The sequence below is a fragment of the Phragmites australis genome, chromosome 5, assembly GCF_958298935.1.
Source record: "Phragmites australis chromosome 5, lpPhrAust1.1, whole genome shotgun sequence".
NCBI lineage: Eukaryota > Viridiplantae > Streptophyta > Magnoliopsida > Poales > Poaceae > Phragmites > Phragmites australis.
The window spans coordinates 40886526-40957153 of NC_084925.1; the positions used below are offsets into that span (position 1 = coordinate 40886526).

Consider the following 70628-nt stretch of genomic DNA (forward strand, 5'->3'; position numbering starts at 1 on the left):
CCTCGATTGGAAACGAGGAACCCGAGCAACTTCCCTGATGGGACTATAAACAGGCACTTCTCAGGGGTTCATCTTCATGTGCTACTTCTAACAATTGTTGAACATTTTCTGGAGGTCCGCGACCATGTGGTCCTTGGTTCTACTCTTTACGACCACATCATCAATATACACCTCGACGTCTCTACCGAGTTGTGGTCGAAGAATGAGCTGAATATAATGTTGGTAAGTGGCACCGACGCTTTTTAAACCAAAAGATATTTTTATATAACAAAAGACCCTGAAGGGTGTCAAAAAAGCAGTATTCTTCTTATCTTCCCTATACACGCTAATCTGGTGGTACCCCGAACAAGCATCTAAGAAGCTTAGAAGATTGATGCCAATGGTCGAGTCAACAAGTTGGTCGAGTCGCTCGTCCTGGTTGGCGGTGATGTCAACTTTCACTGGGTGGCCACTAGGTGTAGCATTCTCTGATTGTGATTCGGGAGTTAGCTCGACCATGTCGAGGCTCCTCTTGTCGCCGTGTAGGGCTATCTTTGTGCTGCAAAAGATGGTGATGGCCCTGGTCTGAATAAGGATCATGATCTCTTGATACACGTAGTGGGCAACGGCCATGAAATGGGCCATCGTTGGTCGCCTCGGAATCGTGTTATATGCGGTCTCGAAGTCCGGCACATCAAACAAGACATGTTCGGTTATGAAGTTACTTGGCAAGTCGAAAGTGACAGGCAGCTCGACCTGCCCCAATGGCTTAGCCGAAGAGCCTGGGGTAATCCCAAAGAAGCGGGGAGATGGTATTAACGCGCTCCTTGGGATTTGCAGAGCATCTAACGCATCGACGAATAGGAAGTTGATGGAGCTTCCTCCATCTATCAACACACGACCCAGTTGTATGTTCTGAACAGTGGATTCGACCACAATAGAGTAGCGACCAGGTCGCTTGACACTCGTGGGGTGGTCGACCATACTGAAGGTAAGATGCACCTCCGACCACTTTAGACGTGGGCTTGGGCCCGGCGTGGTCGCCCATACTTCCTGAAATATAGACTTGTATTCCCTATTTGAGAAATATGTCACGGTGCCCCCGAAGATGTGGTGGACCATGTGATCGGCCTGTCAGTACCCCAGTACCGACTGGTCAGGGTCGACCACATCCTCTCCATCCTCATCGTGTCTGGATTTACGCTCTCCAAGCTCCTTGTCGATGATGCTCCGCGTGATCTTACACTCTGTCAGGTCATGGGCATATATGTGGTGGATTAGGCAGTAGCCACAACCCTTCTTCCCCTCCCTCTTCTCGAAGCGCAGGCACGGTTGGCCAGTCCACTTGACCACCATGACGCCAGACGGTCTCTCCTTACATTTCTTCTTCTTTTTCTCCTTCCGGTTGACCCCTTTGGAGGAGGCGGGCTGTTCTGAGGTTGACTGCGACCTGGCATCAATCTGACGCTCTCGAGCCTCGATAGCCTGTGCGCACTTATATGCAAGCGTGAGAGCTTGGTAGTACTTCAGATTTCCTTGGTGGCCAGCTTCTCAACCATCTTTTAGTCTCTGACCCCCCTCTTGAATGTTGTCACCACGGATTCACCTGTGATCCTTGGAATGGTGTTTCGGCACTCGGGGCAGTGCCTGATGAAGTCTCGCAATGACTCACCTTGTCGTTGCCTAACTTGTTACATGTCATCCTCGATCCTAGGTCGGGCATAGGTCCCGTAGAAATTGGCGACAAACTAGTCACACAGATCCTCCCATGAGCGAACCAACTCGCGGGGGAGGTTTATAAGCCAAGACCGGGCTGAACCGGTCTAGACGGTTGGAAAGTAGTTGGCCATGACTTTCCTATGGCCTCCCACATCCTCTACCATAGTGGTGTAGATCTGCAGAAACTTCTCGAGGTTGGTCGAGCCATCATACTTTTCGGCTAGGATAGGTCGAAACTTGTCCGGCCAGCGCACCTCTCGCAGCCGGGCTGATAGGGCGTTACACCTCGTTCCGTAACAGGGAGTCACCCACTGATGGGCGACAGCATGTGCTCAGGGAGAGAGACGATGGTCACGCGGTCCTAGGGATGGGATGGATGAATCTGATGCCTCCTTGCGTGGGGGAGGCGAGTGGTAGGGCTACTTGCCCTTTTCCTGCTCTTACTGGGCATGATCCTCTTACTCTCGGGTGGCCACCTGGCTCTGGATCACACCGCGGAGGTTGCGTTGAAGCAGAGAGTCACGTAGGTTCGAGGGTATGCTGTGCCCATGCGGTGGGGGTCTTTGAGCGTTCCCCATTACTAAGGGAAGAAGAGATTTTTCCTACCGTAGGGTTTGCCGCGATTCTTGGCGATCGTGACCATCACCAGTCCTGGCGACAGACGTTGTGTTTGCTACCATAGTTTGGCATCGAGTGGTATCAACCACGAGGGCGAGGTCACGCAACCATGGCACTACTGGTGAACTCTCCGATATTACTACCGGTGGGTGGCTAAGAAGCATTCGCACGGTCTGCAGATTCCATGCAAACGCCATAGCCTCATAGTCGAGCTGCCGAGCACGAATTGGCAAAATATAGCGAGGGGGGGAGCCCCCGGCATTCAAGCAGCGTGACAGCCTTGGTGACGTCGCTGCCAAAGACCGTGTCCTCTGTTGTAGCTCCTCCGGGTGACGTTGTGGTGGTTGGGGCTGTGACATAGAGTCCTCGTGTTCAACGCCGGTCTAGTTTCCCTATGGGTGCATGGCCTAAGGATCATCTCCATCACTCAGAACACGAGAGCCTTCACTGCTCTCGTTACATGAATTGTCATACAAACTCCCCGTTGAGCCCCGGATCCTTCGTACTCTGTTTCAATGTCACATACCTGGAGCACACTGGGCTCATTTGGATCGTACCCCATGACGAACACCTTGCGGTAACCGAGGTCCTCAGAACGGGACTCAACGGTTGTCGTGGATCCGGCTATAGGTAGCCCAATCTAATCTCCAACATTTACTAAAACGCAGAAACATGCCCCCTACCTGGCGCGCTATCTGTCGAGGGTTAGTTCCTGATAATGATTCCAGAGTGTACCAATCCGTGGGCGTATGAACAATATTTGTGGTGTACGTGTGCTTGTGATGAACTCAAGATCACAGGGGTTATCCAGGTTTAGGCCTCCCGAAGGATAACAATCATATATCATATGTATTTTATTATTAGTGTTTATGAACTAGTTACATATGAGTTTTTCTCGACTCCTACTTCTCTGTCCCTTTACAAACCGGGTCTTCTCTCTTTATATACTAGAAATAAAGAGAACTTACAAGTGGGCTCCGTTTAGCAGACTCATACCTTGCTAGATATTCTACTCTTGGATCATCATTATAGAGAATCGGTTGAACCTAACTTACTCTAAGAGCTCTGCATGCCTGTCCCATACGTGGAATGCCATCGCACCTACCTCTCCCGATTGCCCGGCCTGTCCCATCGCAGTGCGCCGCAAGTTTGTCTGCCAAGCCGTCCCGTCCCTGCGCTCCGCGACTCTACCTGCAAAATCATTCGTCATTCTGCAGATCTTGTCTCATCCATCGCGTGGCGCAAGTTGGTCCGCAACACCCTACTCCGTAGCAATTAATGCTATGTGACGAGGGATTGCCTATCTGCGTCGGCCACGACTTTGTTCGCTGGAGGAGGTACTTCGAAAAGAAAAACACTTAAGTAGATATCAATAAATACGATTAGACATATTAGGTATAGGCATCGCGCAACCAACCAGGACTAGTTGTGAGATCATATTTATACCACAAAGAGGCTGGTCGTGCGAGCCAAAGGCTGGTCGCGCGATGGCCAGGGTTAAAAAAATATCCCCGCCAATCGCTATATCCCTTGTAGGGCTCGCTAGTCACGATGCACCCTTATTCAATACTCCGACAGTTCCGTTATTCATCTGCAGAATTGCATTTATTCAGTTTTCTGTAGCTACTTGTGTGTGTTTCATGATGCAGTAAATAATTGAATCCGCGCAACAACCAAGATACCGAACTAAGGGCTAAGTTTGAGGAAGTCGATAAATTCTTCTACAGAAAAGAAAAAAAATTACTCCATCATCTGTTCAGAAATACGTATTTCTTTTAGTTTGATCTTTAAAATTATATTTTGACTAAGGTTTTTTCATAAAATATATCATTTATAGTTAAAAAACTATATAGTGTGAAATCATTTTAAATTATGAATATAGTTGTATAATTTTTATACACTAGATATTATTATAATTTGATTAAATATTACTCGAAGTATATAAAATTTGACTTTTAAAAGAAATACATCTACTATTTTTAAACGGAGAGAGTATATTGTTAGATTGGCCTCCAACATGTGCCAATTCTTAGCAAATTTGGCCATGGATTTTTCAAGTTGGAAAATATGCAGAATTAGCCATTATAACGACACAGTTATTAAAAGCGCGGTGACCACCAGTTCATCAACTGACTTTTCCTGTTGCAAAGCAAATCATTCAAGCCGCCGCTTAAAGCATGGAGCCTTGCACACATGGCCCTGCCATGATACTACCAGATCAAACCGATTGCATCAATTCATCTCATCAGCAAATTAAAATGAGACGAGGGAGTAAGATTAGCATGTCACCTTTGATGAGCCCCAGGATGAGGAAGGTGCCGAAGGCAAGAACTCGAGGAAGCTCCAGAGGAAGACCATCTCTAAATATATTCTCTTCATTTCGTTCCTTTCTCGATTCTCTTCTCCGTTCTTATTCCTTTTATTTTCTCTCATCTCCAACAGCTTCCCTTCGAAGGGAATCGCGAAGGGAAATGAGAGAAAATCCTGTCCTGGAGGGAATGACTTTGGAAATCCTTTCGTGACAGAAAACCATGAAGGGAAACCGTTAGAGCGCTGAAGGGAACGAAAATTTCTTTATGACGGGATTTTCGTCCCCGAAGAAAAACGATTGAGCATAATCTAACCCACTGCTCCATTGCCAACTACTTCGCTTCCTTCAAACCAATTAAGAGGAAAACACTAAGTCTTTTATCAAAGCTCCTAATTCTTAATTACCAAAGGGTTTCTAGGGACCCCAAACCCTTACAAGCAACAATCCTTTTGACAATGCACTCCAACCAGAAACAATGGTATTTTGTGGAGATATTTAATAATTTGTCACTCTTACGAGACGAGTGACAACAGATTTATCATCTTAGTCCACTATCAGTGACTCAAGTGACACCACGTGTTTGCGGGAAATAGAGGCAGACGGCAAAGGTGATGGCTCGACCCCTGTGCCGTTGTCATTACTGGTGCCATCTACTCCCCGTACCGTGACACCTGCCATCTGTCGGTGGAGATGCTAAACCAGCCTGATGAATTAACACACAGCTTGATATATAGTTGATGTCCGGTACGAATATTTCTCCAATGTCACTAAAAGAAGTCCACAATGTCTTTTTCCTAGAGTGACCCTAGTTTAAATTATGTATCATACATGGAAGTGTGAATGTCTACACCAAATCTGCAACATGTTCCACCTGCAAAATATCCTCAACTGTGTCGTAATAGGGAAAAATAATCATATTGACTGAAAATAAAAGAAATAATAATTAAATAAAAGAAATAATTGCAATAACAAAATTATGGTTTTAGCAATATGATAAAGAAGGACGAGGAGCATGATAGTGCCATGTAGCTAGGGTTTCGTGCGATCAGGATTTGATGCTGATCGAGACCAACCAATGGCCAATGTCACGAGCCACAACGTTACACTAACCCGACATGCCATTCTCACCTACCGTTGTCCTGACATTGTGCCATATACCCCTTCCCCAATCCCCAACCCCTCGCTCTCCCACACCAAACCACACCACTTCTTGGTCCTTCGTCCCACTTACAAGTCTTGCATTAACCACCGTGCAGATGCTGATACGTGCCGCCATCCTTCTTATCCTCCTGGCAGCGTCAGTGTTCACGTCCATGAAAGGCTGCATGGTCAACGACCTATTGGGCGTGATCCTAATGTAGCGGGGGCGACCGGAGGTGCAATTAGGGGAAAAGCTAGAACAAGAATAACGTGGGCATACTACTTCACCCTGCATATAGCAACATATTCAAATAAGTTGTTTCAGGGTGTGTATTTTTTTATTTAAGGGAGTGCACATATGCTCAAGATGAGACAACTATAAGGATGACAATCCTGCTCGCGGGTACCACGCCCGATAGGCACGGGTATATACATGCTTTTTCGCCTACGGGTATAGCGGGTCGGGTACCCGCGAGAGAACAGGTCAGGCACGGGTCTGTATCTTCACCCGCGGGTGTCCACGAGCAAACCCGAAATGCCATCCACGAATACCTCGACCTTATATTCTCCTCTAGTCCTATGTGTGTTTGTCTCTCTGTCTCCGCCTTTTTTCACACTCTTCTGTCATGACGCTCAAGCCGATCCGTGGCGGCTGGCCGCCATGTGCTCCTACCGCCCTCTCGATCTCCGCCGCAATGTCCCCCACTGCAGCTCTGTGGCAAGGGCGTCTCCCGGGGCACATCTCCATCTGTGCAGAAGAGGGCACATCTCTGTCCAATGTTGACGGGTATGCTCCCCTACCAGCGAATCTTCGCGCTGTGCCCTCCTTATGACCCTGTCCGCTCAATCCGCTGCTGCCGACGAGGGCCAAGGTCGCAAGATGGTGCCTCCGTCCACGCGTTCCCATACACGTGACGCTGCTGTCCTCCCTTCCAACGAGCTACTACTTCCTCAACCTCTCCTTGACTCGCTTTCTCACCGACAACCTTGTGAGCGTGTCCTTTGTACTCATCTGGTGTTGTATGGATTCATGCACGCCAACCACAACTGGATCTATGGATAGTGGATGTTGGGCTCGTCGCTCCCTGCTGCGCGCCGTGATGCCGTCCCGGGCGTCACCCCTGGTCGGCCAGCGAGCTAGGCAGTCACCCTCATCCGACTCTGGCCACCACCTTCACCCTGCCACCATCTGCTTGTCCACAGCCCCCCCCCCCCCCGCGGCAGTCCTAATGTCCCCAAGCGCCGCCCTAGGCCCTAGCCTGCCGTTGCACGAGGGCTTATAATGTTACTGCTGCCAATACCCGTGGGCGACCCGCGAGTTTTAGGTAACCGACGGGCACGAACACGAGCAATATTTTCTGCCCGTCACTCTTCGTAGGCGCGGGTTGAATAACCAATTCGGGTCACAGGTCGGATACGAATTTGCTTGGTCCACACCCGATCCGACCCGTTATCATTCCTAGACAACTACCACTAAAACCGTCAACAGGTTCAGTTTAAACCAGTCTGCCCTAGCTTCATCAAAACGGTCTCCAAGTTATAAAACCATTTCCAACCCATTCCCAGTCCAGCAGTAGTCTACCTGTCTAAAATCTGTGAGCCCATTCATCACCCTTAATCTGACGCCATGTGTCGGCTTCTCTGTGCTTATCAAAACTCGAAACAAAGACAATGAATGAGACACGATGCATCGTGCTATGAGTAGCCATGGCGTGTTATCCATTACCTCATTCCACCGTTTCACAAAACGAGGTGGCGGCCGTGCATGCCAATGCCACCAAGCTCGGATTGAACCGCGAGTGCACCATCGGTAATAGCCTCATCGTGTTCCACCTCGCATGCAACAAACGCCTGGCCACGCGATCACTGTTCACCAGGACTTGGTTTCCTGGGCGGCCATGGTGACCGTCCACACAAGGCTGGATTCTCAAACATGGCCTGTGGTGGTCTTATTTTCCATGGCGGACAACCATGGTGTGGCCGTTGATGGCATGGCTGCCGCCACGGGATTCGTGGTCTGCACGGAGGTGGGGGCCTCACGCTTGGTAGGGAAGCGCAAAGGCGCTGCGGCTGGGGATTTTTAGAAGCTTGAGGTCACAAGATCGCCGTTGGCGAGGTCAGGCTCGTAAGCACGGATCCAACTGTCGCGCCTCCTCGAGTATGCTCGCCAGCCGGTTGCCCCTTCTCCCCGTGCAGATGAATTTAAAGGTGGATCGCTTGGAGGCGATGGATCTAGCAGAGACGTCATGCATGGTCACGTGGAGCTCTGCATGCTTGCCTCACGATGGGTTCAACCCATGGGTTTCCACCCATGTCGGCTGCTAACGTCACAAAAACCAAACCGAACCAAACTGACATATATTAGCCAACCCACCCCAAACCAATCCGATTTACAATTCAGCCCGCTCCAACCCATCCCAAAAGAACCCGGATGAGAAATCAATCCATTGAAACCGAAATAAACCAGCTCATTAGCAGGCCTAGGTTGTGACGATGGCGACCGGCGCCGGCAAGCGGCGGGTGTGTGTGGGTCGTCCGGTGAAAGGTGAAAATAACTAGTAGGCACTCAGCGCGTGCTGAATAAATTTTTGAGAACCTTTGTTGTGCACTTGTTTGACTTAGTGAAATAAAGGAGCAGCAAAAGCAGTATGGAGTTTCTTCACTCCGCATATGTTTCGGAGCTGGTCTAAGTCTGTGCAGTAGCTAGATAGCACGAGAATCCTAGTTAGCAAACGAACACTAGATGGTCTTGTAGCGCCAGGTTTCAGACAACCGCAACAAAGTCAAACTTTCAACGACAACTTTAATTTCGATCACTTTCGAAGTCGAACATATCCAACTCATGATTTGGCCTTTTTCTTTCTCTCTCTCACACACACACACCTTCTGGGCTAAATCTTGTAAAGTGCAAAATATGAGGTTTTTGGCTTCTCTGGGGTCAGCTCAGTTGGAGACTCCTCTCTTACAGGCCTAAAAACTGGAGCCAGAGCTTGGCCAAACGGGCTAGACTACACAAGTCAATTATGACTTCAACGAGGAGGCTGGATTCCATACTCCAGCGACCACCCGGGCACACGCCGATTGGATATGGTTCTACGAGAGATTTCGGCACCTGTACAAACGGTTTACCTTACAGCCGAATCAATATTCGCGACAATTTTGTTGCGAACGGTGACAACGATCTCCTCATTTCATCTCGATATAATGCCACAACAGCGACGGAAACGTTAGCTGGCGATGGGCCAACGCATGGCAGATTGGCATGCCGCAGGGCAGGTCCACTACTGCTCTCGCGATCCTACATGACAGCCAGCCTGAGCCAGCTTCTTCATTGGGCTACCTGAGTCCACGTCACAGAAACAGGCTGCCGCTGATGGATCTCTCGGTCGTCATGCCATTTTCTTCACTGGAATCGGAGTCCCTGACTCACATCCACGCCGCGATGTACATAGAAAAAGGGAAGAATTTGGTGGCTCTCTCCACATGTATGGTCGCCGAACATGCTACGCAGCTACGGAGTGAGCACGGACGCCGCACGGGCACATGCCATTCGAGCCTTGTTTTGGTGTACCCCGGCCAGAAACTCAGAGAGAAAGGTGTCACCGCCTCACCGGCCACGACGGCTGCAAAGAGCAAGGATGTGAGAGAGGCAGGGACTCAGATCGCACGAGGTTGCTCAACCTGGGCCGTCGGATTGCATGCGGAAGATTGATTAGCTACCGAAACGAGCAAGATAAATTTACGCTTATCGTTTTGCTCCCTTCACTACGGGCCGTGTCTTTTGGAGCTTTTATGGGACAACTTGTGGCTAAAAAAAATCTCTTATGACTTATGAGCCCCAAACGTCGTGCTTCTCGGCCGCTTACCAGAAACACACTTATGTCAGCCGCCCCTTGCATGCCTGCAACGCAGAAGCAGGTGGAACCCCTCTCTGTAACGAGGGAAGTACGACGGCAGCTGGTTCTAACCCTGTAAGAAGGATTTTGAGATTGTCTGTCTCCGAGGGTACCACAACGAGCAGAGATAACGTCAGAGGTGACTCAGCTTTTGCCAAATCCTCCAAAATCATCAACCTTACCGATGAAGAATGGGAGGAGGATGCTATAATACACAAGAATAGTTACCGTCTTGTCTTGCAAAAAACATCGACGGGTGGCCGGCTGGGTAAACTTCTACTTTTATAGCCTGGCCAGCCATTGATTCACGCCTAGGGAGGAAGACGGAACTACTGCGGGGAATATCCCTGATCCTATCATTTACCACCCTGGGGGCTTACGACTGCTTCCTGATCAAAACCGTGCATACGCAGCTGTGTCTGGACACTAACAACTTAGCTTCTTATACCTATCTTGTCTTAAACACCTCACTCTCAGAAGTACTGATGAACCTCAACCAGTGCGGCATCCGAATCGCTCAAAATCCAAGGGGGCGCACATGGGGAACCAAGAATCTCTCGAGCCCAGCGGCAAACAATGTTTCTCTCTATCTTTCTTTTTTAGAACGCTCTTCAACATGATGTGAAGTTTAGAGTCAAACTCTGAAGCTAAACAGCGTCGACGACCACTCTCTGGATGGACTATGTACCCACGGAACCCAAGTGGTACGACCAGACCTAACCATAGCCACGAGGAAGCTTAGGGGCTACTGTCGAAGTATTGAGTAAGGGAGTATTCTAGCTAATAGGCCTCATGAGGGATGTAGTGATCGGCGATGGATTTTTTCTAAACCCTAGCCTATTGAGGGACTAGCCATTGACTCGTACGATCAGCACAAGACTTGAATGGCTAGCCTCCTTGCGATATAATATGGTCCCACGACTAGCCCTTGCCGGTCGTGGGATGCTCATATCTAACCTATTTAATCGTATTTATTGGTGCATACTCAAATGTTTTCCTTCCTGAAGCACCTCCTTCAGCGAACAAAGTCATGGTCAGCGTGATGGATGGGACAGGATCTGCAGAACGACTATGCAATTGGATGATTTTGCAGGTAGACTCACGAAGCATAGGGACAAGATGACTTGACAGACGAACTTGCAATGCACGACGATGGGACAGGCTGAGCGACTGGCGAAGGCAGGTGCGGCGGCGTTCCATGGATGGGACGGACAGGCAGAGCTCTCAGGACACACTAGGTTTACTCGTTTCTCTATGATATCTAAAAGTAGAATATCTAGTCAGACATGAGTCTGCTAAATAGGGTCCACTTGTAAGTTCTTATTCTTTCTAGTATATAAAGAGAGCAGGATCTAGTTTGTAAGGAGAGAAGGTAGTAGTCAAGAAAACTCATCTGTAACTAGTTCACAAACACTGATAATAAAACACATAGAACGTAGGACTATTATTTTTAAGGAGGCACGAACCTAGATAATATATGTGTTCTTGAGTTCATCATAAATACACGCACATTGTAAACATCGTTTACGCGCCTATCGATCTATATACCTGGAATCATTGTCAGGAACAACCCTCGACAACAATGATACTGGTGCTCAAGCTACTTATGATACTATTGGTGATGATAATACAAGTGATGAAAGTGACATGAACCCATTCTATTTTGTTGGACTCAGAGATATAAATGGTTTAGTTAGTTTTACTATTTTATAGGGAGAGAATATAATCAACTTTTTTCGTACTTTACCTTCATATGAAATTACTTATACTAAAATATTTTAATTTTAAATAAAAAAGTAATTAAAATAAACACTTATTCAGAAGTCAAATAAATTTAAACGATTTATGGACATAATACTTATTATAACAGACAATCTCCGAGAGAAAATCAGGTTGACATGATTTATGCTTCGCCGTGGTGCGGCGTACTTCCTACACGCCTCGCAGTGATGGCCGTTTCGATGGAATGTTTGCCTGCCTGCCCGTCTGGTGTGATCGATCTTGGTGCCGAACCGCCGTTACTGGTCGAGTCAAAATTGCCGGACGGCGTCAAAACAACGATCCACTTTGATTGGTCACTGGTCGTGGCACGTGGCCTCACTGGGCCCCGGAAAAAGGCCCTGCTTCCCCTCCGTGTTGATTCCTCCTGGATATGGCTCAGGCCGTTGGGGCCATATTTGTAAACAAAATCGTAGAGTGGAGACTGATGAGACCTCAAAGTCTCAAGCTATCCACAGCTTGTTCAGTGTTGATATTTCATAGGAAGAATCAGCCTATGGTGCCCGGAACGATGCTGTAGTGGTCGTTTTCATTTCAGCCTCTTTGCGATGTCATTGCAATATTCTTATTCTTTTTGAAGCAATACTATTCTTATTCTTATGCTTAATAACATTGCAAAGTGGGGCCAAAAAGTTAATACTCAAATAAAACTTTTTGCACAGTACCATAATATTTAACGTCGTAGTGTAATAGTATGACATCGTGATATTTGACGTCGTGCTAGAGATATTCTATTTTGAATTTGAAATATCGTTCGTGTTAGCTACCACGATATTAATTATCATACCGTCGTACAATTCAATCACAATATCAAATATCATGGCACCGTAAAATTAATCTATTTTTTAAAATTATTTTCCCATCTGCGTAAAAAGTTTTTAAAAAGATCTAAAAATTCCACATCCGCCCTGGGGACCGTGCCAAACCGCCAGCTGCCAGCGAGAGCAGGACTGAGAAGCGAAGACCAAGCGAGCGATCGTCACAACCACACCGGCGCAGGTGAGGGCGAAACCAGCAGGCCCACCGCCACTTGGCGAAAAGCCGAGCGGCCCCTTATCCTGGTCGCGAATGACGGTCCTGCCCCGGAAAAGCGCAAAAAGGGCTGCGCTGCAGCGCACTTTTCCATCTCGCTCCCATGGGGCCCGCACCACACAGGCATCCGGTGGGCCCCCGCCGCCCTCATCTCTTTCCCTTGCTGCTGCTCGTCCTCTCTCTGTTCCATTCCATTTCCTCCCCTTCGCTTCGCTTATCTCCGCGCCCTCCCCTCCCCACCCGCCACCCAACCCCCTTCCTCCCTTGCCTCTTCAAGCAAGTCGTCTTTTACTCCGCGGAGCAAGCTTCTCGGCTCCTCCTCCCCCGCCCCACCGTCGTGTTGTTTCGCGCCTCGGCCGCGCGGCGCGGGTGGATCCGAGCTCCAGGGAGGCGGCTGCGATTCGGTGAGCGCTCTGGCTACCTCGCGCGAGCTGCTCGTGGTCGGATTGGATCCCATCCCGTCGCTGCGGCGCCGCGTTCGCCTGATTGATTTCGCGAGTTTGCCTTTATTTCGTGGTTTGTCGCTGCATGGGTGGCTTCGATTTGGATGTGGATTGGGGATTTCGTTGTTTCTTCGATTGCAGAGCTTGGATTTTGATTGTGTGATTTCGAGTCCGCTTGCTTAGCTGCCCTCCGATGCTCCAGGGAGTTCGAGATGTGTTGGAGTGGGAAGTCTGAACTGTAATCAATTTCTTCCTTTTTGCGGACTCTTCACGCTTTGTCTCGTGTTGCGTAGAGCGTCCGTGAGTTGTTTTGGTTTGTTTGATTTTATCCTTGAGCCAGACTTAGTTGCTTGAAATTTCCGTCACCTTCCCTCTCTAATATAATGAAGACATCATGGTTTTGCGTCCAATTCAACTAGCAGAGAACACTTCTTTTCTTTTGCTATTTTGCTTTTGCGTACTACCACATGGTGATAATATTTTCGCCCTTTGTTTATACGTGGCTCTTTTTTCTCTTCTTAGCCGGAACGTTTTATGGTGTTGAAAGAAGATCCTTTTGCAGCGTAAATGTGTGTGTTTTTTAAAGATAAGAGCAAAATTTGCCATGCTTATTTTGAGTGGCGTAAAAAGTCCGTTGGCTTTATCCACGCATAGGTGCGCTAGTGACCAAAAAAAGGTGAGGGTTAGTGCTGCTTAACACTTGTTCCAATGGAAGTTTGGCATGTGGCAATTTATTCTGTGCTAATACGCGCTTGCTGATATTAAATGCTTAGAAAAGTGCCTTCTGGATATGCAAAAATATAGACTTGCCGATAGAATGAGTAACAAGGTTAGCCATTTGCACCGGCGGTTGTTCAAGTTCTATTTGTACTTATTCCTTTTGGCTCTCACGCTTGCGTGCTTTCATGCTGTGCTAAGCTGGTATAAGCGGAGGCTTTTACTTCTTCTTTTTCTCTTGAAAAGTGAGGCTTTTGCTTCTTCAAAGCAATGCTACCTATTATAATTAGCATTTCATTGCTTAGTAGCTCCAATTCAAGGCTCACTCTAGTTTTAGGTCTTTTGGACTTGCTTTCTTTTATTTTACCCTGCTTATGATTTGCAGAGACTAATGACTATGCTTGCAACTAATTGCATAGAAGCTAAAATTACAATTTGTTCCAGATGGAAGTTCCTACTTTCCTAGACTAGTCGTCCGTGCTTCTGTTTTGGAACTTCGAGTTATATATGCCCAGGTCCCGGCAGATCTAGGAGGACTGTATCGAAACCTCAAATTTTCTTTTAATGGAAGCGACCTGTGTAGCCAAATCAGGAAGTGGGTATATGTTATCCTACATTCACACTAGCTCATGGCAGGATGTGAATAGATGTATATTTTTGTTGTTTAGACTTTAGAGTATACGTTTTAAATATACCTATTGGTGGTAGATCAGAACAGGTGGCTGTTTTCATGGTGTCAAACTACCTTTGTCAGCTAAAGTATGCCTTTTCTTTTGTTATGTAGTGTGCTGTACTGTTACTGGTTTTTCACATCCACATACCAATATCTCATAGGATTTCACTGAATTCAACTGTTGAAGAAAGACAAGGAAGGTGGCCTTTGTAGTGGCACGGAACAGCTAGCGGAATTTCCCAAATACTGACCTGGATCATGGCTGCTCTTTGTGATTTCTGTGGGAAACAAAGGTCAATGGTCTATTGCCGATCAGATGCGGCATCCTTGTGCTTATCATGTGATCGTAATGTTCATTCAGCTAATGCACTGTCTCGGCGTCATACAAGGACCCTTCTTTGTGATCGTTGTGGCTCACAGCCTGCAGCAGTCCGTTGTCTTGAAGATAACGCCTCGCTTTGCCAAAATTGTGATTGGAATGGGCATGATGCAGCATCGGGGGCTACGGGGCATAAAAGGCAGGCCATAAACTGTTATTCAGGCTGCCCATCATCGGCAGAGCTTTCGAGAATCTGGTCATTTGTCATGGATATCCCTACTGTAGCTGCTGAGCTGAACTGTGAGGATGGAATAAGCATGATGATCATTGATGACAGTGCTGTGAGTAATCGTTGTGGTGCTCCGAATGATAACAGATTGTTGGAAATAGCAAGCACAACACTCATGAGTGAGCCACCCACTGGTGACAATCTTGAACCTCTGATAGGGTCTTCTTCAGGAGATGGGATCAATATTGTGCCACTAGCCACTGATCAGCCAGCTGGACCAGTTTCAATGACGCAAAAGGTGCTATGTGGCTTTTGTATTTCCCTCCAAAAACATATTTGACTATTCTGCTAAGTTTTTGCATATGTCATAAGACTTGTAGCTTATCGCGTGTAAAGTTACTTAACATATTTTTTAGATAAAGGAAGCTTTTTCCAAATTGAAATATAGAATAACAATAGTCACATATAAATATAGAATAACAATAGTCACGTTGCATGGTTACATTTCAGCCATGCGACAGCACAAATCATGTACTGATTATCTTTTGGAAGAAAGTATAAGGGAAATATTTCTACATATTTCCTTCTATATGAGTGATGATCCATTTGTCCCTATTTATTACTGTTTGGTTATCCAAAGCTCTCTCTCTCTCTCTCTCTCTCTCTCTCTCTCTCTCTCTCTCTCTCTCTCTCTCTCTCTCTCTCTGCAGGGCTATTAGTCTTCTAATAATTTCACCTTATAATGAAAAGTCCATTCCTGCAACAAGGTACTAGATTTTTTTTTTTGTACCAATGACCTCCTAATTGTGGATGGTTGAACAGTTGCAATCTGTAAAACAGTTTGGATCTTCTTGTTTATCACCAGGTCCTCTTCTTGAAAAATAACATCCCTGTCATTGCTGTGTGCTTACGAAATACTAGTTACATCTCTCAGGTACCTGATACCACAGTCAATGATAAGTTCGATGATGGCAGCATATATGAAGACTTCTGTGTGGATGATGCTGACCTGACATTCGAGAATTACAAGGAACTATTTGGCACCTCTCATGTTCAAACAGAGCAACTCTTTGATGATGCTGGAATTGACAGTTACTTTGAAATGAAGGAAACACCACCTATTGGCTCTAATGAGGTTTGAACTTTTCAGTATATAGTTTTTTTCATTTGTATTGTTTGTTGTGGGAAAGACTACTCCCATGCTAGAGGTTTCCCTTATTTTCCCCCATAAACTACTAGTTAGCCAGGATCAGTCTTATTTTCCTACCTCAGTAGTTATTTACAACTTGCTGTGTTAATTTCACTTGTCAAAATTCAGATCAGGACCTTTTGGTGTTATCGAGAAATTGGTTAGGTTTGTTATCTATCCATGGAGTACAATGCTTGTTTGATAAATCAATAAGAAGGTTCATGTTTTTTACTACATTTTTGTTGCAAGTTTCGACCCATCTATGATGTATGCCATTGCCTCTTGCATCTAAAAGGGTTACATAGTGGATGATTACTCTATTTTTATTGAAATTCATCAAATAATATGATATACATAGGTAAGTCAAATGGACTGTCAGATCGTTGCATTCCATTTGATGTTTGCTTACTAAATTTTTGGGACCATTTTTTTGTTTTCAGGAGCCTAAATATATGCAGCTAGATTGTAGCAATGTGGTATCAGCTGATTCTGCAATGTCAAAACCAGGAGCAAGGGCTGATTCCAGCCTTTGTATTCCTGTGAGGCAGGTCAGATCCAGTTTATCCCGTTCCTTCTCTGGTTTGACTGGTGAGAGCAGCGCTGGTAATCACCAAGATTGTGGGGTATCACCAATGCTCCTCATGGGTGAGCCACCCTGGCATTCTCCTGGTCCTGAAGGCTCACTTGCTGGAGGTAGCAGAGATAGCGCTCTCACACGATACAAGGAGAAGAAGAAGAGACGAAAGTAAGCACATCTCATTGTGGGTTTGCAGGGAAATTGTGATCATTTTAGTTTTTGCCGTGCTTAAAATTCATAGACCATGGGTTAATGCTTCAAGAACATGTCTTTTATATCATTCCATGTGAATTTTTGGATAGGGGAGTTTGGAACAAAATCCCAAAATTTCCCAGAGCAACACCTCTAATAAAAGGATTAAGAAATCACAAATACTCTGCTAACTTCAGCTAAGCTTTTCCTCTTTAGCTGTTTGTCCTCTTGAACTGAAAATGTCTGGTTAGTTCTCCAACATGCTATACTAGTCACTTTGGCCGCCTTTGGGGGGCTTCCCTCCTTTTTAGTGTCACTATTATATTTCCTTGCAAAAGTTGTAAATTGACCTTTTCTTTGCATGAATTTCGTCAACAGATTTGACAAGAAGATCAGATATGCGTCTCGCAAGGCTAGGGCAGACGTGCGGAAAAGGGTCAAGGGACGGTTTATAAAGGCTGGCGAAGCATATGACTATGATCCGCTCAGCCTAAGAAACTACTGAACCTGAATGCAACTGGTTATCATCCACTGTCATCCTAGCAACCTTCAGCTGCTCATTTGTTGTTGGTTGCGCTACATGCAAGATCACTGGAGAGCACAAGTAATTGCAACAGAGCCTGCAATTGAAATATGGAAAAAGGGTTAAAAAGGAAGACCAAGCGTTGGGATGAAAAAGACAAAAAGAAATATGCAAACATGCGGGTGAGTAATGGATGCTGCTACTGCTCCATTTTCTCCTGTGCAGTGGATGGAAAATGCATCTTCAGTTACTTCTGGATGAGTGGTTTGAATCGCTCCGCCATCTGTGCATTGATGCGATACAGTTATGGGCGCTCTTCCCCCAGCTCTCGTACCTGTTTCTGCCATGGTGTCCGGCGGTGCGCCACCAGCCTTTACTTGTGGGTAACACGATACATTATACCTCTGAAATTTCCTCATGTAAATTTTTATTTTTTGTGAAGCGCAATCTGCTGTTGTGAGGAGATTGTTCTTCAGCCGTGTATTTATATAGATGGATGCAACATTGGCAGAACAATTAGTTGTGATGATTATAAAGTTTGTTCTTGTAAGATTACAGCATTTGTCGGATGAGTAGAAGAACCTTGTATCTGGACACTGAACCTCTGTAATTATTTTGTGCCATTATTATCATCCTGACCTCCTGCCCATGGCGCTTATTGTAATCTGAGCCTGAGCATATGATCGAAAGATGCATGATGATTTTTGTTCCTTCCTTCCGTTATTTCTTGGGCGAGCAAAATTCACTTCGCTCGCTGCATTCGTTTGCGTTTCCTGGTGCCGGTCGGCTCGACAGCATGCCACGCCGCGACTGCAACAGACAGGTTCTCCATTGTTGGCCTCACTACGCGCTGGCGGTGGCGGTGTTCCAATCCTAGAACGCTCCACTCCATGCCCGCCTAGCTGCTTGCCGGTGGAAGCTTTGAGCAATGGGAGCGAATACCGTAGGCGTCGATTTTTGTGCCCACCTGAGCCTGAACGGCGGCTGAGTGTGACTGTGCAGGCGACGCGACGACCGTGGTCGGGACTCCTTGCTCCAGCCACCCTCTGGGCTCTGGAGTCTGGAGACGTCTCGCGGTTGCTTGCTTTCCTCTACTGGAGACCGGGCTCCGTGCGCGTGTCCTGGAGAGGCGGACGAGACGACGACGCGCTGTAGGGTTGGGTATCGCCTGCCGTTTCGCTTTACTGGGTGGGATGTGCTCAAAATATTTGGGCCGAATCCATCCATCAGCGTTCGGCTGCTATTTTCGGCCCGGATGCTTCGCTATACATATACGAAGAAAAAGAGTTTTTTTATATATATTTTTTTAGTTAAAATTTAAATAAATAGATTACCGGGGAAAATATTTACAGAACTAGACGCCCGCAGCCCTCTGAGAGAGCGGTTAGGGGTCCTAACCGTCTCCTGAGAGGGCGGTAGGCCTAACCGGCCCCTCAGAGGGCGGCAAGAGGGGGTAACCGTCCTCTCAGGGGGCGGTTAGGCCCATTTTTTTCCTGTAAAATTATTATTTTTTCCATTTTATCCTCTAAAATGTATTATTTTTGTAATTAAAGAAATAAAAAAGGAAGGGGTCTAAGGAAATTAAGAAATTAAATTTGGAGTAGGTTATGTAATAATGGGAGAAAAAAATCAATAATTAGTAGTTGCAGCATTTTACGTGGGTATGGGGTGGGAACGAGGACAAACATAGTATTGAACACATGGTGAAAACATATCAATACACTGTAACCGCGACGATACGATGAGGAAACAAAGGTGGCATGTACGGTTCGCACTAAGACCTACTTATTAGTGCGCCGATCCTAATCATAACATGCCTTATGGAAGGAACGTATGTCGGGTTACATTAGGTACTCTCTACTGTGTACATCTAGGACACTTTCCCTTTCGGAGGGCATCAGGACCTGCCGCCTTAGCACGGCGGGCTCTCTCCTGCTTCCTTTCCCTCTCCGCCTCTCGAGCCTGAGCCACGGTACGATCGTGGGCCGCCTTCCTCATACGCTCTTCTTCCTCCCGCTTGAGGCGAAGCTCCTCTTGCTGTTGTTCGTACTCGCGACGTGCGTAGGCTTCCTTTCTCCACCTCATGTTCATGTCGACCCACAACTTCTGTGAGTCATTTTGCTCATTGTCGAGCCACTGAATAAAATCACAGAGCGGTGGAGGGGATTGAACAAATGGAACAAGATGAGCGGTTAGTAAAAGAGGGTGCGTAATCGGAAGAGATGAGGCGGATATCTGTTACCGTACCGGTCGATAACCAGTTGTTGCATGGCGAGGCTTGTCATACTCGTAGTTGGCACACATGAAGAAGCGCAGTCCATAGGTGTATGAGATGTCCTGCGACTCGCGGAGCTTACAAAGGTCACCACAGAAGCACATTGGTGGTTCGAGACCTTCAGGTATGGTAGTCCCCCAATGTTTCTTTGGTGGGCTCGATGGAGCTGAGGAAGACATTGACCTTGAGAGATATGAGAAATGAGCGATGCTTCACCGTAAGGAGGTTCGGCTATTTATAGTTGGGGGAGGCAGGAGCATTGGATTCGGTCTTGAAGAAAGGAGTGAGGGTATGGGCGTAGCTGCTGGGAGGAGCATCGGATTCCATCTTGAAGAATGGGAAAGTTTTGTTATTGCCCATGGTCAGAGATTCCATGTTTATTGGTACCCGTGTTGTCATTTACTGATTTGAAAAAGCTAGGTAGTGTTGGCACATCTTGTTAAAAGCCTGCGGCAGGAGGCATGTGTTGTCAAGTCATGGTTAAAGTTTAGTGCTGTGGTCACTTGTGCATTGAACGTGTCTGAATAGGAGTACATCACGAAGCGAATATGCATATGTTAGTTAAAAAAATGTAAAATGCTACTCATACCTCCCTCGTGATATGACAATTTTGTATCAAATTTTGGTAGTACATGTGGGTCCATCGCTCGTCTACCGTCAGCAGCTCTCCGGGGCCTCGTGGCCGAAACACTCCTAGCTCCGTCTGGTGCTCGGCGGATAAGAAGCTGCGATGCTTCTTGTCCACGGCAGGGTCTAAAAGCTCCGGGGTCGAAGGGTGAGCCATCTCTGCATTTGAAAGGCATGTACATTAATACATTGGTAAATAAGTACAACAATAATATACTTTCAATGCAAATTAACTATATGCAAAATTAACACATATTAAAATAGTACAAAACTAGCTGAACACACATGAAGCTCACCTAGACAACATGTGCATCACCGCTTGCAATTTTGGGACAATATTTGTAAGTGTGACCTACTTCATTCACTGACTGCATCGCTTGATCCTAGGGCCAGCCTCGAATTCATCCATATCATTGCGAATCCGACGAGTTTGTCTTCGCCCCGGTGCGTTCTTCATCTTTCCCAAATCAGGCACATATATTCTTGCAGGCCCTGGGTTACTTGTATAAGTGTCAACAATGCCGTAACCATACAGCTCCTGGTTCCATGTGTTCAGTACTTGATCTTTCATGAAATATTGTGACACATATTGCCTTGGAAGCATATGGTGCTCCGCGCACGTAGCTATGACGTGTGTACAAGGTTTGTGGAGTAATTGTGGCTTTTGACAACTACATATGCATGTCCCACTCCTTAGCACACACTCTTGAACATGCTGCTCACGTCTACCCCCCCCCCTCCGACCCTTATCCCGACACAGGACACTGAACCTGTGCTCTGCAATGCCCTCTTGATTTGCGCGATGCATGTGGGCCTTCCTATTTGCCTTCTCCATGTACTCACACAGCATCCGGCCGTAAAGCATACGATTTTCCTCCATTACAACCTTAGCAGCTGCATACCGATCAATGAAGTACTTGCAGGTCCCATGCAAAATGCCTTCTACAATTCCAACTAGTGGTAGGGACCTCATTCCTCGTATGACCCAATTATAAACCTCAGCAAGATTTGTAATCATTACTCCATACCTGGCACCACCACTGTCGTACAGTAAAGCCCATTTTTCATTCGGCTCATTGCGTATCCACTGTGAAAAGCTCCTAATAGATGAGCCCGATCTCCTTACAATCTGCGGAGTATCGGTTGGGAGAGAACCGAGAGCTATTGGTTCCTCACCGTTAGGTGCAGCCTCCGCAGTTTGTTTAAGAGTCAGTTCATCAAGTCTTGCCCATAATACGTTGAACTTACGTTGCTGGTTCTGACTGCACAACTTCTTGAAGAGCTTCATTAATTCTTTGTTTTTAAACTGTCTGTAGAAGTTCGCACCCATATGGTGCATGCACCACCTGCTTTTGAGATTTGGCCACTGTACTGGTACACCCAGTCGCACGCTACCGTGTTGCATATCCAGCAAAATCTGCAACAATCCTGCATGTCTATCATGAATGAGACACACATCTGGTCGGTCAAGAACAATTGCATGCTTCACCCGCTCTAGGAACCAATATCAGCTGTCCCCGTTCTCACTCTCCACGAACGCAAACCCTAGTGGCAGGACTTGGTTGTTACCATCGACCCCTATTGCAGACAAAATCTGCCCTTTGTACTTCCCAGTCATGAATGTTTCATCTAAACATATGATGGGTCGGCAATATCTAAATGCTTTGATAGTTGCACCGAATGCAAAGAAAGCACGCTGCAACACTCTTTTTCCGCTGTACTCCACATCAGTAGAGGGGTAATGCTTAATATCATAGTAGCTGTCTGGATTTCTTGCACAAATTGTGGCTAATTGACAAGGTAGATTGTGATACGAATATTCATATGTACCGAATCTCATCTCAATAGCCTTTTATTTCGCCCTTCATGCCTTCGCATAGTTTATTGTGTACTGGAACCTTTGCTCAATAGCACGGATTATTGATCGTGGCTCATACCTTAGGTTGTCCACAATCTCTCCGTACATAACATTTGCAATGAAAGCAGAAGACAGGTTCCGGTGGGCGAACTCTATTTCCTCAATGTGACAATTATGTTCCTTAACTATTGAGCATTGCCAGTAGTCTGCCCATTTCCCTCTGAATGCGTGCACCCACCAAGGGCACTGAGGAACCAAGCACTTCACATCATACTCTCTTTTACTTGATTTAACAACCTTGAATTGCCTACGAAGAGACAACGACCAGAATTTCACTGCATCAACAACTGCCTCTTTTGTAGGGTACATAGCACCCTGTGACACCTCATTCTCATGGTACTACCACGGTGTCTGGTCAGCCTCGCTAACCACCAACTTCGAAAATTCTTGATCCCGCCACTCTGCAGGAACTGGAGCATTAGCCTCCTCATCAGACGAATCCCCATCTGCAAGGCCTTCCTCCAACTCTTCATCCTCCAAATTCATATCTTCAATGATGCTAGGGATGTGCTCCCCTTCATCAGTTACACCCATCGGCTGCAGCTCTGGAACATCACCATCCTCCTCCCTGGACCCTACATTAGCCGCCTCTGACTCAACTTCCACTGCCTCACTTGGTCCTGCAACTGCTTCTGCAGAGTTCACCTCATTTTGATCTTTCAAGTACGCATCAACTAATAAAACAAGCGGCAGGCCACGTTCACAGCATATATCTACATACTGCCTCCAAGTTGATGTGGCTTCGATGGGAACAAGCTCACCAAAGTATCCCTGACTAGCACGGCTCAGAACACCTTTCAACTTCAGCTCATATTGCTGCGGATCCAGTTGGAAAAACCGCATGAGCCATTTGCATACACCCACAATAGTCCTCTCATTAGCCTTACTAAGTCCCTTCATGACATGACGAGATCTACACCGTTGGGACCGTATCTAATTTCACCCTCACCATAATATATCTAAAAAATTAATTTGTCTGTCATCCCTAGAAACACCCGCAAATAGAACACATGTTAAGACAACAAACTATATTTCTGATTGTCGGATAAAATAGTTTTTAAATGGTACCCTTTGTTCGCAAATTATTATCAAATGTTGCCTCATACGTCCACAGGTACAAATAATATACTAAAAACTATATACTACAAATAACATACGGAAAATAATATACTAAAAATAATATTCTATATTTAACTACTATCGTACCATTTTTTAACTAAATTTGACAATTTTCTAAACCCTAAGTCATAAATGTCTAAAATCTATGTCATATACTACTACTGAACTAATTAAAAAAATAAAAAGAGAAAAAAATTACCTGAATTTTTTCTTCAAATCTACAGCCCAAATGCAGTAGGGCTTCGCCGACCTCCCTTCCTCCCCTCTCCTCTCCTCTCTACTTCCCTCTCTTCTCAAATTTCACTTTTTTCCGAATTTTATGAGGTTTTCCCTATTTTTTGGCTACTTATAGCCGAGAGGGCTGGTGCGGCGCGGCGGGGTGGGTGAAGCCCTTACCGCCCCCTGAGAGGGCGGTAAGGAGCTCTACCCGCCCCCTGAGGGGGCCGGGCGGGAAGGCCCCAGCCGCCCTCTGAGGGGGCGGTTAGGCCAACCGCCTTCTCAGAGGGCGGTTAGGACCCCTAACTGCCCTCTTAGAGGGCTACAGCCCCCTAAGAGGGTTGTGGGCGCCTAGTTCTGTAAATATTTTTTCCGATAATCTATTTATTTAAATTTTAACTAAAAAATATATAAAAATAAAAAAAACTCCGAAGAAAAATACGAAAACTGGTTGGCACCGGGACCTCGGCGGCCCGCTCGGCGCCTCGGCCGAACAGCGCAGGGCTCGCCGTTCCTTCTCACAGCACCTTCCATTCATTCTCACCCTGTGTGGCAGCAGGAAAATAATCTTATGAAACCGATTTCATTTTATTTAAGAGCTGGACTCAATTTATGTTGTGACATGTGTCATTTTTTTTTATTCATGATTTTCTCTATTCATCCATATATTTTATAGTAACTTGGGCCGCATATTACATCATAAATTGGATCCAGCACTTAAATGTATGAGACTAAGTCACATAAGATTATTTTCCGTAGCAGCGGCTACTGAGCCAGAAGCTCCGGCCACCTCCCGCCAGTTATCTTAGGTAGGTCGATAAGCAGCTGGCTATTTGCCCAGCGGTCATCACCACATAAACCTTTTGATTCGCATGAATTTGGATAGATCTTAAATTCCTGATATGCATTCTGGCCGATGGTCGAGACAGTGATGGAAAAGCCGGGGACCAAGCGGCCTCATCAGCTCATCTACTCGTTGTCGTAGAAATAGGGGAGGATGAAAAGCTCGAAAGCTGTGAGTTTGGCTCGTCTTGTTACTGGCTTTACTCCGCTCGATGTATTTTATAGCGATTCGAGTTAACATATTAGCTCGTTTAGTTAATGGGTAGGTCGAGCTCACTCGTGAGCTCGACGAGCCAAGACCCCACAATATCAGCTGACATACCTAAGTAGTGCATTACGTAAGTGATCTCCTATATCACAAATCCTGTGCACACATGAGGTCCTATGCCTTAACCACCGTTAGCCATCAGTGATCTTGACACGATACCGCCCGACAACTCACTAGACCCACTTGTGCCAACAAGGCTCGCTGCCTCGCCTACAAGGCCAAGCATGTAGATCTCTCCTCAACGGATATGCAAGTCTTGTTGATGCGTGTGTAGTTTTTTTTGCTAAAAGAGCAATTTACTCTAGGTGGCGCTAACAACCTAAAAAAATGGGCAAGACCTATTTTTATAATAACATATAAATGGTAAAGAAACAATGAATTTCTTGTGTGTCTTTTTTTTACAGAAAGATAAGCTTCTAGACCGCCAATTTCTCTTGGTAGATAGAATTAACTGAGTGGTGTTGAGCAGTTTTAAGTCGCATTTGGATAGGAGTATGCAATAAATTTTTCTGAACTTTCGGAATTTCTTGCAATTCAAAGAGACTCATAACTTCTCTATTAGTAACATAGTAGAAATAAAAATGTATTCTTTATTCAAAAAGTGTGTCGAGCTTAATGAGCTAAGCCATGCCAACTTACTAGCCCACTAACATAATGAGCCGAGCCGAGCCAACTTATTATGATAATGAGCTAGAACGAGCCGAGCCGAGTCGGCTCGGTATCGAGGCCTATGTAGAAACTACTTGACGTCACGGTTTACAAAACCTAGTGGCATCCAGGGTCAAAATTCTACTGCACTCCTATCCTACTATTGCTACGAGTAAACTAGTAAATCTTTACTATATAAAGTACGAGTTAGTCGTGTGTCCTCCCCCATCTCCGGCTCCCCACTTGTCTAATAAAAAACCAGATAAAACCAATAAAAACTCCCACAAAATTAAAATAAAAAATGGCATGGTTTGTGCTCCTTACACACCCATCCGGTCCTCTCCTCCGTTGCAAGCCGTAGCGACAAACACATCCTTCTCCTCCACCACACGACGCAAATTGTATCGTCTATGACCACCACCGTCAAAAACCCTGCACCCTCGCCCGCAATGGCAGATCCATCACCTATGTCGGTCCCTGCCTCGTCAGCCTCACATGCGCGGGGATCGCGGTGGGCAGGATTCACGCGGGTCAAGTTGCCCCGCCTTCCCTACCTCTGATGTGCTCCCCATTCAGATCCATCCATGCACCCTCGACCAGGTGTTGCCCTCGCGCTGCCCACCCTGCCTCTCCCCCACCCTAACCCTCTGCCTCCTCCCTAGGTGTCATCACAGCTCAGCGAGTAGAGGGGAGACAATCGTCATGGTGATGACGGAGGATGCAGAGAGCAGCGCCTCCAAGGTGACGCAGTGAGGGGTTGGCAAAGAAGGACAGCGCTTGCCGCTGCCACATCCACGTGCAGTTTGACATCTCCACCTCCCACCCATCTCTCTTTACCAACGGGCACCAAACTTTTCAGGAGGACCACTCGCCCGCACCTCCTCCTCGAACGTCATCATGAGAGGCGAGAAGCGGAGGTGAGTGAGAGGACAATGATATCGCTTAAAGGGGGGGGGGGGGTGAATAGGCATTTTTACAAAATTTCGTCCTATTTTACTATTTGGTATAAACTTGCAATAAAAATAAATTAATTAATTTTTCACAAGTGAAAAATCTAAATATGTTACGCTAACCTAGTGCACAATTACTCTGAACAAAATGTGAAGGTTACAATCCTAAAGTATGACAAAGATTATTAAAATATAGCAAGATATGCAGGAAAACTCTAAGTTCTGAAATTGTTGTTCATCGGAAGTTCTGGTACTATTTATCAGAAGTTCCGATTTTATTGTTCTTCGGAAGTTCCAATATTACTCATCGGATCTTTCGATTAGCTCAGAAAAATAGATTTGAATATCACGAAATTAACTCAATACACATATAAATAAACATACATGCATGAATATCAATGTAATGCACAAGAGTTAGGAAATATGGAGACAAATGATTTGTTATCAAAGTTCGGATATCCACCGATATCCTATGTTTTCATTGAGGAAGCTCGGTCACGCTTAAGCTAGGTCTTTTTCAATCATTTTTCTCACGAGGTTGCACACATGCACTTATCACCTCTACTATGACCAACTCTTTATCTACTCCGAAGATGGTGAGTTCTGCAACTACTTTTAGGCCTCCTCACAATTTTCACTCGAGGAAATCGCCGACAATCCACCACCGAGCCGTCTAGAAGACGGTGGTCTCCAATAGTAAGAAACTCTCAAACTCGCGCACGATCAACGCCAAGTACTCAAACATACACAACTAATACGACACGCGCGAGCAACCCAAGCTTCACACACCTCAAACATCTCACTCTATCCTCACTGAGCCACAAAGGCTTGATTCTCATAAAATCTTGATAGAGAGGGGAGGGGAGCACTCAAATGTAGAACACTAAATTCTAACACCACTTCTCAGCACCAAAAAGCCAGCCAAAAACTTCAAATCTTGCCCCCATGCAAGGAGGCAAAGATGTATAAATATCCTACTCTAAAAAACTTGCCGTTAGAAAGATTCTAACCACATCGGAACTTTTGATCCCCAGATCGGAATCCGATCCCATGTCTCCCAACGGTCAAATTCGGGCAAAACTCACTCTCGGACCTGCTAAAAACCACACAATGAAACTTCTAATTAAAAATTAACTCCAAACCGAGAACCTTGACTCTTTTGAACATCGGATGTCCCAATAGATCGGAACTTCCAATCCACCCGTCGGAACTTTGGATCATAACTTCCGAAATAAGAATAGCCGACCCTTTAAAAACGGTAATAACTTTTGATCCTAATATCCAATTTTGATGATTTTGGACTCTATAAAAAGCTTATTCAGAGGGCTATCCATCCCTAGTGAAATCATGATCCTAACCACATTGGATGAAAGCTAGGAACACTCCAAAGATTAATTTAGACACTTCCTCCAATTTTTCAAAGCTTAATCCCCCAAGATTAAAATAGGAACCATATAGAACACATTGCATGACACTCTAGTTGCAAATTATAACCTTAAATCTGGTAGGTTATGAACCTCAGTTGAAAGTTTAGCTATATTTCTTTGGATGGTAGGAGCAGGAGAATTAATTAGGCAAGCAAAGAATAAGTTCAAGAGGTCTAAAGAAACAATTTGTAGAAAATTCTACATGTCTTGCGTTTTGTCAATGCCTTAGCTGCACAAAGCATTAAACTTAGGGATCCAAACTTTAACATCATGCATTCTAGACTGCAAGATGGTAGGTTTTTTCCTCGTTTTAATGGATGCATCAGTGCAATAGATGGCACACACATATGTGTGTCATTATACCTACGATGAGATTATCAATCACACCAATCGACATGGCTATCGACGCAAAATGTGATGGTTGTTTATGACTTTGATATGAGATTTACCTTTGTGGTGGCCGGATGGCGGGGGCCAGCGCATGATACGCGTATATTCAATGACTCATTGAGAAAATATGTGACAAGTTTCCCTCAGCCACCTGTAGGTAACCATTTTCACTAACCCATTGACAGTTCAACTTTTTTTACTCACCGTTGTCATGCGACCTTGTATGTAGATATGCACTATCTAGTTGATTCTAGATATCCAAACAAACACGGATACCTTGCACCTTACAAGGGAAAGAAGTATCATCTTTAGGAATTTCGTCAAGGATGACAACCAAGCGGGAAGTATGAAGTGTTTAATCATGCTCATTACTCTCTTCGAAATGTAATTGAGAGGTCATTCAGTGTTTTAAAGATGAGATGGATGGTCTTATTGGGCATACCAGCGTACCCAATGATAAAGCAAACTCAAATAATTCTTGTATGTATGGCCCTTCATAATTTATATGTGACATTGCCTTACATGATGAGGACTTTGAAAAATGTGACACTGATGAGAACTACGTTCCGGAAGTTGCTCAAGTGGGAGGTGATGGCGACACCGCTATCGAGCACGATGAGCAAGACATGAACCAGTTTCGTGACAATATTGCTACCTCTTTGATGGCAAGTATAATTTAGGAATATTTTCATTACATGCTACTACTAGTATTTGCCAAATAAGACTTTAGTATTGTAACGAGACATATCCTACTAATTGTCGAATATTTCTATTACATGCTGCTACTACTATTTGCCGAATAAGATTTTGGTATTGTAACTTGATATCCTACTATTTGTGGAATATTCTCTGCTAGGAATGCATGTATTGTTCGATGTCGTTGTTCGTACATATGTCGTTGCAGCTTTATCAGGGTTCAAACAGGTCAATCACGCTTTAACAACATATTTACAACTAATTAGCTGAACCAGGGGTCTTTCAGACATTTCCTCATTCAGCCACAACTATAACAGATAGCTATCCAAACGGCTTTCTTCCTAACTTAAAAGTCCAACAACCACAGCCACTTCTCTAGCCAACCAGCCAACAGCTGCTTCTGCAGAAGCCGCAGCCTATGCAATCGGGGCCTAAATGCGTCGCTTGTACTACGTGCAAGCATGGACTGTTGTACACTTATCTCATTTACCTCCACGTGCGTGCTCTTAAAGTTTTTTGGTAATCATTACATTTATCCTAATAGAAACAACAGCTCATCATCGATTTTTTTAAATGCCATTATTATTTTTGTTTCTGGAGGAGGAAAATAAAACTCAGACACTATTTGTTTTCATGAATTGTCACAATTTGAATTTTGTGGAGAAATTCTTTCTTCTAGATCGTGGATTGTAAGATTTCTGAGTAAAACTTGGTTGGTATATTATGAAAATCAGCTTTTAAATTAAAATCGTTTATTTTTACTTTTAAAATTAGAATACATAATCATAATAAGGAACAAACCGGGTCTCACCGTAAAACTGATACTGAAATCCTGTGAAATCCTGTGATAAAGCAGCAGCAGCGAGGAGCCAACCACCGTGGACACACTGCCACGCCGCTAGCCCGCTCGTTCCTTCCCGAGCGCCACCTTATCACCGTCTGTCTTCACCATGGCCGCCTAAAACGAGCGCGCTTAAAATAGCTCCCGGCACAACACGTACCACCCGCCCGCCTGCGCAGGCACGAGCCGTTCCTGGCCTCTCCCCCAGTTGCTGCTGCTGTTCTTGGCTCCTCCAATAATTCCCTTCCTCTCCCTCGACAGAGGCGGCGGAGGGGGCGGGCGGGCGGGCGAGATGATGAAGCTGCTGTGGTGACGCGCCGACGCGTCGGAGGCGGTGGCCGTGACGGCGATGGGCGTGTGGGAGGGCGTGCTCGCCGGCGGCGGCAGGCGCTTCATCAAGCGCAAGGACAGCGATGCCGGCGAGACTGGTTCGCGTCGTCGCCCTATTTCCATTTCCGATCAGTTCTTGTTCTGTTTTAATTTTTTTCTTTTTTGGTGGGTTTGTGGGGCTGGTAGATTTTGAAAAGTCGTTCTTTTGCGCGGTTGGTGCTCGTGCCAGTTCGGTTTCCCGGTCCTTTTTCTCCGCATTTGAAGAGATCTTTTAGGTCAGTTTGGTGTGGTTTGGTGAAATACGGTGTAAAAATTGCTCCTTTTTTTGCATTTGCGGTTACTCCTTGCTTGGTTTGCTCCTAGCTGTCGCGGCGCTTTGGAAGATTTTGGTGCGGGAAATGGCATGAAAGATCCTCACTTTTCTGGCTATCGTTTCTTGCGAACGGCAAAGTTATTGCTTGACATATTCTGTTTGGATTCTTTTCGAATGCCGGGTTCGTGGGCATCAATCATAGTTTGCATGGGTGATTTTTCTTTCTTGTTTAGGATTTCTCCCATGTGTCAGTTGTAGGTAGCTGAATATTTTCTTCTTGTTGCGTCCCCCCCCCCATCTACTCACCATCCTTCTTCCATGACTCATCTTCCGTGGATGTTATCGATGGGACAAGGAACTAGGACATGCTATAGCTCATTCGCTTCTCTTAGTTTGTCTTCTGCTGCCTACTTGTTTTGCCGCTGCCTGTTTACGAATCAGTGCCCTGCTGTCACTACCGGCAAGTCCGCAACACATGAATGGTTTCCTGCAACGAAGGACAGACAGTGGCAGTGTTTGGCGTGTGAACTTGTGAACGTGACACGCCAGGACGGAAATATAATCTCATTGCTTGCCTTGTAGTGGTTTAGGAATAATTCGAATATCAAAAAATTTTACTTGCTTTTAAACCTTACCAATTCAAAGTTTCAAAATAGTACACGGTGGGTGTGCCATTGTGAATGTCCCCGCTAGGCTAGGTATGAGAAGTGAAACTCCAATTTATGGATTTTCCCCCATTGAAATATTGACCATTGATTGGCCATTGATGTTATAACGCCCCTGCCATGTTTAAACTTGAGTTGCTTTCACGTAAACAAGGTGATGATTAAGCACGAAAGTTTGAAAATGCTCTCAAATACGCTAGCTGATAATTAGTCAAGAAAATTAAGTTTTCCCATTCTGACCTACTGTTGAACTTACCAGGCCGGGCACTAGAGGAGTTGCGAAGCTCCTTGTACAATGAAATGCATAGTTCAGAAGGTGCTAAGCGCCAGCAGCAGCGATTCTGTGGACCAAGTGTTGCATTGACATTCAATTTTGCTGTTGCTGTTGGGATCATCACGGCTAACAAAATGGTCTGACTTTTGTTCAAGATATGCCGCTTGAACCTATGCTTCCTTTGTTTAGGTTGCAAGTAGTTTTACAAGTAATCTATTGTCTTGCAGGTGATGGGGAGTGTTGGATTTAAGTTCCCAATTGCACTCTCATTGATTCATTACGCGGTTGCATTTGTTCTAATGGCCACTCTTAAGACATTATCCTTGTTACCTGTTGCCCCGCCTTTGAAATCCACTCCTTTCTCATCTATATTTGCTTTGGGTGCTGTAATGTCCCTCTCCACTGGGTTAGCCAACGTGAGTTTGAAACATAATAGGTAAACCAGATTCTATTTGACAGCTATAGCGCAGTGTACTTACATAAGTTTTGCAATATAGCCTTCATGTATTCTCAGTATTTTCGCTATTCAGTGTAGGTTTCTATCAAATGGCTAAGATTGCTGTCTCTCCAACAATTGTTGTAGCAGAATTCATGCTTTTCCAGAAGAAAGTTTCTTCTCAAAAGGTAGGCTTGCTGCAACAATATTTCTTTCATATGTTTTCCGTACTTTTGACCCAACTATTATCACATTGTTCCATAAATAATTTAGCTCTCCGGTCATTATGCAAAAAATTGAAAATCTACTAAATCGTAGTGTGCAAGCTTTGTTCTCCCTCTACCGGACTACCGCTCACACAATCTGTGTGGGTGTATTTGCTTATGGAATTGCTAACTAGTTTTTTCCCCCTTTTTCAAATTCAACTTTAACATTGCAGGCTGTCACACTGGCAGTTGTGTCATTTGGAGTGGCTGTAGCGACTGTTACCGATTTAGAGTTTAACTTTTTTGGTGCCTGTGTAGCATTGGCATGGATTGTTCCTAGTGCCGTGAATAAAATCCTTTGGTCAAGTTTGCAGCAGAGTGGAAATTGGACCGCCCTTGCGTAAGTTCTGCTTTTTCTTCCTTAAAGGCGCAAGCTCCATAGTTTTCCCTTAACGAGTTAACTCAGATTATTCATTATTGATCCAGGCTGATGTGGAAGACTGCCCCAATTACGATATTTTTCTTACTGACATTGGTGCCTTTGCTGGATCCCCCGGGCTTGCTGTTGTTCGATTGGAACTTCAGAAACAGCTGTGCTATTCTCATTTCTGCTTTATTTGGTTTCCTTCTCCAGTGGTCTGGCGCTTTGGCACTTGGGTGAGATACATCGTTGCTTTGTTTTGCTTATTTCGCTCAAAATTGCCGTTTCTCTATCCGAGTTTTGACGAGTCATTACTTGATAAAAAGTAATTAACCGCTGATGTACAACAATCTGAGTTATAACTATGTTTCATATGTTATCAATAGCACTTGTATTGAATAATAGCCCTATATGAGCAATATATAGAGTATACGAGTGCGTAACAGAAATGAAAAATGACTCTACTAATGAATACGTAAAGGGACCATTGTAAATTTGCCACTGTTTTGAACCGTTATTGCAAACTTGCTACTAAAAAATTGCAAAAATACCACTAGAACTGTCATTCGAGTGGTATTCTTGCAAAAAATAAAAAACCAGTGGCAAATTTGCAAAAGCCCCATACGTAAAGGATTCTATATTCCTAACATCATATACTAATAAAAGTGGACCAATAAACATATGGATAAAAGTACTTATAAGATTTGCAATCTGCCCATTTAAATTCTTCATCCATACTTCAACCGAAAAATAAGCTACTCTTCATTGTAGCATGTATTGCTAATTTTACATTGAAGTCTCTTGGTTTTCATGCTGAAATAGACTATTCTTGGAATAATAGAACCAGCACAACACATCTTTCTTTCTCAAAACTGAAACCATCAACCTGCAAAAATACCAACTTTCAAAGGACGTTTTCCATTGTCTACATATTGGCAACTGCATGGAAAAAGAATGCCAAGACAAATTCACAATCTGCAGGACTAATTAACTTGCAACCATTTGCATCGCGAGGTAAGAAAATTACTGAAACAAAATCATTTGGCCTTGCCATGCATGTAACAATGACGCCATGTAGGAATTAGGAAACAGCAGCTGGACAAGTGAGACCCTCTAATCCCTTTTGTATTGTTGCAGCGCGACGTCAGCTCTGTCACATGTTGTGCTGGGCCAATTCAAGACTATCGTCATCACGCTCTCCGGTTACCTAATCTTCGGCTCCGACCCTGGGATCACCAGCTTTTGCGGAGCTGTAGTCGCGCTCGGCGGCATGTCGTTCTACACTTATCTGGGCCTGAAAGACTCTGCAACCAGCGGCAAGAAACCGCCGTCAAGGCAGAACTCGTTCATGGGGAAGCCTAAAGCCACCGCAGATGGTGAGAACCCAGGTCCAGAGCATGAGGATTCTGTGTAAGCTGATGAACTGTCATCAGCCATCCAGGTCACTGGATGCAAAAGGTCCCAAGGGAGAAGCCTGTGAATTTGCCACTGATCTATGCTTAGGAATTATTTGTTAGTTGTAATTTGTCAGTGACCGGATCCATTGTACATAGAAACATGTATCTTTCTCGAAGCCCCAGGGCCTGTCAGTGGCAAGTAGCTTGGGTTACTGGTATTCCCCGAGTTCGTCAGTTGAGATGTAGCTGCCCCTAATTTGTGATCCTCCTGTGTGATCCTAGAGGCGATTCATGGCAGAGCCACGTCGGCTTCTATATTTAATTCCCAGCCATTTCTCTATGCCCCGTAAATGTCGTCCTTCCAATACATAATGGTAAGTTAGATTTGCTATTTTTTTTAACGGAGGTGTAGTTTTGTAAATATTGAAAAATATATAAAAAGATTCATGTAATGGTACTGCTCGTGTGAGGCAGGACAACACCCCCGGCCAGCGGCTGAGCTTGCCGCAAGGCCGCGGCGAGGTCACGCGCCCGAACTCCCCCGGCTGATTTGCGCGTCAGCCCATCCAACCCCTACTGCTCGTGCGCGTGGCGTGGCCTGGCCCGGCCCAGCCGAAGCGCCACTTCAGGTCGTTCTCGCCCAGGCCCAGTGTTAAAAGGGCCGGCTCTCCTCACCGAGTCACCTGCCGCGCCTAGGGTTTTAGGGTTTTCTTCTCCGCTCCCCGGCCCCCATTCGCAAGCCCCTCCCCCACGCAGCTAGCGACGGTCTCCATGGCGAAAAGGGGGACGAAGAGCAAGCAGGCGCCTGCCTCGGCGAAGAAGGGGAACATGGCGGCGCCCCCGAAGGCCGCGAAGAGGGCGCCAAAGAAGCAGAAGCTTCTCGAGTCCTCCGACGACGACTCCGAGCCGGAGCAGCAGCTCCAGGAGGAGTCCGACCTTGACGTCCCCTCTGATTCCAACGCTGAGGAGCTATCTGGCTCCGACGCCGAGGCCGACGAGCACTCGGGCTCGGACGCCGAAGCCGATGGAGGCTCGAGCAGCGGCGACGAGGTGGAAGAGGACGAGGATGATGATGAGAGCGATGGTGACCCCCTCGCTGACGACTTCCTCGCTAGCAGTGACGATGGAAGCGGTAACACCCATATCACTTCACGACTTGATATGCATTGAACTGAATTAGCTTCAGCAGTTTCAATTTTTCCCATCAAGCAATTCTATTGCAGAATTCATCTGAGCAGTGAGCTGAGTTTGTAGACGTAACTTGTATACAAATGTTATGCTGGAATTTGTACCTTGCTAATCACCACTGATTGCATTGTTCTGGGTTTGTAGAGTTAGGAGACGACTCTGGACATGAGTCTGATGACCTCGAAGCGAAGTCACGGGCAATCGATGAACGGAAGGATAAGGAGGAGGAAGAGGCAGAGGAGGAACTTCAAACCAACATTAAATCAGAGTCTGATGAGTTCCGATTGCCCACAAAGGAGGTTGCTATTTTGCCTTTTGTTCCATGATTTCTCCATTCAGTGTTAATTTCCTCGAGGACTTATATCATTCTTTGAACTAACTTCAGGAGCTGGAGGAAGAGGCACATGGACCACCTAACCTCCCTAATCTCAAAAGGAGGATATCGGAAAGTGCGCCCATCTAATACCTATTGTATTTACCCAGTTTCATGACTTTCTTAGAAAGAGAAATAGAACTTCTATGGTTTTTGGGACAGTATTATTTTTTGAGGGGAGGGACAGCATTAACGAACTACTATAACAATGTGTTTCTTGTTGCCTGTGCAAACTCTAAGGGCATGTTAATTGTATTAAATGTGGGAAAGTTCATATAACAAAAGCAGATTTAGAAATCATGTCAACTTTCTACTATTTATGTACCACCCTCCCACCATTAGATTGGTAAAATTCATGACGTATCGTACTGTTGTGCTATGCACATTGAGCTGATACTTTGCATGCTTCATGGACAACAATCTTTTGACCTTTCTGACTTTTTTATTTATTTATTTATACTGTTTTTCTTCTCTAGTTGTTCGAGTGCTCTCAAACTTTAGCAAGCTGAGACAGAAAGATGTCCCACGAAAAGATTATGTCAATCAGCTCAAGACTGACATCATGTCATACTATGGATACAATGATTTTCTCATCGAATCATTAATTGAGGTGAGCTGCCCATTTTATGCAGCAATAGTTAGATATCTTTGGTGCTTTATGTCTTCCAGACATGTTATATAGTTATCCAACTGCTTGATATAGTTGCAGCAAATTTTCTGTTTGGCATGCTTATTCAGAAAGTGGTCGCAATCTAGCTTCTGTTCTAGTTGACATCATTCCTGCTATAACTGTGCAGATGTTCCCAGCTGTCGAGCTTGTTGAGTTACTGGAAGCGTTTGAGAAAAGACCTCCTGAGTGTCTGCGGACAAATACACTGAAGGTATACTACTTGTAGTCAATCTGAATGTGTAGAGTGGTACCAGTACCACACAGTTCTTAACTTTCTGCTGTTGTCAATTTGCTTCATATCTACTTCAGACTCAGCTCTGCTTGATAAATTTGCCTTGTTTATCTAAGTTATTGGCGATGTTTGCACTTTGCAGACCCGGAGGAGGGATCTTGCTGCTGCTCTTATACCAAGAGGGTTTAATCTGGATCCAATAGGCAAGTGGTCAAAGGTATACTTTATTTAATGTTTCCTCGTACATAGTAATAAGAGCAGCTTTCCCGCTGTTGAAGCCACAGAAAACTTACAACTTTCCTGCTGTTGAAAATGGCAGGTAGGATTAGTTGTCTATGATTCCACCATTTCAGCTGGTGCTACTACTGAATATATGGCTGGACATTACATGGTAGCCTCTCTCTCTCGCTTTTCATTATGTTGAGATATTTTCTTTATATTTCTGTCCATTATTGTTCTTGTGACTAATAATATGGTTTCACAGAAACAAGGTGCAAGTTCTTTCTTACCAGTCATGGCTCTTGCTCCTCACGAGAAGGAGCGAATTGTTGATATGGCGTAAGATGTTTTATTTTTTTCCCTTGGCAAGAGTTCATTTCTCTTATGACATAAAAAATTAACATACTGAGGTTTTTTATATATGTAACTGTAAGCCTTGTCATGCCACAATCCTAAGAAATTATGTGCTTTCTTGTAATCTTCAATTGAGTTGTTTGATTAAGAACTGGTGCTATAAGTTATGACCTCATATCCAAAATCGAGAATCAATTGTTTTCTTCTTTACAGAGCTGCCCCAGGTGGCAAGACTACTTACATTGGTGCTCTTATGAAGAATACCGGTTAGTTCATTGTACCTGACTTGAGTACTATGTGCTCACTCCAATAGAGTAATTTGGCTCTCTGGTTTTGATGTGCACCAGCAATAAATGAAATAAAGTACTGGTTTCTTCCTGTCATATGCAGGAATCATCTATGCAAATGAGTTCAATGAGAAAAGGTTGCATGGACTGTTGGGCAACATACATCGCATGGGTGTGACAAATACCATAGTTTGTAACTATGACGGTAAAGAGGTAAGAAGATGATACATCTACCATCACTGGGTGCTTAAAGCCTTCCGAATGGTATTTGATAAGCCAAGATACTGCAATCCACTATTTTTGTGCAATAACTTAATGACATAATTTGCTGGACTTGTCAAGTATGCTGTAACCAAGAGAAATCATTTTTTTCTTCTAGAAAACTAATACTGAAAGTGAAACACTGTTGTTTATACAGGGCAACATAACTAATATTTCTTTGTCACTTTTTATAAAAAAAAAATATGATTTCGTAGTGCTAGTAGTTTTGTGGCGTTTCAGTTAGGCATATCATGTTATCAGTGACAATACTATTCCATGACATGCCCATTTTATTTCAGCTACCTAAAGTTCTTGGGATGAATTCGGTTGACAGAGTATTGCTGGATGCTCCCTGCACGGGCACTGGGGTTAGTATCATCTAATTCATATAAGCTGATTGATGTAATATGTTTCTCTTGGTTATCTCGCTTGAACAAGTGACTCTTTTGTACAGACCATTTGGAAGGATGCACAAATAAAAACATCAAAGGACATTGAAGACATCAGGAATTGTGCTTTCGTTCAAAAGGTTCATTTCTTTTACTCTTTATAAAGTCTTTTTTGAATTGAGCCTGCCTATAATGTGACAAAGTGTTGCCTATCTTATCAAACCTCGACCTAGTAACCACGTACAAAAAAGGAAAGATAATCCTTGTCGAGGGTTAATCCCCGACAATGTGTTCGGGGTATACCGGTCGGCGGTAGCCTGATCAATGTTTCCTATGAGTGTGCGTGTGATGATAAACTCAAGAACACAAGGGGTTATTTGGGTTCAAGCCTCCCATGGGATAACAATCCTATGTTCTGTGTGTTTTTTTTATGATAGGGATCAACTTGGTTCAGAAAGAGTTCCGTTCTTTACAAACCTGGTCCTCCCTGCTTTATATAGTAGGACGAGTCACTACATCACTACGTCGGCTACGACTTAGCTCGCCGAAAGGAGGTGTTTGGGGAAGGAAAACACTTGAGTGTGTAGCATTAAATGAATTTAGATTGGTTAAGCGAATACCTGCCCCACGACGGTTTCCTTCGGCGATCAGGGGACTGGTCGCCCAAACCCTACCAGACGTGTGTGCCGGACTTAGCTTTTGATAATATATACTGTTAGGGGGCCTTTGTTGGTGTGGGCCCACAGAACTGGGGATCCCTCTATTCTCTACATCGACAGTAGCCCCTAAGCTCACCTTGGGAATGTGGGAGACTGAGTGGTTTTGCCACGTGGTCATGGTTTGGTCGTACCACTTGGGTCCTAGGTGACCATAAGTTTCAGCCCAGGGGGTGGCTGTTGACGCCGCCCCAGCCGCCCCCTCAAGTGGTTGGCTCAACAAACCGCTTCCTGGGGGGAGGTTAAATGTCCAGAGAAAGAGAAAACAAGATGTAAGCGGGAGAGAATCGTGGAAGAGAAACATTAACTGCCACCAGACCCGAGAGAATTTTGGTTCCCCATGCGTGACCCTTCGAATTTCGAAACGGGTGGACTCTGTGGCAGTTGGGATATCGTGCTGGCCCTACAAATTGGAAAGCCAAAGGTTCCCCACGACCTTTCTCCAATCTCTCCCAGCCTCCATGCCTTCGCTCCTAGAGCCCCTTGTTTCTGTCGGTGTTCGTGCTTCTGTTGCCCCCTTCGTTGTATTCTAATGATGCCGCGCACGGGCAAAGAGCCAGCTTTCCCAAGTATCGTGATGTTCGTTTCCTTCTTGGCCGGCCTCGTTCCTTCCTTTTTCGAGTTCTTAACCATTGTTATTTTCTTCTACGATATCTGTCACCTCCATCTCAACCTCAATCCTATCATGTTGAGCATCTTTGCTCATATGTGCGAGAATTTCATTAGGGTCGAGCTGTGCCTCAACCTCTTCAGGTTCTTCTACACGGCTAGGTTACATATCAGGTCGGCCATCGGGAGCTGTGGATTTCGCCTTCGCAGCGGCGTCGCGGGCTCCTACCTCGAGATGGGCCTTAAGTCTTTGTGGTCGGGCTAGAGAGGAATGGTTCTATCTTGCGACAGAAGATTCCTTGGGCTACATTTGCATTCCGAGCCGACTGACGCAGACCACCGAGCACTGGGGGAGCGCTCCTACGGCAACTTCAGAGTTGTTGGTTCTCGCGGCATTAAGCAGCTTGCGGATGTCGGGCTATCGTGGTCGGATGTTGTCCGCGACTACATCAAACGGTTGTGCCCTTTGCGGAGGAGAGCACGTTCGGCATACAAGTACACCAGGAGCGATGACGTCACCCGAGAGAGCTTCGCAGGTAATATCGAGTCACATCCTGAGCGTTTTTTGTTTTAGTTGTGCGGCATCTTAAATTCACGGGTTAAATTCCTAATGTTGGCTTCCCCGAGAAAGGGTGGCCCTTCGCGTGATGCTCCTCCGTTGTGATCTCCCTTCGTCAGAGAGGGTTCAGATCATACCGGTACGTTTAGCATTTTCTCGAAATTTTTATCTCCAAGCTTTCTACCGGGTGAGGGTTTCATGGTCTACGTCACTGTAGGGTCTCCCTGAGGTCGGCGTCCTGTGTCCGGTGATTGATAAGGTCATGGGGGTCGTCCAGGAAATCAACTCCGGTGCTTGCCCGACCCCTCCGTCACCTAGTACCACTTTGGTCGGTAATCAACCTGGTCGTGATGACGATCAATCTACCTGGAGCCGGATATCGACCACGAGTGGAGGTCCTGCACGCGGTGTCGATCAACAGAGGGTTGATCAACCTTGCCCCAACCAATCTTGCTCTAACTAGGTGCGTACCGACCAAGTTCACACCGATCAGACCCGTCCTGGCCAGAGTCGCTCCGACCAAGCCCGTACCGACCACGTACGCCCCAACCAGAGTCGCTTCGACCAAGCCGGGGGCGACAAGAATGCTATTGCCAAGGCTCTGTGTTAATGGGGAAGAGAGCGGTGGAGGGCTATGCTTTTGCGGAAGCGTCCAAACACACCCGTGGGACATCGGTCACAGGCAGTTTCACAAGGACAAGGCTCGTGCTCTTATTTATCTTTTCTTTCTTGACTTCGTAATCTGTTGCTGCTTCAAGTCCTCAATTCCCCCACAGACCCCAGTTGCAACTTCGGCGCCTCAGCAAGATGCTCCAGCCCCCTAGCCTCTAGTAGCTCCGACGCTGGGAGCACTGGTCGTGACTTCCGTGCCTGCGGAGCCAGTTGTTGAGCCCACTCCAGCCTTCGACCTGCTTTACCTCTACCAGGAAGTATTTGCGGGCTTGCGGTGACCCTTTCTGCTGATACATCATCTTCATGGACTACTCGATTCTGAAGGTAGTTCAAGATCCGATCCATCCAGGTCGTACTCGAATCAAGCAGGGCAACCACATGATGGCCACCCGAGGTTGACGGCACCGAAAGAGGTGTTGCCTCCAAAGGTGTTGCATTTGGTGCTTCGTTTTCAAGCGGAGCATCCTTCACACGCGACCTCTGGGGTAGCAGTGGATGATTGTGTGAGTCTTTCTTCGAAGACTCCGACCGGGATAGTTTCGCGAGAAGTAGCTTGACGGGCCAACTCAACGGTTAGGAAGTTGTCGTTGCGAGGGACATGCTTCACCTCGAAACCGGTAAAGTGTCGCTCTACTCTTCTCACTTCCGCAAGGTATGCTGCCATTGTTGATTCAGAGCATTGAAATTCCTTTTACACTTGGTTTACAATCATTAGCGAGTCCCTTATCGTTAACAGACTTTTTATCCCAAGTGTGGAAGCTGCTCCTATTCCGAATAAGATGCTCTCGTAATCTGCAATATTGTTAGTGGCCGGAAAACATAATTGAACTACGTACTTGAGGATGTCGCCGGTTGGTGAGGTCAAGACCACTCCAGCTCCCACTACCTTTAACGTGAACGATCCTTTGAAGTGTATGGTTCAATACTCGTTTGTCTCTTGTCGATGTTCCCATTTGGGCTCAAAGGACGACCACTCAACTACAAATCGGTTAGCGTCTAAGACTTGATAGCCGTTCGGGGAACGGATTGAATATCGAACTCTCTGAGCTCTATTGTCCACTTTGCAGTTCTTCCTGCAACATTCCTATTGTGGAGTATTTCTCTAATGGGAAGCGAGGAGATTACCTTGAATTTATGGGCCTGGAAGTAGCGTATGTGTTTGCGAGAGGCCATCGGTATGGCTTATAGCAGCTTCTGACCTTGTGAGTATTGAGCTTTTGCGTCGTGTAGTACCTCACTGACATAGTGTATTGATCTTGGTTGTACATGAGAAGTGGTCTCTTTTCTTCAGGAGTTTGAAGAGCGGCAGTCCCTTCTCTCCCAGCCTCAAGATGAACCTGCTCAAAGCCATCACACATCCTGCTAGCTTTTGGACTTCCTTTAACCTGGTTGGGGATTTTATCTGATCGGTGGCTCTAATCTTGTCAGGGTTTGCCTCTATTCCTCTACCGGATACGAGGAACCCGAGCAACTTCCATGATGGGAGTCTAAACGTGCACTTCTTTAGGTTTAATTTCATGCGGTACTTCCGAAGGTTGTCGAACGTTTCCTAGAGGTCCCTGATCAGGTCGTCCTTGGTTCTACTTTTCACGACCACATCATCAACGTACGCCTCTACATTTCTACGGTCGGAGAACAAGTTGAATGCAACGTTGTTAAGTGGCATCGACACTTTTCAGACCAAAAAACATTTTTACGTAACAAAAGACCCCAAAGGATGTTACAAAAGCAATCTTCTCCTCATCTACCCTACACATGCTAATCTAATGGTACCTTGAGCGGGTATCTAAGAAGCTTAGTAGATCGATACTGACCGTTGAGTCAACAAGCTGGTCGATCCAGGGCAGAGGGAAGAGATCCTTCGGACATTACTTGTTGAGGTTGTTGAAGTTGACGCGTATCCTCCACGTACTATTATGTTTCCGGACCATGACTGGGTTAGCCAGCCATTCTGGATACTATACCTCACGGATGAAGACTGCCTCTAGGAGCTTGTCAACCTCCTCTCGAAGTGCTTCTGGTTGGCGAAGAACTGACGTGCCTTCTGCTTTACTGTTTGACGTCCGTTCGTAAAGATAATTTGTGCTCAATCACGTCCCTAGGGACTCCAGGCATATTAGACGGACTCTATGAAAAGACGTTCACATTCGTCCGAAGGAAAGTGATGAGCGCGAGTTCCTATTTAGGGTCTACGCCAGCCTATATCTGGACCGTACTGAATGGATCGACGTCATTTAGGCAAATTGCCTTGAGCCGATCATCTGTGCTGGCAACGTGGACTTTCACCGGGCGACCACTAGGCCCAGTGTCCTCGGGCTGTGATCTAGGAGTTAGCTCGACCATGTCAAGGCGCTTGTAGTAGTTTACGTTTGTCTTCGCATTGCCAATAATAGTGATAGCCCCCGTTGGACCAGAGATCTTGATTGCTTGTTATGTGTAGTGGGCAACGACTATGAACTGGGCCATCACGAGTCACCCCAGGATCACGTTATAAGCGGTCTCGAAGTCTGCCACATCGAATAGAACTCTTTCGGTCCTGAAGTTATTTAGAGAGCAGAAGGTGACGGGCAACTCGATTTGCCCTAACAGTTTAGTTGAGGAGCTAGGGGTAATTCCTAAGAAAGGAGGAGCCGGCCTCAATGCACTCGGAATCTGCAGGGCGTCTAGCGTGTCGGCGAAGAGGAGGTTGATGGAGCTCCCTTCATTTACTAGTACACGACTCAGTCAGATGTTCTGTGCCATGGGTTCGACCACAATGGGGTAGCGACCAGGGCGCTAGAACCCTAGCGTCGACTGGTTGGGGTCAGCCTTGTCCTCACTATCGATGTCGCGCCTAAGTTTGCGCTCCCCAAGCTCCTTGTCGATGATGCCCCGCATGACCTTGCACTCGGTCAGGTTGTGGGCGTCAGTTCGATGGATAGGGCAGTAGCCTCTGTCCTCCCATCCTTTTTCTCAAAATGCCAGCGTGGTTGGTCGGTCTGCTCGGTCGCCATGACCTCAGGTGGTCCTGCTTTACGCTTTTCTTTTTTTCCTTCCGGCTGACCCGTTTGGAAGAGGCGGGTCGGTCGAAGGTCGGCAACGGCTTCGTGCCGCTCGGGCCCTCTCGGACCTCAACGGCCTGCGCGCACTTGTCTGCGAGCTTGAAGAGCTCGGTGGTGCTCCGTACTTGCTTGGTGGATAGCTTTTCGACCATCTTCTGGTCTCTGACCCCCTTCGGAAGACGATGACCACAGATTCACCCGTGATCTTTGGAATGGTATTCTGGCATTTGGTGAAACGTCGGATGAAGTCTCGCAGCGACTCGTCCTGTAGCTACCTGATTTGGTACAGGTCATCCTTGACCTTTGGTCGGGCATAGGTCCCTTGGAAGCTGGCGACAAACTTGTCGCACAAGTCCTCCCATGAGTGAACCGACCTATGGTGGAGGTTCATAAGTCAGGACCGGGCTGAGCCGGTCAACGTGGTTGGGAAATAGTTCGCCATGACCTTCCCATTGCCACCCACGACCTGCACCATGGTGGTGTAGATTTGTAGGAATTTCTCCAGTTTAGAAGAGCCGTCATACTTTTCGGCTAGGACCAACAGGAATTTGTCCAACCAGCGCACCTCTCCCAGTCGGGTCAATAATGCGTTGCACCCTGTCCCGTAACGGGGAGCCACTGGTAGATGGGCGGCCACACGTGCTCGGAGAGAGAGACGACGGTCATGAGGTCCTGGAGCGAGCGATAGGGCTGCTTGCCCTTGTCTTTGTTAGTCGCTGAATTCTTACTCTTGGTAGTAGCTGAATTCTTACTCTCATCGAGAGAGGATGACACTAGGAGTTGGGGCAATTTTTCTTTATTTCTCACACAAATGCCATACCAACCTGAGGGGTTGGGGATACATATTTATAGGCCCATGGCCAGCCAAGCATATGCCAAGATGCTAGTCTAAGATGCTAGTCTAAGATGCTGTCCTAGATGCTGTCCTCTAGTCTAAGATGCTAGTCTAAGATGCTAGTCTAAGATGCTGTCCTAGATGCTGTCCTCTAGTCTAAGATGCTGTTCTAGATGCTGTCCTAGTATCCTAGATGCTGTCCTAAAGCATATGGGCAGCAAGACCACCATGTGGCAGCCCCACAAAGACCATGCAGCAGCCCCACAAAGATCATGTGCTGTACAAGGACTTATCCCATCATTCTCCCCCTAAGTCTTGTGCGTCGTCTTGTGGGAAGATTGAACCATCCCGGTCCTGGAGCAGAGCTCAAGGAACTTGAGCCTCCCAAGAGGCTTGGTGAGCAGGTCCGCAAGCTGATCCTTGGTGTTGATGTAGCTCGTCTTGATGCTCCCTTCCTCCAAACAGCCTCGGATGAAGTGGTACCTCACCCGGATGTGCTTGCTCCGTTCATGGAAAACGGGGTTCTTTGCTAGGGCTAGAGCGGACTTGCTGTCCACCCTGAGCTCCACCGCTCTAGTGTCTCTGCCGAGGAGATCACCAAGCAGTCGAGCGAGCCAGAGCGCCTGAGTCGAAGCGGTGGAGGTCGCTATGTACTCGGCCTCGCAGCTGGACAGGGCCACCACCTGCTGCTTGACCGACTGCCAGCTAACGAGGCACTTGCCGAGGAAGAAGAGGATCCCGCTCGTGCTCTTGCTGGTGTCGATGTCGCCGGCGTGGTCGCTGTCGCTGTACCCGACGAAGTGTGCCGCCCCAGGGCACCTAGGGTAGTAGAGGCCGTGGTCGAGAGTCCCCGCAACGTAGCGGATGATCCTCTTCACAGCCTGCTGGTGCTCCGTCGTCGGTCGCTGCATGAACCGACTAACGTAGCCGACGGAGAATGCCAAGTCCGGCCGTGTGTGGGCGAGGTAGCGAAGGCTCCCCACAAGACGCCGGTACTGCGTAGCGTCCACCTCCTCCGTCGTGCTGTCGCGGCTCAGCTTCAGCCTCTCCTCCATCGGAGTGAGAGCTGGGTTGCAGTCGGTGAGCCCAGCTAGCTCAACGACGCGCTTGGCGTAGGCGGTCTGTCGAAGCGTGATCCCGGAGTCATCCTGGTGCACCTCGATCCCCAGGTAGAAGGAGAGAGGTCCCAGGTCACTCATCTGGAAGGTGGCCTTCATCTCTTCCTTGAATGCCGCCACCTCCGCATCCTTGGTGCCGGTGATCACCAAGTCGTCGACGTAGACACCCACCAGCAGAGCAGTTCCTCCACTGCCCCGTCGGTAGATGGCCGCCTCGTGCGGGCTTTGCTCGAAGCCCATCCCTTTTAGCGTGGAATCCAACTTGGCATTCCACGCCCTCGGTGCCTGCCGCAAGCCATAGAGGGCCTTGCGCAGGCGGAGCACCTTGCCCTCCTTGCCGGGGATCGTAAATCCCGGCGGCTGGTGCACGTAGACCTCCTTCAAGTCGCCGTTAAGGAACGCCGACTTGACGTCCATGTGATGAACACGCCAGTCCTCCTGGGCAGCTAGCGCAAGGAGGAGTCGCACGGACTCCATCCGTGCCACGGGAGCGAAGGCGTCGTCGAAGTCGACCCCCTCCTGCTGCACGAAACCTCGTGCCACCAAGCGAGCCTTGTGCTTGACGATGGCGCCGGCTTCATCCCTCTTCAGCTTGAACACCCACTTAAGGGTGATCGCTCGGTGACCACGAGGGAGGTCAGCAAGCTCCCAGGTGCGGTTCTTCTCAACCGCATCCATCTCCAACTGCATCGCGGCGCGCCATGCCGCGTGTCTCTCGGCCTCTGCAAACGACCGAGGCTCGCCGTCGTCACACGCAAGGTGCAACTGCGCCTCCAGATCGTGAGGCACCAGTCCCGGCACCGGCTGGTCGCCGAGAAGGTTCTCCATCGTACGGTACCGCAACGGCTCGCCGTCGTGGTACGCGTCGATGCGCTCCTCGTCGTGAGAGAGCGGAGTAGCGAGCTCAACCGGGCTGTGCTCGACACGAGCTGGTGTTGGAGTAGACGTGCCCGGAGAGGTGCCTGTCGGTGCTGGAGTGCGTGGCGTTGCCGGCTGTGGTGGAGCCGGCGAAGAACTCATCGCAGCCGAGGTCCTGGCTGGAGAACGTGGTGCTGTCGAAGTAGCAGGCGCCGGGGTCGGTGGAGGCTCGGGGACTGGGGTAGACACGCTCGTCGAAGAAGAGCTGCCTACTCTCCCAGCTCCCTCGAAGTGGACGTACTCGACAGTGAAGTCGTCGTACGTCGGAGCCGATCTGTCGTCCATCGCCTTGTCCCACGCCCATCCTCGCCCTTCGTTGAACACAACGTCGCGCGCCGTGTGCACACGCTGTGTCTTCGGGTCGAGGATGCGGTAGGCCTTTGAGCCCTCCGCGTAGCCGATGAACACTCCCGGAGTGCTCCTGTCGTCGAGCTTGCTGATGTGGCCAAGCTCCTTGGCGAACGCGAGGCAGCCGAAGACCCGCAAGTGGGAGACCGCCGGCTTGCGCCCATGCCAAGCCTCGTACGGCGTCCTGCCGTCGAGCGCCTTGGTAGGCGAGCGGTTGAGGATGTAGACGGCCGTCACCACCGCCTCTCCCCAGAAGACAGCCGGCATCCCCCTCTGCTTGAGGAGGGCCCGAGCCATCCCCACAACCGTCTGGTTGCGCCGCTCGACGACGCCGTTCTGCTGCGGGCTGTACGGCGCGGAGTAGTGGCGCTGAATGCCCTTATCAGCGCAGTACGACGCGAATTCAGCCGCCGTGAATTCGCCGCCGTTGTCGGTGCGCAGCACGCGCAGCTTGCGGCCGCACTCTGCCTCCGCAGCAGCCTGCGCGCGCCTGATGGCGTCCGCAGCCTCTCCCTTGCTGCCGAGGACCATCACCCACATGTAGCGGGAGAGGTCGTCGACGAGCAGCAGGAAGTAGCGTCGTCCTCCCGGTGTGGCCGGTGTCACCGGGCCGCACAAGTCCCCGTGCACAAGCTCGAGCCTCTCCTTGGCTCGGAAGCTCGCCCGCTGGGGAAAGGGGAGTCGCCTCTGCTTCGTCAACACGCAGACGTCGCAGAGCTGCTCCACATGGTCGAGGCACGGCAGGCCTCGCACCATTTCTGCGGCACTGAGCCGCTTCAGGGCCTCGAAGTGAAGGTGCCCGAAGCGCTCGTGCCACTGCCACGCCTCGTCGTCCCGACGAGCGGCGAGACAGAGGGGTTGTGCCACCTGCACGTTAAGGACGTAGAGTCGATTTGTGCCTCTGGTTACCTTGGCAAGAAGGCGACGACGGCGATCCCAAATCCTCATGACTCCATCCTCAACAACCACGCGCGAACCGTTCTCATCCAGCTGTCCCAAGCTGATGATAGAGTTCCTCAACGCGGGAATGTAGTAGACTCCGGTGAGCAGCCTGTGCTCACCAGACACGGCGGTGAAGATGACGGAACCGACGCCCTTGATCTCCACGCCAGAGGCATCCCCAAATTTGACGGAGCCTCGGACGCTAGAGTCAAGCTCGGTGAAGAACTCCCGTCGACCGGTCATGTGATGGGTGGCGCCGGTGTCGAGGCACCACCCGTCAGTCTTGTCGTTGCCGGAGCCGTCGTCGAGGAGGGCGTGTGCTTTTGGCTCGTCAAGGTAGAGGAGAGCCGCTGCGGCCGGTGCCGCTGGAGGTAGCTCTATGCTCGCATGAGCCATGAACAGAGCCGGCTCCTCCTCCTCCGCCTGTGCGACGTGGGCCTGGCCGCGTCGTGGCTGACGACAGTCCTTGGCCCAATGGCCAAGCCGGCCGCAGTTGCGGCAGGTGTCGTCTCGTGCCGGCTTGTGCTTGCCGGCGGCGCCGCCCTGGGCGCCTCCGCGGGCATCACCCTCGGCACGTCCTCGCGCCCCGGCCTGGGCGTCTCTGCGCGGCTTGCCACGCTTGCGGCCGCCTGTCGTGGAAGAAGGCTCCCCCTTCCTCCGGTCACCCTGGCAGGCATCCCACTGCTCCCGAGTGAGAAGGAGCTTCTCGCCAGTGGTGATGGGCCCCGAGAGAGATTGTGGCTCATCGCTGTCGACGACCTTGAGGCGACCTATCGCCTCCTCGATCGTCATCGTGGAGAGATCCAGCAGAGACTCGATCGAGCGAGCCATCTGCTTGTACTTCTCGGGGACGCAACGGAAGAGCTTTTCGACAGCTCTCTCCTCGCCGTAGGTGTCATCGCCGAACTGCACCATCTTCTGCAACAGAGTGTTGAGACGGAGAGCAAAGTCATCAACGTCCTCACCTGGCTTGAAGGCCAGGTTCTCCCACTCCTTGCGAAGTGCCTGCAGTGTGGACTTGCGGGCGCGGTCGCTGCCGATGCGTGCCGCAGCGATGGCGTCCCAAGCCTCCTTGGCAGTCCGTTTATTGGTAAGCGAGAACTGCATCTCGGACGGGACTGCTGCGATGAGGGCATCCAGCGCCCGTCGATCCTGGTCGTAGTCGACGTCGCCGTACCGGACTGCCTCTCACATGTGCCGCACCTGGAGCTTTACCCTCATCACCGCAGCCCACTCGACGTAGTTGGTCTTAGTGAGGGTAGGCCACCCACCGCCGGGGCCGACGTCCCTGACAACAGCCTGGAACCCGTGGTGACCACGGTACCGATCCGGGGAGAGAGAGCCATGCCGCCTGTAAAGGCCGCGCTCTCCATCGACCCGTCCGCCACCGTTGCCGAGCGCGCCTCCTCCAGGAGCGCCGTCGGCGTGCGCGCCTCCTCCAGGAGCGTCGCTGACGCGTCCGCGCCTGTCTGGGCTGCTGCCCCGCTCGTGGGCGTGCGCCGCTGCCCACTGTGCCGCCCGCTCTCGCGCTGCCTCTGCCTCCGGCAGCTCGAGGTCCGCGTCGGCGCTGTCGTCAGCAGAAATGGAGCTGCCGGTGCTGCCGCGCAGAGCCTCGACCTCCGCTGCCGCCGCACGTGCTGCAACTGCCGCCGCCGCTGCTTCTGCCTCCGCTCTGGCTGCTGCTAGCTTTGCCGCTGCCAGCCTCGACGCCCTTGCCGCCGCCGCAGCGGTCTCTGCCGCCGCTCGCTCGCGTTCCTCTGCCGCGGCAAGTTCGGCCTCCTGCCGACGCCGCGTGCTCGAGGCGATCGAGCGCTGAGACTGCCCTGCGGACATGACGCGCTACCGGGGGAGGGCTGCTGCGTGGGGAGAGGGCTGCTTCAGACGAGCTACTGTTGCTCTGCGCAGAGGGAGAGGGGTGAGCAGGAGCAACCGGGGCTGCTGCTGCTCTTAGCTGGGGCTGCTGCGAGGCTGAGGGGGGAGATGAGCAGGAGATGCTCAGGCTACAGGATAAACAGGCTCTGATACCACTTGTTAGTCGCTGAATTCTTACTCTTGGTAGTAGCTGAATTCTTACTCTCATCGAGAGAGGATGACACTAGGAGTTGGGGCAATTTTTCTTTATTTCTCATACAAATGCCATACCAACCTGAGGGGTTGGGGATACATATTTATAGGCCCATGGCCAGCCAAGCATATACCAAGATGCTAGTCTAAGATGCTAGTCTAAGATGCTGTCCTCTAGTCTAAGATGCTAGTCTAAGATACTGTCCTAGATGCTGTCCTCTAGTCTAAGATGCTGTCCTAGATGCTGTCCTAGTGTCCTAGATGCTGTCCTAAAGCATATGGGCAGCAAGACCACCATGTGGCAGCCCCACAAAGATCATGTGCTGTACAAGGACTTATCCCATCAGTCTTGTCCTCGTCGGGAGTAGTCCTCCGGCCCTCTGGCCCTAGATCACGCTGTGCAGGCCAGGTTGGTGAAGAGTCACGCAAGTCAGGGGTTTGGCTATCTCAACGCGACGGGGTTCTCCTAGTACCTCCGTTACAGTGGGGGCACGGGATTTGTCATGCCACGGGGCTTGCTGTGATTCCTGGCGACCACGGTCGTCATCAGTCCTGGAAATGGGTGCGGTCTTTGCTGTTGTGATTTGGTGTTGTGCAGTTTCTGCCAGGAGAGCGAGGTCGCGCAGCCATGACCCCACCGGCGAACCCTCTGGTATTGCCACAGGCGGGTGACTTAGAAGCATCTGTGCGGTCTGCATGTTTTGTGCGGGCGTCATGGCCTCAAAGTCAAGTTGCTGACCGTGAAGCGGTGAAATATCGCGAGGGAGGGAGCCCCTGACATTTGACGCGAAGGCCTAGGCGATGATGCCCTCAAGGATTGCTCCCTTGGTAGGTGCTCCTCTGGGTGGCGCTGTAGTTGCTAGGGTTGTACCAGAGCGTCTCCTTGTTCTGGAATGGGTGGGTTTCTTTCTGGGAGTATAGCCTAGGGGTTACCACCGGTCCCTAGGGGACTAGAACCTCTGTTGTTCCCCGCTGCATGGGCTGCCATGCAAACTTCTTGTTTGGTTTTGGAGTCCTCGGACTCTGTTTCGATATCCCAATCTTAGAGCAAATTGGGCTCATCCGGGTCATATCTCATGACGAACACTTTGCGGCATCTGGGGTCTTCGGAACGGGACTCAGCGTTCATCGTGGATCCGGCCATGGGTAACCTAATCAGGTTATCGACACTTAACAAAACGCGAAAACACATCCCTTACCCAGCGCGCCAACTGTCGAGGGTTAATCCCTGATAATTTGTTCGGGGTATACCGGTCGACGGGAGCGTGATCAACGTTTCCTACGAGTGTGTGATGATGAACTCAAGAACACAAGAGGTTATATAGGTTCAGGCTTTCCATGGGATAACAGTCCTACGTCATGTATATTTTCTTATGATGAGGATAAACTTGGTTTAAAAGGAGTTTTGTTCTTTACAAATATGGTCCTCCCTCCTTTATATAGTAGGAGAGACGCATATACAAATAGTATATGCCAGAACTATGGTAGTCTCATTCCTGCCGAAAACCCCTACTACGAGGCCATCATTACGGAGAGTGGTCATGCTCGGTCTGACTGGTCGTCTTGTGCGTCCTGTCCCATTAGTCGCACGTTGTCATGCCCACTTGTGAGATCGTCGCACCCGCTTGCAGGGCCGTCCCGTAGCATTAATTGCTACGGGACGGGCCATTGCACCATTGCGCCGGCCACGACTTCGCTCGTCGAAAGGAGATGCCTGGTAAAGAAAAACACTTGAGTGGGTAACATTAAATGAGATTAAATTGGTTAGGTGAATACATGCCCCATGACTAGTAAGGGTTGGTTGTGGGGTTTCTTTCCACGATTAAGGGATTGGTCACGCAAGCCCTACCATATGTGCGTGTCAGAGTCAGTTTTTGATAATATCTACTGCCAGCGAGCCTTTGCTGGTGTGAGCTAACAGAATAGGGGACCTCTTATTCTTTACATCGACAATCCTCCTACTTGGTGCCAAATTCATATATTTGTGGTAGCCCTTGCTTGCATATATTATAGTTTCTGTGGCCCTCTATTCTTTACATCGACAATCCTCCTACTTGATGCCGAATTCATATATTTGTGGTAGCCCCTGCTTGCATATATTATAGTTTGGGCCATAAACCTTTGTGGTTGTCATTTTGGGAAATCTATAGGCTTGCGTATATTATAGTTTGTGCCTTAAACCTTTGTGGTTGTCACTTTGGGAAGTCTATAGAAACTGGTACTGTTAGAATCAGTAAGATCCTTGATTGCCCTTGCGTATTACTGTACTACTTAGTAATAGATTGACTTGTTTTGCAGCAATTGCTGCTAGCTGCTATTGATTTGGTTGATGCCAACTCCAAAACCGGTGGTTACGTTGTTTACTCAACTTGTTCAATAATGATCCCAGAGGTAATGTAGATATCTCCTGTTTGGTCAATGCTGATTCCACTTGAGTTCCTGAATCTCTCTACTCTTGCAGAACGAGGCAGTAATTGACTACGCCCTTAAAAAGAGAAACGTGAAGCTTGTGCCATGTGGACTAGATTTTGGGCGTCCTGGGTATGGTAATTTTATCTTTACCCAAATGAAGATTGTTTGTCTGTTTTCTTATGTTATTCTGTTTATCCTTCAGATTCATCCGGTACCAGGAGCATCGGTTTCATACTTCTTTAGACAAAACAAGAAGGTTTTATCCTCATGTCAACAACATGGATGGATTTTTCGTTGCTAAGGTACTTACCATTTGACTATTTTCCAGGACCATGTCATAGTGATTTTTGAAGCATAAGCTTGCATGTTGACTTCTTCAATTCACTTCTTGTCCATAGATTGTAAATCTAGTGACAAGCATTGGAACATTCTGGGTGAATATCTTTTCCTTTTGGCGTATTTGTGTTGGCCAATAATTCAGCTAGACATGTGCTTATTGGATTGCCTTATGATGCATCGAGTCTCAATCCCTCACTTGGGCCATAATTGCTACCAGCGCTCCTAAATAATTGCCGTCCTAGAACACGTGCAGACAGCTTTTAGAACTTTGACCGCTGTTATTAATCAAAATATTTAGATTTGTCACATGAGGATTTCATTCATATAATCATCACAAAAAATACTTTTATAACATTGCAATTTTTAATTTCCGTCTGTATATATTTAGGGATATAATGGTCAAATGTTTGCTTAGGAAACTCTCCTAAACAAGAAGTAAATAGGACTGGAGGTAGTATTTTATGAGCACAATGCAAACACAATGTGGCTTGCATCACTAGTATTTGTTGATTTGCCATGCTTGATCTGGCCATATTCTGATGGGGGTATGCCTTTCTATACAGCTGAAAAAGTTGAGCAATACAATCCCTGAGACGTCTGAGCCATCTAAAGTGTCTGAAGGAGCAGCTGAGAAGGCTGATCATACCAGTGATGGTGAAGATGTGAAAACTATTCCTGATGAACCACCCGTTCAGATGAAAAATCATAAAGAGTTTAAGAAGACTGATGAACGATCAAGTATCACCAATGAGACTGGAGACAATAAACGTGTACCTGATAGGCCAGCAAAGCAGGTCAAGAACGATAAGGGTACGAAGAAAACTGATGGCCGTAAAAGCACTGAAACAAATGGAGATGGGGAAGAAGTGCACCGTGGACAAACTGAGCAGACAAGCCACAAAAAGAAGTCTGCTTCTGATAGAACTAAAAAAATTGGCCCTAAGAGCTCCTCAGGTATCAAAGAAAAGAAACCAGTTAGTGACAAGAAGCGGAAAAAGAAGTGGCAATTCAAGTTGAGGCGAGACTGGTAAGATACACTTAATACTTTTACTTCCTATATGTATTTGCTCCCATTGCTGTTCTCATATGAGGTTCGTTTTTACCAACAGGGAGACTGAAAAGAAATCCGACAAGAGAAGGAAGGTATGAAAGAGTACTTCAGACACCGACAAGTTTCATATGAGGTGCAATTCAAGGAAGTCATACACCGAATTTTCGGTCATCGAGAAGTTGTGTATTTTTTGTCTTGATTTAACGTATGCCTAGATATCTTAATTAATATCAGTAATGAATGGCATTAAGCATGTAAAACCGTAAGCAATTTTTCATGATGAGTTCTATGGAAGCCGAGTGACTTAATTCTGTTGCTTCAGTAGGTCGCATAGCTGAAATTTCGTGGTGCGATCATTGTTCCTGTGCGCCTTACTCAGGACTTGCCTTGGATATCCTTGTGGTGGGCAGCGTTTGTTTGGAGTACGGGTTTCGTTCCGTTCTCTGTTTTCTTTCTAGCTGAGAACGAACAGGCATTGTGCCTTGAACAGTTGCACATCGCCCTGCATTTGGACGTTGGACAGGCCCTGCCCCACTTGTAACAACCCTGGACAACAGGGCTTGCAGCAGTAGCTAGTCTATCACTACCAGTAGTCCCTACAAGAGCAAGCACCACTCCTGAAGCAATGGAACCGGTTCCTGTCCCGGACGACGATCTCCCTCCCAGCAATCTCCGAGATGAGCTTCAACGCGGCGTGGCAGTCGCTGCAAACCCGTAGGTTCTTCATCACCCGGAGTGTCGTCCCCGGCGGCGTGGTCATCAGGCCAAACGCCACGGCCAGCTTCTCGCTGTGCCGTGCCAGGACGCGCTCCTTCTCATTGTCGTCCACATCCAGGAGAACGACCGACGTGTCCGGCACGTACCCTCGCCGCCGCGCCTCGCTCAGCAACTTATCCAACGTTTCGCAGATGTCCGTCGCACGTGGGTGCGAGCAGTCACCGGCGGTGAACTCGAGGACCGTGCCGCCCACAGATATCGTGCTCCAGCCTTTCGTCTTCTTGACCCCGCGGTGCTTCATGGCGCGCCGCACGCGAGCCACGTCCTCCCAGCGGCCGGCGTCCGCGTAGATGTTGGAGAGCACGACGTAGTACCCGTCGTTTCCCGGGTCCAGCACAGTGAGGTGCCGGATCGCCTCCTCGCCCATCTCGACGTTCTTGTGCAGCCTCGCTCCTCCAAGAAGTGCACCCCACACGACGCTGTTGGGCTCGACGGGCATGGCATTGATGAACTCGAGCGCTTCGTCGAGGCGGCCGGAGCGGCTGAGGAGATCGACCACGCAGCCGTAGTGCTCGATCCCCGGAGTGATGTCGTGGTCCTTCTCCATGCTTTCAAAGAACGCGAGGCCTTCGTCCACCAACCCCATGTGGCTGCACGCGTGCAGCAGTCCGACGAACGTCACGCCGTTCGGCAACACGCCCTGCCGACTCATCGCCGCGAAGAGCTCCAGCGCGTTCTCTCCTTCGCCGTGCATGGCGTGCCCGCAGATCATGGCCGACCAGGAGACCACTGTCCGGCGGTCCATCGCGTCGAACACCGCCCTCGCCACGTCGACGCACCCGCACTTCACGTACATGTCGATGGCCGTGTTACCGACTTGCACATTGTGGCAGTAAGCTTGCTGTTTGGCGTAGATGTGCACCTGACGGCCTAGGTCCAGATCGCCAACGTCGGCACACGCGGCGAGCGTGGCGACGACGGTCACCTCGTTAGGCGACACCCCGGCGTTCTCCATGTCTCTGAAGATGCGCAGGGCGTCAGCTGGCCTGCCGGACTGCGCGAACCCGGCGATAAGCGCTGTCCAGGAGCGGACGTTGGGCTCGGGTATTTCGTCGAACAGCTCGAGCGCCTCAGCGACGTGGCCGCGGGAGGCGAGCGCGGTGAGGAGGATGTTGTAGGACGCGGCGTCCTTGGCCGGCATGGTGTCGAACAGGAGGCGGGCGAGCCGGAGGTGGCCCCCGGGAGACGAGGCGTAGAGGTGGAGGAGGGCATTGGGGAGGAGGGTGGAGTGCGTGGAGGCGGAGAGGAGCGCGAGCTTGGTTGAGGCCCCGTGGACGGCGCGGCCGGCGCGGAGGTGGCGCAGGCGCGAGCAAGCGCGGGCCGCGGCCGCGGCCGAGGCCGGTGTGGCAGAGCAGGTGGAGAGGCCGGACTTGGCGAGCGCAGCGTGCAGCTGCGCGAGCGCGGAGGAGTGGGCGCGCGGCGGCGGCGTCCCGGCGCGCACCGAGAGCATTTTGCGTTCTTGCTCACTTGTGCAGCATATCGGGGTTATCACTGTTACTTTGAAAAATACTGGGGTCTTATCTGAAAAATACCGGATAGCGATTAATAATTAGAATAAATTTAGTAAAACTACATGTATTTTTATAAAATTATTCCAAAACTACAGATTTAAATAATAGTTTTATAAACTACAAATTTAATGTCAATTTTATCGTAAAACTACATATTTAAGCAATAAGTTCATAAAACTACAAATTTAATATTGATTTTATCATAAAACTACAGATTATAAGGAGTTGTTCCTAGCACTGTTACCATGACGACTGGGCTCCACTTGCAGTCTCATAGCAGCTGCTAGCTCATGAAACGGATCGTTCGAGAGTTCATGTGACTGCAAGTGAGACTCATCCGTCAGGTTAACATGTTTGTGATAGAATATATAGTTTTATGATAAAATTGATACTAAATTTGTAGTTTTGTAAAACTGTTACTTAAATCTGTAATTTTACAATTTATGGTAATTTTGCTAAAATATCTGTAGTTCTATGAGCTCCCAAACGATCTGTTTCATGAGCTGTCAGGTGCTATGAGACTGTAAACGACACCTGATCGTTATAGTAATGGGATTGAGAATAACTCTTCTAGAATATGTGGTTTCACGATAAAATCAGTGTTATATATATAGTTTTATAAATTTTTTTCTTAAATATGTAGTTTTGGATAAGTTTACCAAATTATCTGTAGTTTTACGATAAAATCAATATTAAATATATAGTTTTGTGAAATTATTTTTACAATAATTTTGTTAAGTATACGTACAAAATTTACTCTAATAATTACTGTCCAAATTTGAGGGTTTTTAAAAAAAATAATGGATCGCGATAAATAATCACAATCACTCTTTTAAAAAACATACCGGACAATTAATAGTCGTTATACAAAATACAGATTAATCTATAAAATCTCTAGGCAGCTACATGGCAGCCGACGAGGTTGCGCTGCCATTGGCGACCGCCACCAACCCCATCGCCGTACATCCCGCGCAACTGGTTTTTCAACCACAAGCATCTAGCCTGGCACCATTGGCCCCAAGATCACCGACACGACCGCCGTCTGAGCCACCACCTTCAACTGGAGCCATCCTCACCGTGACACCACCATGGAAGAATAAGGAGAAGAAGAAGATGACAGCTAAAATCCATGCAAGGCCAGAAAAGCAGTGGGGCTTCCTGCCTACGTGCTGCTCTCATCACCATTGCCTATTTGATATTGACATGACCGGCGTGGGCACCCTCCACCTCCATTGCCAGACCTCACCACCCCGGAGGCACATTTCCCCTGTTTCTGGGCACCTACGAGGGTAGCCCCCCTTCTTCAACGTCCGTGAGGCAAAGCAAAGAAGATGCAAGGTGACGAACTGCATTTCAAAACAATTTCTTTTCCCCCTTAGCCTTTGAGGTAGAAATAGAATCTCCAATCGAAATGGATTCCAAGTAGGAAATCTGCAAAAAATCACACAACCTACTCACAATTCCAGTGAATACAATCTTTCCCCTGTAAATTCCTGCTAAATTTGTATTTTTGTTTCTTTTGTTGTTGTTGTAACTTTTTATTGGCTTTCAATAAAAACCGAGGAATCTCTCTTAAAAAAAATCCCTGCCAAATTTCGATGTCAGCTTGCAGCTAGCAAACAAATGTCAAAAACTCCGAAAAAAACTAGGTGTCTGATTTGTTTTAGCTTGGTTCGTAAGAGCATGTATAATGAGTGTTCAGAGGAGATGTTTAGAAAAAAAAAACTTTTTTCTCAACTGCAGTAGCACATGTGTTTAAACAAAAGATGAAGTGTTTACTTAAATATCACTGTATATATTAGTGCTAATAAGATAGTTAACTATATTTAAGTACATATAATCTTTGTTTATATTAAAAATTACAAAATTTATATAGATGTTTAACATTCTCTTTTCTTAAACACCTAGCTATAAACATCTAGCATTTTTGATGCCATAATGAGCTGTTTCTATCGAGGATTAGTTATTGATAATGATTTCGGGGTATGCTGGACAGCGGGTGCGTAAACGGCGTTTCAAGAATCGATGTGTGCGTGTACAATGGACTCAGGAACACAGGGAGTTATACAGGTTCAGATCTCTCGAAGGATAATAACCTTACGTCCTATGTGTTATGTTATAGAGGATCTCAATTAGTTACAGAGGTAGTTCTAGGTGACTGCTAGACTTAATCTTACTTCCTTTACAAAAGGGGTCATCACCCCTTTATATAGTAAGGAGAAGAAGAACTTATGTGTGGGTCCAAACAGAAGTCCCTGATCATCCTAATATCTAACCCAAGCTATTATTATGGAGGACCTTCCTCGACCACTTGCTTGATCGGGCTGCTGACAATGTCTCGTTTGTCGTGCGGTGTCGCGTCGACCTTCAAAAGTCTCACTCCATAGCATTTAATGCTACGAAATAGGACAAGGCCCCTTTGTGTCGTTTATGACTTTGCCCACTGAAGTTGGCGCCTAGAGAAGAAAAATACTTGAGTGGATGTCAATAAATGTGATTAGATAGGTTGTGTCAGATCCGGTCCTGTGATTAGTGAGACCAGTCGCGGGTTTATGTGATGTTGCAGGGAGACTGATCGCGTATGCCACGTACTGGTCGTGAGAACCATACCCTGGTCGTGCGGCCGACCAGTTTTAGGAAATATATACCTCTATCCTTTATATCCCTCGCGGGACCCATTTGCCAGGGTACCCCTTTACTCAATACGCCGACAGTAGCCTCCGAGCTTCCTCGTGACCGTGGCCCGACCTGGTCACACCACTTGGGCCTTGGGTGGATGTAGTCTACCTAGAGAGTGGTCATTGATGACGTAAGTCCTCAGAGTGCAACTATGAACTTTGCATCACATGGGGAGGTTTAAATATCCCGAGAGGGAAAAAGAGGGTATGAGAGAAAGAGAGACATTGATTGCCACTGGACCTGAAGGACTCCGATTCCTTTTGTGCGCTCCCTCGGGTTTTGAACGGTTTTGAAGGCCACGTTGGTTGGGGTGTCACTGTGGTTTAAAAAGGAGGAGTTCTTGATGGCCTTTCGAGCCACCCCCTTGTATTACTTCTCACCCTCAAGCTTTTAGTGCCTAGAATCTATCCGTCTCCATCCTGTCTTGCATTCTGCCCTGTAGTATCTACAGGCCCAGAGGCCATGGCATATTCCCCTCCCTCATCGCCAGATAGATCGATGACCTCAGACAGCTCGGCGGAGGCAGAGTCGGCTCCAACTCCGGATCCGCTCGCCGTATTGCTTCCAGAGACGGCGGTTGTGAAGTCCTGCCCCCCTCCGGTCCATCTTGATCTCTCGCCTGGGCGGATCTCTCGGCTAAGGTCATCGATATCTCCGAGGAGGGGGTTGATTAGGACCTTATGGAGAAGGACATCGATGAAGAGGAAGAGTCGGAGATGAAGCAGAAGGGAGGTCTACAGGGTGCGCCAGTGCCGGTCAACAGCTCCAACAGGATCTTTGCGTCGGCCACCTTCCCTGAACCTTATGCTGGTCATCGTCCGATCCCCGGAGTGGTGAGCTGCCACTCCAAGGAGGATTATAAGAGGTTCCTTGACTCATTTGAGGAAAAATAAATGTGAGAGTTTGGCGGACTCTTTCTATCAACTTTGCGCTAGCCGCTTGAGCCAGGGAGGATAGGGTTGGTATGTAATAGGATAGTTAATACGATCATATGCAACTAGTTAGCCAGTAACCTAACCTCTCCATGAATAAAAAACCATGGGGGTTGAACACCTGTTTTGTTCTATCCGCCCGCTAGTCAGGTTCTTGGTGCGCGGAACAAGACACGGCTCGACAAGTCCATCGGGGGCGAGTAGCGCTCGGCCCTAGTGAGGACTTGATCGCTTGATATGCATAGTGGGAAATGTCCATGAACTAGGCCATCGTTGGTCGTCCGATGATCGCGTTATACGCAGTCCCGAAGTCGGCCACATTGAACAGGACCCTTTCGGTTCTGAAGTTGTCCACCGAGCTGAAGGTAACGGGCAGCTCGATATTCCCTAGATGATTTGCTGAGGAGACCAGGGTGATCCCGAAGAAGGGTGGAGATGACCTTAATGAGCTCCTCGGAATCTGTAGGGCGTCCAACGCGTTGGTGAAGAGGAAGTTGATCAAATTCCCCTCATCGACGAGTACTCGGCCCAGCTGGATGTTCTACACCGTGGGTTCGACCACAATGGGGTAGCGACTAGGGCATCTGACACACACAGGGTGGTTGGCCTGGCTAAAAGTGAGTGGGACCTCCGACCACTTCAGGTATGGGCTCAGGTCCGATGTGGTTGCCCACACCTCTCGGACCATCGACTTGTATTCCCTGTTAGAGGAATATGTCATGGCGTCTACGAAAATGTGGTGGACCATGTGATCGGCATGCTGGTATCCCAGTGTCACCTAGTCGGGGGCGGCCCCGTCCTTATAGTCCTTGCCATGCTTGTGCTTGCACTCCCTGAGCTCCTAGTCGATGATGCCTCGAACGACCTTGCACTCAGTCAAGTTGTGGGCGTCTGTACGATGGATCGGGCAGTACCCTAACCTTTTTTCCCGTCTTTCTTCTCGAAGCGCCGACATGTTAGGTCGGTTTGCTCGACTGCCAAGACCTCAAGAGGTCCAGTCTTGCACTTGCTCTTCTTGTCCTTCCAACCGACCCTTTTGGAAGATGTGCGCTAGTCGGAAGTAGGTCACGGCCTAGCGTCGATTTGCCACTCTCGGTTCTCAGCAGCCTGTGTGCACTTGTCTGCGAGCTCGAAGAGCGGTTGTGGTTCGGATTACCCGATGGTTAGCTTCTCGACTATTCTCTGGTCTTTGACCACTCACTTAAACGCTATGATCACAGATTCTCCCGTGATCCTTAGAATGGTGTTCCAGCATTTGGTGAAACATCATATGAAGTCTTGTAGCGACTTTTCTTGTCACTGTCGGACCTGATATAGGTTGTCCTCGAACCCTGGTCAAGCGTAGGTCCCCTGGAAGTTGACGATGAATTGGTCACACAGGTCCTCCCAAGAGTGAACCGACTCGTGGGGGAGGTTCATCAGCTAGGTTCGAGCGGAACCAGTCAAGACGGTAGGAAAGTAGTTGCCCATGACCTTCCCATGGCCTCCTACAGTCTGCACCATGGTGGTGTAGATTTGCAGGAACTCCTCTAGGTTGGTCGAGACATCATACTTCTTGGCTAGGATCGACCAGAACTTGTGTGGCCAGCGCACCTCCTGTAACCGAGCGGATAGGGCGTTGTATCCTGTCCCGTAACGGGGAGCCACTCGTTGTTGGGCGACGGCACACATCCGGGGGAGAGATGGCGGTCTTGGAGTCCCGGTGACAGGGTGGAGTCATCCGATGCCTTCCTACAAGGGTAAGGCGTGCGATAGGTCTGCTTGCCCCATTCCTGCTTCCGCCTAGCCCGGTCCTCCTTCTCTTTAGTGGCCACCTAGCTCTAAATCACACCACTAAGGTCACGTTGGCATAAAGAGTCACGTACATAGGAAGGTTGGCTGTCTTGATGTGGCGGTGGTCCACGAGTACCTCCTGTGGTTGAGGGAGCATGAGACTTATTCTACCACGGGCCCTGCCGTGACCCTTGGCAACTGTGACCCTCACCGGCCTTTATGATGGGCACGATACATGTTGACGCGGTCTGGCGTCGGGCGGTTTTGGCCAGGAGGGCGAGATCACGCAGCCACGGTGCTATAGGCGAGCCCTCTGGTATAAGTACCGGTGGGTGGCTAAGGAGCACTGACAGGGTCTGTAGGTTCTACACCGGTGTTATGGTCTCGTAGTCGAGATGCTAGGCGTAGAGTGGTGATAAGTCACTAGGGGGGAACCCCCGACGCTTGGGTGGCGCGATGGCCTAGGCAACAACGCCATCGTAGACTGCACCCTGTGTAGGGGCTACTTAGGACAACGCTGAGGATGTGTGGGCTATCTTGAAGCACCTGCGTGTCCGGCGCCGGACTTGTTTCCCTCTGGGTGTATAGCCGGGGGTTCGTCACCGGCACTTGGGATGTGAGGGCCTCTAGCTTCCCCTACTGTATGGTCCGCCAAGCAGGCCTCATGTTGGGTCTCGAATCTCCTAGACTCCATCTTGGTGTCCCATACCTGGAGCACACCAGGTTTATCCGAGTGGTACCCCATGACGAATACATCGCGATGGCCGGGGTCCTCAGAACGGGACTTAGTGGTTGCCGTGGATCCGTCTATGGGTAACCTGATCAAGTTTTTCAAACTTGATGAAACAACGAAAACGCGCCCTCCTACCTGGCGCACCAAATGCCGAGAGTTAGTCTCTGACAATGATTTCGGGGTATACTAGATAACGTGTGTATGAATAGTGTTTCAAAAATCGATGTGTGCGCGTACAATAGACTCAGGGACACAAGGAGTTATACAGGTTCAGACCTTCTGGAGGATAATAGCCCTACATCATGTGTATTGAGTTATGAAGGATCTCAATTGGTTATAGAGGTAGTTCTAGTTAGCTGTCAGACTTGATCTTCCTTCTTTTACAAACAGGATCCTCATCCTTTTATATAGTAGGGAGGAGGAGAATTTATGTGTGGATCCAAATAAAAGACCTTATTTATCCTAATATCTAACACAAGCTATTATTATGGAGGACCGTCCCCGACCACTTGCTTGACCGGCCTGCTGACAACGTCTTGTCCGTCATGCGACGCTGTATCGACCTGCAAAAGTCTCACCCCGTAGCATTAGGATAAGACTCCTTTACGCCGTTCATGACTTCGCCTTCTAGAGTTGGCATTTGGAGAAGAAAAACACTTACGTGGATGTCAATAAATACGATTAGACAAGTTATGTTAGATCTGATCATGCGACCAGTCAGACCGGTCATGAATTTATATAATGGTGTAAGAAGACTGGTCGCATATGCCTCGTACTAATCGTGAGAAACGTTTATACCTCTAACCATTATATCTCTCGCGATACCCGTTTAACAGAATACCCTTACTTAGGTCATCTCCAGCAGCTACCTCAAATTTTCATCCTCAAAAACACTATTACAGCATCCTCTATCACTATTACAGCATCCCTTATTTTTTCATCTCCAGCAGCTACCCCATTTACTATCTTCTACTCCTCTTTTTCTATCTCTGCCCCGCTGTCAGCCTCTATAAACAGTGTTGCTACAGTATCGCTAAGTACCCGATGCGTTTTTCTGCCTCCTGGCCCACTGTCAGCCCCTGTGGGCAGCGTTGCTACAGTGATACTTGCTGCTACAGGTGCTGCTGGAGTTAGCCTTAATCTGTATGTTTGTGGAAAGAAGAACAGTGGATAAATCGCACAAGGCTAGCAATGGCATGAGTGCGTCACGCTGTTGACGCACACAGTCTTGCAGTTCGGACATGCTGAGCTTCGAGATGAAGCAGGATCAGACAGACATCAGCAGGTTAAACTGGCTAACTAATAATGATCTGGAACGGTAAGAACTGTCAGATGTCAACCATCTGTGTAGTGTGTAGCTACACTTTTTATGTGCAATGATTCCTGCGATTATTGTCCTTCCCGGGCATCGATCTGTGACTCTGTCGGAGCTTGACAGCACAACATGATTACATGAACACGGTTATAGTTTACTGCAGCCGTTGTTATTACAGATGGCGACTATTTCAGCTCGGCCGAGAGGGATTTGTCTGCATTTCGCTAGGAGCATCCAACTATATTCTATTTATTTTATTTTATTTTCTGATATCTTATTCTATTTTTATTTATTTTATTTTCTCTTATCTCTGATAGTTTTTTTAATGGATTCGTGAAGGAAAAAAAATTTCTGTTATAGAAAGAATGATCGCTATTAAAATGTTAAAGAGAAAAAAAAATTTAGTGAAGAGATTCTAAAGAAATTCGTTAGGATGCTCTAACAACGGCGACAGTGGACTTAGGGGCACTCACGACAGTGGCCCGGTCCGGTTTCTCCTGTACGAGATGGCGCAGCTGCAAACTTGTTCAGTTGTTTGGAAGATTTCAGCTGGAGAAAAACAACACTTCTTTGGAAGCTTCACTCCACCCTTATTCCTTACTGATTTTTTCCCCCTTGAGTTGCTTTCTTTTTCTTCGAAATAATGTCAAAAACTAGCGTTTACTTACAAAAAGAAGATGGTCACTTGGATTCGAGTCTGGACCAATGTAGCGCTCGACGATACTCTGCCAGCAACGGAGCAAGCACTTGGTCCCTCCTTGAGCGATCAATTTTCCCTCACATGGATGTATAGCAAAACAAACTTATAGCCTCTCTCTTTCTACTGGTGTTTCAATGTGCAAAGCCGGCATAAGATTTGGTCTTGACAAGAAAACAGTGACAGATCTTTGTTCCACGGATGCTTCCTCAGGAGCGCACCATGTGCCCTGCACTTGCTTTTAGATAATAATGTGATCTTTGACTAAAGTTAACCCATAATTTAAGCTGCAGCATAATTAATTAAGGAACTACCTTATGCGCATTTGATTAGGGGCTAAACATAAACAGTTAAATCACATGTCAGTTAGCGTTGTAAATAAAGGGATAGCTTTGAACTCGAGACTAACCTCGTCATTAAATCGTAGTTAGCAATTGCCCCCTAAAACCTTTCTCCAAATCCAATTTGGAGGGCACTTTGCTGATCTAAAGGCCGATCCATGCCGCCGGGATCTCCCAGACCGTGATCAAGTATCTACAGCAACTATAAGAGGATGGCTTCACCTAATTCAAATTCTAATCTCTAATTTCCGTATTAATTATGATAGTGTTCATGTGACCAATGAAGTTCATGCGACTCAGATTAGTTTAATCTCTAGCAGCTTCCACTCGACGGGGCAAGGCGAGCAGCTTATTCAATGGACAGCTTCTGGAGCAAATACTGCAGTTGAGATCTTGGATGCATCCACGCACGCATGCATGGATTCTCAAGGTGCCATCAAGAATTAATACTGCACGTATTCTAAAGTGTTTACATATGTACTTTTATTAAATAGACGAGTTAAATAAATTTAAATATCTCCATCGTATATTTTACATAATCAAACAATACATAATTAAAGTTGATGATACCCCCATCTCCTCTCTTATTTTTTTGAAAACTTTCAATCAATTTAAAAACATACAATTAATAGACATTATCAATATTAAAAAATGCTAATACACTATTATTTCCTGCCATCTATAGAGGTGCATCCTCAACTTTTTATTTTCTAATTATTTTTTATGTAATATTTTTTAACCCTGTCACAATATTATAATATTATTAATTTCACATGTGTGTAACACGTTCCTAGTTGCTAGTATGTTCTAATGGGTTGCATCCATATGCTACATCTAGGGCCTATTTAGTTGCCCTATATCTCGCATGGTGAGAACCTGGCTAGGGGTCCATTTTTTTTAAGAAAGAAGAGTGTTTGATTGCCTGCAGCTAGGGATGCAAGTTCAGTTAAGTCTGTGTTTGGTAGGTCAAATCTGAAACCATATGGTGAGGTTGGAAATGCTGTGAAGGTGTTTGGCTACCCATATTAGGCAAGTATGGTGACCCTGCACCTGAGCAGTGGTCTGGTTACCCCTATTTTTGAGTTTTGTAGAATAAATTTGGTTAAGTCTTAGAGGTCTTGTGTATGTAGTGTTATAGAGCTCATGTACTTAATGAAACAGAGACAAAATAGTTAACTAATATTGCCAAAACCCTGCTAGCTTAAGTGCTTAAAGCAATTAGGCTTCAGTTTGCATATCTAATGACTACCCCCAACCATATTCCCTTCATTTCGTTCCCTTCCCGATTCCCTTCTCTGTTCTCATTCCCTTTATTTCCTCTCATCTCCAACAGCTTCCCTTCGAAGGGAATCGCGAAGGGAAAGGAGAGAGAATCCCGTCCTGAAGGGAATGACCCTGGGAATCCCGTCGTGAAGGAAACCGTGAAGGGAAACCGTTGGGAGCGCTGAAGGGAACGGGAATCCCTTCACGACGGGAATCTGGCCGTGAAGGGAATCCCTTGGCCTTGGTCTAAGATTCATTAGATCATAAGGAGCAATGTCATATTTAAGCCAGAAAGATAGAATGAACCTCCAATAACTCTATTCACAGACTGACTAGGGGGTATTAGAATAATAGTTGCAGCAAAGTTGAAGTGCCCATAACTCAACAGTTTGACAAAAAAGAAAGCTGGCCAACTAACTTGATTTGCACAATAAACACATGTCCATATTGCACCTAAGCATGAACCCCAAGCATATACAAAAAGTAATCAGATGAGCAGCCAACAAGTTATATGTTTTAGAGCACATCATCATCACAACCCATAGTGCCACCTCCTATACTAAGGTTAGCTATTAGAAGATGTCTACAATTTCATCTTACATAAATAGTTAGGGTCTTACAAGAGGATGAATCTTCATCGACCACCAACTAAGTAGGCAAAAGGTTATTGATTAGATGAGAAGCATACTAGTCAGTGAAGTAGTGGTTGGTGATCCAACAATTCATCCACTTACGATGATGCTCAACACCCATCTGCACAAAACCAATGTTTCGTGGCTTGTGGTCGTAGAGCCAATCGAGAGCGGCTAGCAATGCATCCTCGTTGAAGCCAGGGAGGTTCATGATAGCATTGTACATATCGGGATGTGCCTCTGCATGGACGGTTGTCTTGATTGCACCTGCCATATCCTTGACAGCCTCGGTCATGCCATTGAAGATGATGGTCTCATCCTCTATGATAATGGCCCTCTACCTCTTGGAACCAGCCCCACTCAAGGAGTCTTTCCCTTTCCCCTCGGCAGATCCAACAGCAGCTTCCTCAAAGGCATTCGGTGGAACCCATGTTGGAACCCATGTCGGTGGAGGGGTGTTGGTGTTGGTGTCATTATCCACAGACTCTCCAATAACCTTGGGAAAGATAAACCCTAGATTGGTGACAGTGGAAAATCAGGTCAGCATTGCCTTCGCTCTCCACATATACAAATTACCTTATTTCTTCACAGAGACACGCAGCAAGACCCGGAGCTGCCTCCTTATTAGCGTTCCGATGCAGTCCTGCAAAGAGAGAGAGAGAGAGAGAGAGAGAGAGAGAGAGAGAGAGAGAGAGAGAGAGAGAGAGAGAGAAGAGTGAGGGGGAGCAACGTTTAGATGAACTGCAGTTCTCATATCGCAATTACCGAGCAGCACTCTCTCCGAGTTCTAAAGAAACATGGCAGAGCAGTAAAGCTTTAATAATTAAGCTAAGCTTCCACCGTCCCCAAAACCCCTGCCGCTCTTGAGTCGACGACCCCGAGCAAACCCCGACGACCATGGCCTCCTCCCTCATCTCTTCCCCCCGCTAACCCCCATCCCTCATCTCTACTCCACCAAAATCCCCATCCCTATCGCCAACTGCTCACACCATCACCCTTCGGCCCATCGTCAGCCTCCTCCTCTGCCTCTCCCTCTCCCTCTCATCCTCATGCTCATACTGCTCCTCTAGGACCTCTATCGCCGCCCATTTCAGGCTCCTCTCACCCGTCACCTTCCCGTTCCTCGCTGCTATTGAAGCTCATGTCACATCCCAAGGCATTAATTATGAAATTAAGTATGTATAGTCATCATAACGTCTTAAAATCATGTTTTAAGTATTTAACAATGTTTCAAAAATCCGTGTCTTGAGTCTATGCGTGTTTCCACCGTTTATTTGAGTAGAAATAGTTGGGAGATGGTTAGGAAGACCCTAGACCCTTAGGAAGAAATTGGGCCTCCCTTGGCAGTCCAACCACACCACCGCCGGTCTGATTGCCAGAGGTGTGCAAAACCATTTTGGCCTCTATCCCAGGGTGGTCTAACCGCATGAGCCCATGATCTGACCGCCAGTGTGCAGTAGCTTTCCACTTAAGCCATCGACTGGTATCTCTCTCTCTCTCTCTCTCTCTCTCTCTCTCTCTCTCTCTCTCTCTCTCTCTCACTTCCTTCTCACTCAAACTCACTCTCTTCAAACGAACCGAGGGAGAGAAGGGGGAGGACGGCACCAACGACCAGAGATCAACGGGAGAGGCTCCTCTGAGATTCTCAAAGGCTTCCTTGAGCTCATCCCCTTCCTCCTCTTCGTCGGAGGAGTTTCTACGTTCATTCACCCCAAGCCCGTACGCCACCCCAGAGCCCGATCTTTGAATCGGAGCTTCCCCGGAATGATGTCCTCTAATAGAAAGCTTTCCTACGCTAACACGAAGGGTAATGGACAAAGTCAGCTTGGTTCGGTGTATATTCTGTTGGCCTGGATGGGTGAGATATCTCCTACCATTTTTCCATCATTCCCAATCCCTAATCGGTCCCCATTCCATTTAGACTTGAGCTCCACCCTAGCCTAGATCCCATCCATGGAGCTTTCTAAGTTTGGCTCAGTGAATGTTGTCCAAACCATCCTAGAAGAACTCCACTAGTCTGCTAGAGCGTTTTGGTACCTTTTGTGGTCGAAAGCATTGCCGGAGCCTTCGTCGGCGACCTCGCCAAGGTGTTGCCAATAGAGACTTATGGTCTGACCACCGCTCAGGCCGGTCTGATCGCCGGTTATATGTCAAAACCTTTGTCAAACTCCATGGTCAGGAGTTAGACCACTACTAGGACCGGTCTGACCGTCAGCCCATGTGCTCTGACCACCTAGGGGTCTGGTCTGATCGCTAAAGCACGAAACTCTTTGCACGCCGATGGTCTGACCGCCACTTCATCTGGTCTGACTGCCAGCTACACGGTGCACTATAGTCTTTAATTGTCCAATTTGAGGTTCAAATATTTTCTAACCCCATTCGTTTGCTGATCTTTTTCAAATGCTTTTTAAAATACGATGATTTTCATATTAGTTGTGTTTCAAGCATCATAAGCTTACATTTTCATCATCATTTTCTTATTTGATGCATTCTCAACTTATTTAGAGAGCGACACGTCGACCGAAGGTGATACTGAACCACCGGAGTTTTGTGAGTGTTGCATAGGAAGTATCAGGAAGGAGCCGGAGCAGCAAGCCAAGCATCTAAACATATTTCACCTTATAATTTGGATCATGTGGAGTCTAAACTGATAAGTTATTGCTTATGTAAGTTATGCATGTTAGCGTTCCAATGTCTGGTTATATGTGTAGAATCTATATTGTTGTATTAATTCTACCTTGATCTTATTTATGATTCTTATCCTTGTAACCTGGGTAGAATATTATTGATGTCTAACTTAAAAGGTTAACCGACATGCTTAGCAATGCATAGGTTCTCGGTAGAAGTCGAGCAGTGGTTCAATAATTGTTCGCGAGATTAAGGCTTATTTTATTGTTCACCAGGATAATTATGATATTAGGAAGTATGAGTTGTGAGAATGAGATGAGATGTGGGTAGTGCTAGGGGTAGATCGGGAGAGGAACCCGGATGTCATAGACCGCTTGCATCGTTTAATCATCGATATTGTTGTAGTTGGCTCTAGCACTTTCCGTACTAATCACATATCTGATTATGGGAAGGATGAGTCGAATACCTCGTGTAGCTATGACCTTTTGACTTGCATGTCTCGCGTGTCATAGGCATAATAGGCTTATAAGGGTATCTAGTTTGCTCTGAGAGTAATTTTAGATGACCCCTACACCTAGAGGCGTATGTTCAAACGGTTGGAGCTTACTTGTGAAATGTTGACACGAGTACCTCCTTGTGTGGGCCTATGTGGTCACGCAAGCCAAATGATCCCTTAGTTGTGTAGGTAAAGATGTACCCCTACAGGGTGTAAGAACAATTCGAATCGCTGCGCTCTCGGTTATGAGCATGCTTCTATCTATTTGCAGCAGTCGTAGAGTCCGATGTGGGATGATTATATGGTATGTTGGAAATGGTTGGTGATGAATATTGTTGATATAGGATGGTTCTGTTCCAGATATGTTCATGATGTTAATTTCAAGATAAAATAGTATATGTGATTAAGTGTAGATGCTCACACCTTTGTGTTAAAAATTATTTTTTAATATGAATCTATTTAACCTCATGGTCAATTCCTTGCTAACTCATCCAAATACATAATCCTTAAAGCTGGGCCATTATAGGCTCATATTATGAATTAAATCTTGTGAGTACCTTCGTACTCACACTGCTTTTACATGTGCTACAGGTGAGGAGGAGCTAGTGTTTGGTTACTTTATGTCCGCCGATGTAGGTGACGGACGGGAGTAGTGCAAACTACTCGAGTGACGAGGTTTTGGGGTGGAGCCTTAGTGCAAATGGGTTCACCCAATTTTGTTGTTCATAGTTTGGCTTTCCACTGCGTAGTATCTATAGTTGGCTAGGAGGTGAGGTTGTTCTTTTATCATCCTAGTGTTCGAATGTTGTAATAATTATTGTAATGATAATCCTCTAAAGATTTGTAATATAATTTTATTACTCGCTTTTTATTAAGCTTTGTTGTGATGACATATGTGGCGAAGGCGTGTGTTCTGATCTTTGGCACAAAACACATGCTGAGACTACCGGGATTGCATTCTGATTAATTATTGTAGTCATGATTATGTAAATAATTTACTTAACAATTAATTAGAATTCAATTTGGACGATTCTCCACAGCTCATCCGCACAGACCCGCTGTTGCCGCTCGCTTGCTCGAAGCCTCAATTTGCCATCGCCGCTCACCTGCTTTGACCCGTCGGAGGTCGCTAGCACGGGCCCGCCACCACCGGTCGCCCCGCACGCCACCTCCACGCACTGGCCCGCCCGATCCAGGCGTCCCAACTATCGCGATGGCCCGAGTTCATCCCCAACCACATCAACGACCCTAACTACGTTTGCATATTCGGCACCAGCGCTGAGAACCTTTGCTCGCCCGCCTAAGGGTCAACATCATCGAGGCCGGGTTTCTGGCCTCCTCCCCTGACGACCTCGACGCCATTCCCTGAGGAACTCCCCCCCAGTGCTCTTGCAGCGTGATTGGAATCGCTTCTGGAGGGTGGAGCAAGCCCGGGACTTACCACAATCCACAGATCCAATGACAAGCCTGGAGGGGATCGATCTAGAGGGTGGATCTGCTTTGTGCAGTGGAGGCAACGCAGGGGAGGGGGTCGATCCTGGAAGGTGCGCGAGATAGGTTACGACGAGGAGGGGGTAACATGAGCCCGAGTCAGTCGTTTTAACCGGTGGGTCCCCTGTGGAGATGTTGCATCTGAAGGGCCTGGATGTGGAGAGAAG

The 70628-nt window shown here is 47.5% G+C and overlaps 4 protein-coding genes across 7 annotated transcripts; 3 read left to right on the forward strand and 1 right to left on the reverse strand.

Moving 5' to 3' along the window:
• The first annotated feature begins 12685 nt into the window (after nt 1-12685).
• On the forward strand, nt 12686-18000 carry LOC133919698 (zinc finger protein CONSTANS-LIKE 9-like). 4 transcript variants are annotated; one of them, XM_062364182.1, is made up of 5 exons: nt 12686-12878; nt 14419-15153; nt 15790-15990; nt 16485-16805; nt 17192-17331. In XM_062364182.1, exons 2-4 carry the CDS (start codon nt 14566-14568, stop codon nt 16791-16793), a joined length of 1098 nt encoding a protein of 365 aa, XP_062220166.1. In that variant the 5' UTR covers nt 12686-12878; nt 14419-14565; the 3' UTR covers nt 16794-16805; nt 17192-17331. The 4 variants fall into 4 exon arrangements, with proteins under 4 accessions (XP_062220166.1, XP_062220162.1, XP_062220164.1 ...); XM_062364178.1 differs by having other exon boundaries at nt 12695-12878; nt 16485-16789; nt 17192-18000; XM_062364180.1 differs by having other exon boundaries at nt 12695-12878; nt 14469-15153; nt 16485-16789; nt 17192-18000.
• Nucleotides 18001-29613: 11613 nt separating this feature from the next.
• Nucleotides 29614-33808, forward strand: LOC133919702 (nucleotide-sugar uncharacterized transporter 2-like). Its single transcript, XM_062364185.1, has 7 exons — nt 29614-29982; nt 31122-31273; nt 31364-31572; nt 31667-31760; nt 32012-32178; nt 32265-32435; nt 33337-33808. The coding sequence occupies exons 1-7, from the start codon at nt 29904-29906 to the stop codon at nt 33611-33613; spliced, it is 1149 nt and encodes a 382-aa protein (XP_062220169.1). The 5' UTR covers nt 29614-29903; the 3' UTR covers nt 33614-33808.
• A 462-nt stretch (nt 33809-34270) lies between these two features.
• LOC133919700 (26S rRNA (cytosine-C(5))-methyltransferase NOP2B-like) lies at nt 34271-53501 on the forward strand. Its single transcript, XM_062364183.1, has 17 exons — nt 34271-34728; nt 34929-35083; nt 35170-35233; nt 35634-35767; nt 35955-36038; nt 36202-36276; nt 36379-36450; nt 36544-36617; nt 36846-36898; nt 37023-37132; nt 37480-37548; nt 37635-37709; nt 51690-51782; nt 51853-51932; nt 52006-52105; nt 52706-53169; nt 53252-53501. The coding sequence occupies exons 1-17, from the start codon at nt 34368-34370 to the stop codon at nt 53289-53291; spliced, it is 2103 nt and encodes a 700-aa protein (XP_062220167.1). The 5' UTR covers nt 34271-34367; the 3' UTR covers nt 53292-53501.
• A 104-nt stretch (nt 53502-53605) lies between these two features.
• LOC133919701 (pentatricopeptide repeat-containing protein At5g66520-like) lies at nt 53606-55452 on the reverse strand. Its single transcript, XM_062364184.1, has one exon. It carries the CDS (start codon nt 55418-55420, stop codon nt 53777-53779), a length of 1644 nt encoding a protein of 547 aa, XP_062220168.1. The 5' UTR covers nt 55421-55452; the 3' UTR covers nt 53606-53776.
• Nucleotides 55453-70628: the final 15176 nt, after the last annotated feature.

Bases quoted from the DNA above. Each gene is read 5' to 3' on its own strand.
- LOC133919702 (XM_062364185.1), top strand. From the start codon at position 29,904: ATGGGCGTGTGGGAGGGCGTGCTCGCCGGCGGCGGCAGGCGCTTCATC. The intron at 31,274-31,363 runs GTCTGACTTTTG...ATTGTCTTGCAG, and splicing joins TCATCACGGCTAACAAAATG to GTGATGGGGAGTGTTGGATT. The intron at 31,573-31,666 runs GTAAACCAGATT...TTCGCTATTCAG, and splicing joins GTGAGTTTGAAACATAATAG to TGTAGGTTTCTATCAAATGG.
- LOC133919701 (XM_062364184.1), bottom strand. From the start codon at position 55,420: ATGCTCTCGGTGCGCGCCGGGACGCCGCCGCCGCGCGCCCACTCCTCC.
- LOC133919698 (XM_062364178.1), top strand. From the start codon at position 14,566: ATGGCTGCTCTTTGTGATTTCTGTGGGAAACAAAGGTCAATGGTCTAT. The intron at 15,991-16,484 runs GTTTGAACTTTT...TTTTGTTTTCAG, and splicing joins CACCTATTGGCTCTAATGAG to GAGCCTAAATATATGCAGCT. The intron at 16,790-17,191 runs GTAAGCACATCT...TTTCGTCAACAG, and splicing joins GAGAAGAAGAAGAGACGAAA to ATTTGACAAGAAGATCAGAT.
- LOC133919700 (XM_062364183.1), top strand. From the start codon at position 34,368: ATGGCGAAAAGGGGGACGAAGAGCAAGCAGGCGCCTGCCTCGGCGAAG. The intron at 36,039-36,201 runs GTATACTACTTG...TGCACTTTGCAG, and splicing joins TGCGGACAAATACACTGAAG to ACCCGGAGGAGGGATCTTGC. The intron at 37,710-51,689 runs GTTCATTTCTTT...CTTGTTTTGCAG, and splicing joins ATTGTGCTTTCGTTCAAAAG to CAATTGCTGCTAGCTGCTAT.